Source organism: Myripristis murdjan, chromosome 3, assembly GCF_902150065.1.
Source record: "Myripristis murdjan chromosome 3, fMyrMur1.1, whole genome shotgun sequence".
Classification (NCBI taxonomy): Eukaryota; Metazoa; Chordata; class Actinopteri; order Holocentriformes; family Holocentridae; genus Myripristis; species Myripristis murdjan.
This window is the reverse complement of record NC_043982.1, coordinates 43,825,695-43,897,783: the sequence shown is the minus strand read 5'-3', so window position 1 is coordinate 43,897,783 and position 72,089 is coordinate 43,825,695. Positions and strand designations below refer to the sequence as shown.

Here is a 72,089-nt window from a genome sequence, read left to right as displayed (position 1 = left end):
ACAGAATACAACATACTCGGTTAAGGTGAGGTTAAGGCTACGGTTAGGTTAGGGTTGAAACTGGGGCCCCAAGCAAATTTTATTATAAGGCTCCCAGGTGTGCGCTCCCACCTGCCTGCCAAGTGTACAGCAGGTACAAAATCGGTGCATAACAACATGCCATTTAATGTGACAATCTGTAGTAATAAGAACACACAACATCAGAAATAAAAAAATCAGGTCATCAATTAATAACAACAAAAAATATTTCAACAGCAGATGTTTTCATTAAAAAACTTCAACCTGAAATAAAGAAAAAACTAGCAGCCAGACCTTCGTGACTTTCAACAAAAGGAACTTTAACCTGAAGTGAATAAATAAATCTAAAACAGATGAATCTGTGTCACACAACAGGCTGTCAGTTAACAAACTGTTTCAACAAAAGATGGTTTTCCTTATCAAAAGCAGCTCCAGCCTGAAATGAATAAATAACCTGCTTCACATTCAAGCGGTCTTCTCGTGGCGTCTCTTCAGTTGCACTGCTGCCTCACTCTGCGCTGTGATTGGTCAGATGGTGACTGTCAATCATCTCAGCGATGTGATGTGATTGATGTGATTTCTTCCTGTGTAAAGGTGATGTCGTCTGCCGAGGAGGTTCCTAATCAGGTATCCTGATTAGAAAGTCATGAATTTATGAGAAAAAAACTTGGTCCATTTTTTTCAAATAAATAACATACTAACTAACAAAATGAATCTCTGTTTTATCAGTGTGAAATTATAGGCCAAGTTCAATCAAAGCCTGGGGAAAAAAAAAGAACAGATCAGAATATAGTTTAACATGTTGCATCAGAATATATGATGCAAGGTATTGAACCTTTATTAAAAACAAACTGTATAAGGAAAGCATTCGACTTATTCCTCACTTCATGACGTCTTTAAACTGTAATAAAATAGCTCACATTTTTTTTACAATTACAATTATGCTTTATAAAAAATCTCATATGTATGTCACTTTGGATAAAAGTGTGTGCCAAACGTGAATTGTAATTGTAATTTTTTACTTTTTTTTTTTTTGCGGGGGTGATTTCAAAAATTTCAGTGTGTTTTTATGTTATTGGGTCAATTCCGTTTTAGAAAATTCAATTAATTTGTGCAATTGTGAAGGTTTCTGGTGAAGTGCATAAAACTACAAAAGTGATTTATTTTTTTTATTTTTTTTTTTTACATGTATAAAACAGTTCATACAGAAGATATTAACAGATGTTTTACATTTAGTCTTCACACCATCCTAAACCAGCAAACTATTATATATTTACTCTGACGTTGCATGATGAAAACTGAACCATGAAATTCATCTACAAGTTGGTTGCATAAAATTAAAAATGGTAATTAACATTTTGCAAGTGCAGAGGTTAGTCTGTATAAAACAGCTGAGCATGTGTCTGTGTCTGTAAAGATCTAAATAATCACTGTGTCATATTAACATATGACATGCAGAGTTAAACTGGACTCACACCGGATATTTATGTCTCTTAGTCGATAGTCAGTTCATATTCTTAAGGTTTATGATGGTGACCTCATGATCAAGAGGAAAACTGGACGACTCAAACTGGCATCAGTCAAACTGAAGCCGAGAGGCCCCTGGCCAAACTGGGGCCCTAAGCTGATTTTGTTATGGGGCCTCCCCTGTGTACGCTCCTGCCTGCCTGCCGAGTGTAAAACAGGTACAAAATCAGTGCAAACAACAACAAAACGCCAGTTAGCGCAACAATTTTTATTTATGAGAACAAACAATATCTGAAAAAATAAATTGGGTCATCATTTCATAATAAGAAAAAAAACAAAACATTTCAACAGCAGAAGCTTTCCTTAAAAACTTCAACCTGAAATGGAGAAAAACACTAGCAGCCAGACCCCTGTGTCTTTGGGGCCCCAGTGTGGCCAGGGGCCGCTCCGTTGACAGGACATGTAGTGAGAGGTAACGAGCCCGGCCTTCTCTCTGAGCTGAGCTGCAGCCGACGAGGAGATTACGGCCAAAGTTTGACATTTTTACTTCAACAACACCCCACCTTCACCGCTGCTGCCTGGTTCTGTGCTGTGATTGGTCAGCTGTGTGGTGATGAGTGGTGTGTGCGGTGGATGGCGGACCTCAGTTGACCCTATGTGGTGTGTGTGGGCCTCGTCGCTGATGGTCTGGGGCGTCACTGGCTGCTGGCGCTGGGAACACTGTGGCCTGCGGATATGTGACACATTTGCACATGAAGCCGTGGGGTTCACTGGAAGTACAAGAGTGTAAGAAAGGTCAGTATAAGAAGCATTATTATAAGAGTAGTAGTATTATAAGAAGTACTTGTTCTCATACTTTGGTGAGTTTTTTCCTTTAAATTTATGACTTGACTTTGTTCCCAGAATATTAACCCCGGCTTCATAATTATTTCCCCCCTACAGCGGCCCTACAGTCTGGTGTAGGAGCAACTTGTTTTTTTTTTTTTTGTTGATTTTTTTTTTTTTTTTTTTCATCATAACAAAACTTGATTGACAGCCTTTACTGGAAGAGGCTCGATATGTGATACTTCCTGGAACAGCGAGAGAAAAGAATGTACCTGTGTGAAAAGAACATGACAAGAAAGAATGACAAACTGCCCTCCTAATCTAGATCACTGAAGATGAATCTGAAAGTTCAGTTTGAGTTTATGCCAGGATGGAAAACACACATGTCGCATGACATATGGCCTCAGCTTCTAATTATTATTATTGTTATTACCTGCTACCGGAACAGATATGAAATTATTAATTTGTTTTATATATGATGAGGTTGTACCACTTGCAGTGGTTCTTGCAAACCTGTAAGACGTAGGCGCTGACGGGCATAATTATCTGCTGGTTTAGTAAATCCAACCTTAATTCTATGCAGATTGTGACTGCAAGTTGCCTTAAAGGTGCAGAGCGAAGTGCATTGCAGCTTCACTCATAACTCTGCAGTGCTGTAGAGAGTAAACCGATGATGGAACTGCACCTAACAGCGGTTTCCAGGGTTTTGCCCTCAAAAGAGATGGTGCATGAGGTGCAGGAGGCGGCTCCATGCAACAATCCTTCTGGAAGACAATCACTTCATTTACATGCACACAAGAAACCAGATTCCTGTGAGTAACCAGATAGAGGCATGACATCTGAATACTTACAAAGTCCAAGGGGTCAGCCAGCTGGAGAAAAAGTTCAGCACATTGCACCACGAGTTTTTCATTTCCTTATATTTTCATGAGTGATGACGTTTAAAGAAACTTATTAAGTATATCAAAAAGATGGTGAATTTTGTACTCTCTGCAGTGATGCACATTGTAGGTTTATTGAAGGTCTTTTGTATGAATTGCTTTATCTCTCGCTCTCTCTCTTTTTCAGCACTTGCACACACACGAGAGGCCATTCAGAAATCTGAATGAGGCCTTACGTGACCCAGGACTCGGATTTCTCCACTGGAAATCTACCAGTCTTTACCAGGTTTCTCTTAATGCCTTAACCTGATCATGGAAACCTGTTTTCACGTTTACAGTCAGACAGCTAGTGAATGTGGGAATGAACACATGAACTGATGACTGTAGTTCCTGGAAGGGCTGCGGTTCTCAAACTATTTTCAATTGCGTTCTCACCTTTGAAATCCATCTGATACTGAGCAGATTCTTTTGTTTGTGTTTCTGCTTCTTTTTCTCTTCTTCCTCCTTGTTTCCAGCTGTATCGCTGCTACGCTTCAACCACTGATCCACTTTCTGTTTTTGTCTTTGTCTTGTCTTCTCGGTCAGCGTGAACAAACATCCTCGCTCAATGACCACGGCAGCAGATTCAAACCACAAACACACACATCTAACACCTTCAGGAAACCCAGAGGGAAAACTGAAGATAACATGATTTATCAAACTTACATTTACCCCTAGGGGATTGGCGTACCCTCATTTGAGAACCGCTGGTGTAGAGCAGAGGTGTAGATTTGGGTATGGTCGGTAGAAACATGTTCCTACCAATGTCAAGGTACTAATGAATTGTCCCTGCCAATATTGTTGAAGGACGTCAACCGATCTTGTCATTTTAATTCCACTCAGGGTTATATGTGGCTACTATAAATAGTTGCAGACTTGCAGAGCTGCCTGGTGTGTGTGATTTTTGCAAAATGTGAGCTGTTTTTGAAAGAGAGATGGAGAGGGAAAGCACAAGATACAGGGGATACCAAGGTTTACGTGATGCACAAATACAGTTTAATGTAAGACTTTACACACTGAAGTTACACACTGTCCTTGCAGTTGTAACAGGTAGGAGAGGTCAGTGAACGAGTTAATGGAGAGACGGATTCAACACTCCTGAGTCAGGAACAAGAATCTTATGTTTCAAACAATTCACTTAAGATTTGGGACAAATCTGGTCTATCCCGGCAACGGCATTTTTGATTGTACACAGGCGAGATACTGAAGACTGGGCAAGGCCAAAGTAAAGGGAATTGCAGTAGTCCAGCTGTGATGTAATGGACGCAGGAACTTTTTCCATATCATGGAAGGAGAGAATTGACCTGAGTTTGGAGATCATTCTTTACTGATAGGAAATGTTTTTAACAACAAAACTGATTTGTTTGTCAAATCAGAACTTGGAGTCAAAGGTAACATCCAAGTTTTTGGCACGTGACTTCAAATGTGGGTTGAGGTCACCTAGTTTGCTGGCCACGTGGCTAGAAGTCCAGAAGATAATTACTTTGGTTTTGTTACTGTTCATCTGAAGGAAATTATTTGCCATCCAGCCTTTCATGTCCTCAAGACAGTCTAGGAGAGGCTGGAGGGAATCCCTAGACTTTAGTGGAAGGTACAGCAATGAATCATCAGCGTAAAAGTGAGAGGATATGTTATACTTTCTGATGATTCCACCAAGAGGCCGCTTATACAGACAGAAACGCAACGGCCCCAGGATGGATCCCTGAGGGACCCCGTAGGTGACCGAAACAGAGGAGGAGGAAAACTGCCCTAAAGCCATGGAGAAAGTCCTGTCTTCAAGAGGTTAAATAAAGGTTTTTAAACCAGTTTAGTGCTGTACCCTTAATACTGACCCGCTTTTTGAGACGAGCCAACAGGATGTCAAGAGCAACAGTATTGACGGCGGCACTAAGATCCAGTAATACTAGGGTGGTGTTTTGGCACCTTTAGCAGAGCTGCTTCAGTGGAGGGCTTTGACCCCGGATTGAAAAGGATCATGGATCTTGTTGGCATTCAGGAAGAGTTGTACAGTAATTGTGACAGAATGATTTCCTCCATTATTTTCTAAACAAATGGTAGATAATTAAACATCAAGGTTATGTTTTTGAGCAGACGCTGGACAACTGCAAGTTTAAAACATACGGGGACAGTTCCAGAGGCTGAAGTTTGTTTTAACATATGAGGGCACAACATCACGGGGGGCGGTGGTGCAAACGTGTGACGCAGACAAAGGAACTGGTTCAAACTGAGTAAAGGTAGCAGAGCCCGCAGAGTGGGGCAGTATGTCAGAGAGAGGGGAGGGAACAATGATGTAATATTTTCAATTTTCTCCAATGAAATCCTGCAAAAACGTCTCATAGATGTCTGCAGATGCTTCAACGCTATGAGAGATGCGAGGATCATGTGAGGTGGTGTGTTGCTCCCTCTGGCACGATAATCTTAATAATATCTTAAAGCAGTGGTGCCCAACCCAGTCCTCAAGGGCCCCCTGTCCTGCAGGTTTATGTTTCAGCTCTGCTCTTTCACACCTGATCCAGTTAAGGGTTTCATGCTGATTGGTTGAAACAGATCTACCTGAACAGGCTGTGCATGAAGGTGCGTGGGCCTTAATTGGGTCAGCTGTGCAGGAGCAGAGATGAAACCAAAACCTGCAGGACAGGAGGCCCTTGAGGACTGGGTTGGGCACCACTATCTTAAAGTGTGTGATCCACAATCTTGTAGTGTGTGCGTGTTTGAGATTAGAGGGCACATCAGTGAAGATCTTCAGATTTCAAAATCAGTTAGGATTTTAAGACTCTTGTAGTCGGAGGCGTGAGAGGTGCTCACGCTGCTGCAGCTTCTGCTCTGCCAGGTGAAGAGGGAATGAAACAGCAAACATCAGAATTTAATGATTCATACATCACAGCATTAAAAAAGATGTAAGACGTTAGCTAGCTTGTGTCTGTTGCTCAAACATCTTGGTTTTAAGGGAGCAGTGAGGTCGATGGCTGATATACAGCACAGTGCAGATATCATATATATATATATTTTTTGCATCTGATAAAATACAACAATTTAATAATAATTATAATAATGACAAATGAGACACAATATTGCCTAACTCAAGTGAACTGCTTGCTTAACTGCCTCTGCACTTATTTTAAATTAAAAATATATCAGTGGAAATCATGTACATGTGAACCTTTATACCTGTTTTAGAGCTCTCTCATTCGCTTAAATCTCAAAATTCTTACATTTTTACACATTAACCCTGTACAATAAATGAATGGATGAAAATAGTATTTTAAAAATGCTAATTAGATGTTAATTTAAAGCAACTGGTTAACTGATGAATAATAAATTTTATTTATATAGCACCTTTCATAACATAAATGCAGCTCAAAGTAAGCAAATCTTTACAAAATATCTACCGTTCTGATGCATTTCATGACACAACAGATGCAGAACGGAGAATGTGCAGTAAAATTGATGCCATAAGGTGCAACTGCTGAATACGCATGATCTATTTGGTGTGTTTTGGTTATTTTCTTTTTTGACTTACACTGTCTTACTTTTTCTGTCTGTCTCTCTTGCAGCATGGCAAATATGCTTCTGATATCATTTTCATGAGTTTCCCAACTTACTATTGTGCCAAATAAAACTGCATTGTGAAACGCCATGACTAATGAAAGGGCCTTTGTCATTTCTCAGCATCAGGGGCCAAAACCTCAGTTTTCCTGCTGTGGATCGATAACCGAAGGGACCTGAAAAACTGGTCATGTGTCATGTCCTGTTGGCAGGGTATTTTGTGCAATCAATGATCATCTGTCTTCTCCTTGTCTTGTATGAGGGCTGCTGTGACTGAGCTATGGCGGAACTATATGTGATGGCATTTCCTTGTAGTGTGGTATATAAGGGCCCTTGTTGCTGGGGGGAAGATAATGAGAGGCAGCACTCAGTGGACCATGGCCTCTCTCACACTGCTGCTGGTTCTGTTTCTGGTTCTGGTCTCTGGTGCGGCAGCCATCAGTCAGTATTACAGGTTCTACGGAGGATCAGTGACCTTCACCCCAAAAGGCCGGAGCTCAGATGGGACGTATGTGGTGAGTTAAAATGTAGAGAATGGCAGGTGATGACGTTACCTGAACAGAGGGGAGGATGCTGGCATTCAGTGTTTTGTGGTACCTCATCCAGATGAATTTACATGAAAGGATTATACTCATTTATGCTGATTTATGTATTTATATGTTTATGCCATTTAGGCTTTTGCTTGATGAGAAAATTCCTGCTTTTGTTTTGTTTTTTTAACCCAGTTTCTAGTGTGTTCATCTAGTTTACACTTCCCATAATCTTTTTAAAATGCATCCTGCATGCTATTTGATCTCTCAACATTTACCTGATTGTCATAGTTTTTAAAATCCAAGTCTTACGAGCTTGTAATGAACTCCTGTCCCAACTAATGAGGACATTCAAAGTAATACGACTTGCCCATGATAACAATAAAGTCATATGAAATATGTTTTGACCACAGCAGAAAATTCCAACAGATCAAATGAGAACTTGTTCTTGACTGTCTTCGCTGTGGGAATTGTTTTCTGTTCGTTCCAAGAATGACTGACAGCAAATGGCTTCCCTGTCCTCAGATAAGGCCGTGTTAGCCGTCGCTGTCGGGGCTCAAACCCTTTGGAACAGCTCATCTGAGTAACTTAGTAAATTCTCTACCTTCTTTTAAGTTCCCTCTGAAAACCCACTTCTTCCATGTGGCTTTTTCCTGTTATCTGTTCCTTATAGCTCACTACAGGTATGGATATGTTATGTTACTACAGGTGAGCTATGTCAGGTGAGGGCCCTGAGGCAAAGGAACGTTTTTTGCAGATTATAAATGTCATGTTATAGGTCCTCAGTGTCCAAACAACCAAATCAATCAGCCTGAGGTCAGACTGACCCCCAAATGAAAGTGATGCTACAAAATTTGTCCAGGACACTGATCATAATCATGTTAATTTCATATTTACCCAGTCGTCCCCATTAAATTAAGAAAAACCATGAAATATGCAGCAAAAATACTCCAAAGATAATAGGAGGGTTAATTGTTGTTATGGCTTACTTTTATCTATTATGTTATCAACCTGGAACTGAAGCTGTCCAGCTCGATTTGACCTACTTCTTCTTTCAGAGGCTCAGGAGAGAGCATCATTGGGAATTTGCTCGTTCTTACTATTTTACAGTTTTTTTTGATTGCTTGAACTCATTTTGCAAATGCTTTGCTCGCTGTGCCAAAACTCTAAACACAACGCAAATAAGACACAACACCTGGAAATAAACTATTCACATTTATGGCAAACTGAAACTCAGTCATCAAAACTTAAAAATCCTTTGTCAAAATGTAACTCTGATGACAAAAGGATACACTTTCCATCATATGAACACACTTTCACATCAGCAGCAACACAATAACATACTTAACACAAAACACTGCTTTTTTTTTTTTTTTTTTTACTGCTTTTCATTTATTTCTTCAAAAAGAATTCAGCAAAATCAAGCACCTTTTTCACAGTAACAACTGTTTCCAAAATAAACAAAAAATAAAAATAGAGTATAGAGTATACTGTACTTTACAGTACAGTACAGTTTTTTCAATCACTTTTTCCAGTATAATGGAACTGGGATCCACTTTGTCATCATCTTCACCTCCAAACCACAGCAGAAATTTTCTTTTGCAAATGTGTTCATACCTTTTCATTGGATTCACACATTTTTCACACTCTTTTGCACCTGCATCACTGTGAAATCACTAGTGCACCTGTATCACTACTCTTTCCATAAATCACCATTCACCAATCAATCAGTATGCACCTACAAAAAAGGGGCCTATAAATTGTATTCTGCATTTTTTTCCAACTCCTTTGAGTTTTTCTGTGTAATACTGTATGTGAATTACAGTATTTCAATTTTTGCTGTCAATACAGTAAAATTTCACTTCAAAGTCTTTCTGAGTTTGGATGCAATTCTTTACTGTAAGTTCACATTTGAATGTGCAGCACACAGGAGAACCCTGTTCAAACTGATAGCTGTATTTTGTATTCTGTTGTCAGCTGTGTTACAGTACAATAGAGCTGATTGAAGGAATCTACTCATTTGGGCAGAAGTTGAGTTGTTTGAGGGAAATATTGGCTTTCGCTACTTGCTTTACAAAATGTAACTATGTAAATTGTCAAAAAAAAATATGACTGCAATACACACAGGAGAAAGTAAGGTTGAACCTGCTCAAGACTGAAAAGGGTGTGTTGCATTTTGGTGTTGAGTATGAGGTGAGTGAGTGGCTGGATTAACTCGCTTGACTGCAAGTTGTATTGGGCAGAGACAAAATGTGCTTTTGCTGCATGTTTGAAATGTTTTGTCATGGTGAGAGCCTTTTGCAAACAAAATGTGTTATTTTGGGCAGAGACCCTCTCATTAGGCCGATGGATTTACTGTTTTGAAACCAGGGTTTCTGAGTTGACAAACATAAATAAACATACATACACTACTCACAAAAAGTTAGGGATATTCGGCTTTCGGGTGAAATTTCAGGATGAACCTAAAATGCATTATAACCTTTACAGGTGAACTTAATGTGACCTTCTGTAAACTTATGAATGCACATGTCCAACTGTTCAATGTTTCAGTACTTTTTGCACAAGTTGCTGTTCTCTAACAAGGAGTTTAACGGCAAAATTCAAAACAGGTGTTTGATGCTCCAGCTCATCGAGGTCGTATCATTAGGGAACGGCTGCTGGAGACTGGGGTACCTCAAATGGAGTGGCCTGCACTTTCTCCAGACCTGAATCCCATAGAAAACCTATGGGATCAGCTGAGTGGCCGTGTAGAGGCTCGGAGCTCTGTACCCCAGAACCTCAATGTCCTGAGGGCCGCCCTTCAAGAAGAGTGGGATGCCATGCCTCAGCAGACAATAAGTCGACTTGTGAACAGCATGAGACGTCGTTGCCAAGCTGTAATTGATGCTCAAGGGCACATGACAAGTTATTGACACTGACATTTTTTGTTGTGGTATATCCACCACTGTTGTTGGCTTTTGTTTTAAGAAATTGTTTGAGATGAGGAAATCACCAGTGCATGCTTCTACTTAAATGCCCTACTTTCATGATATAATATCACTGTAGCGTGAACATTTTCCATTTTCCATAAATTTCACCCAAAAGCCAAATATCCCTAACTTTTTGTGAGTAGTGTACATAGTATGTAAAGCAAAAATAAAACAATTTAACAAAATCAAACTACACACGGCTACAAAATCTCATCCACATCGCATACAATGTCTTCCTTTGCCTCTTTCTCTCACCACCTCCACGCAAATTACTCAACATGGCTGACCTGGGGCCTGTTTGTAGAGCTTAGGCCCCGACTGATTGGTGTTCAGTTTTCTAAGTAAGTGCTTTCATGTGTGTGTCTCAGGTTTTCTAATTACCCGATGTGTTTTATATTTTGAACATAAGTGTTTTCCCAATGTTACCACATGATTTCATTTTTGAGCGAGGTGTCTTCTGTGTGAAATAGTGTCTAGTGTTAAGGAGGAAGTGTGTTGCAGAATAACAAACACAAAGCAGCACATGTGTCTAAGGTATGGCCACGCTGTGTTTAAGGTTTAGTTCCGATGAGTTCAAGTTCTGTCACATTGAGCGTATGTTCTTAGTGTGTAAGCAGTTGAAAAAAAATGTTATCTGTTTTTGGCACTTTTGCAAATTCACTTTAATGTTGTATGTTCTGTGCTGGATGACCTGTCTGCTTGTAACATAAATAAATGCATAAATAAAGGTTAAAAAACTATAACAGCTAAAACAAAGGCAGTGATTAGTTAGGACAAAATGAGAAGCAAATATGACTAAAAGTGACAAAACAGCTGTGTGTGTGTGTGTGTGTGTGTGTGTGTGTGTGTGTGTGTCTGTGTGTGTGTCTGTGTGTCTGTGTCTGTGTGTGTGTGTCTGTGTGTGTGCGTGTGTGACATACTTCCAGGTGGAATTGCGCAACAAGCAAGCCCACTATAACTGCTATGAGAGCGGCTTCACGTGTCTCAGTGGTGATTGTGGAAGCCTGAACCGAACCCAAAGCGGAACTATCGGCAGCTATTCCTACGGTTATTACTGGTGCCAGAATGAGGTGATGATGACCCGACATCTCTCCAGCAACCTACCCTTTGAGCTTCGGTAAGAAATCATTGGAAAGATGAGACAAAAAAAAAAAAAAAAAATGTTATTTACTTATAAACTGGTTGATTAATTCAGTTTGTGACACTGCCAATGTTACTTGCTTGGCACTTTTGGTTATAAACATATATACAGCAAACAAAATAATTATCCCAATTAATCCCATTAATCCCAATACATTTATATTCAAGTTTTAATCATTAAATAGGGTAATTATATTAAAACCCATCCCAAAGGGGCCCACTATGCCTCTTCTCCCACACTGTTGCTAAAGTCCAGAGGGCTGCACCTCAAATTTATTTCTCTTCATTAAACATTACACTCAAAAACTCACACACTATCCTGTAACAAAGGATATATGTAAATCACTGTAGTTTTTGTCAATATCAGGTGAAATAAATTTAATCGATATAATATTAGTCCTATGTGTGACAGACTTTAAATTTTAACTGGTGCAGTACCTGCAGCATCAAATGAACTTGGACCAAGCATAAAAACATCACTCAGAGTGGGATGGAGCTGTTGTGCCTTACTATTCTGGTATTTTATTGGATGATACTCAGTGTCAAATTTAAAGGGTTAATACACATATTACCTGAAACAAAGAGAAAACAAAGCTGATTTTAAGCCAAAATTCTGAGCGTAACCTGGTCCAGAGCAGGTTATGTTCACAGCATCTGTTACCATGGTGATGAAGCTGAGTCAAAAGAGTGCCGCCTTCGTGACACGGTGAACTCTGGCTTCAGACTCAACACAGTACTGTCTTCTGCCAACTGCCATGATGAAAAGATATCACTTTGGATCAAGGAGAAAACTGATATTAAATTTACAGCAAACGTATGTGTAGACATGCAATGAAAACAAAATGTACCCGTTATGAATATATTCACTTTACAGCATGTGTAAACAATGTGCTGATTTGGTTATGTGGATTAACTGCACATTGTCGTTGTGATCATTTGGCTGGCGGTGCAGCTTTACTGGACTATTATCTCACCTCTGATTGGTTGTCAGTCATAACCCCGCCCACAGGTTTGGGTTAGTAGGTCCCTGCTGCTCCTTCTAGTGGCAACAACTGTAACGTTCACTGATTGACCCATTGACTGACCCATTCAATTTCTGCGGTAACATGATCATACAAATGTTTTTTTTGTTTGTTTGTTTGTTTGTTTGTTTGTTTGTTTTTTTCCAAAAAAGGTATCCCGTCCCCAATTATTATTACTATGGCCAGGGATACTGGATACCAAACATCGCAAACTCCCGAGCTGTTTGGATGATGATGACACACGTGAACCTGGGAAACCGGTCTGATACTGGGGAACCCAACAGATCTCCCATTGCCACCATGCTGCCTTTTCTCAGGTGATGACCAGTACAATCAGTTCTTGTTTTGGGCTGTTGCAGCTCAGTGTCACCTCACATTTAAAGTTCAATATATAACAAGTAAAAACTCCCAAGTATTCATTTCACTGACTTGAGTTAAGCCCCGCATGAGCACAATTAGGGTGCACTTCCCAGTAACATCTTATTTGTTTGTTCATGTATCATGATGCATTATAATTTTTCATTGATATATTTGTTTAATAATGGACAGAATCCACATGAAAAATCAGGTATCCTTCTTAAAAATGGAAACATTTCATCTTGTAAGGATTTTAACTGTGTTACAGTTTTTCTCAATTGCTAAAACACTAAACCCTATTGTCTGAATCAAATGCTCCATTGCCTGAACCCACTGATTGAATCAGTCACTCTTTTGGCAAAACCATAAGCACGTTTCACCTGTTTAGACACAACTTACCAACACATTTTCATTGTAATGCACCTGTGTTGCATAATGGTGAGCACTGGTGGTAAAAGTCAAACACAAGTAAAGCACAGGTGTCACTGGTTGAACACAACAACTCAAAATTGATCACACTTTTGGCTAATGATGTGAGGGAACATATATACAGTTTTTTTCAATCGCTTTACCTCCTCTGTCAACTCAGAAACCCTGGTATCAAAACAGTAATCCATAGGCCTAATGAGAGGCGCGCTGCCCAAAATAACACATTTTGTTTGCAAAAGGCTCTTACCATGACAAAACATTTCAGACATGCAGCAAAAGCACATTTTGTCACCACCCAATACAACTTGCAGTTGTATTGGGTGCGACATAATCCAGCCACTCACTCACTTCATACTCAACACCAAAATGCAACATACCCTTTTTAGTCTGAGCAGGTTCAACCTTACTTTCTCCTGTGTGTATTGCAGTCATATTTTTGACAATTTACATTGTTACATATTGTAAAGCAAGTAGCAAAATCCAATATTTCCCTCAAACAACTCAACTTCTGCCCAAATGAGTAGATTCCTTCAATCAGCTCTACTGTACTGTAACACAGCTGACAGCAGAATACAAAATACAGCTGTCAGTTTGAACAAGGTTCTCCTGTGAGCTGCACATTCAAATGTGAACTTACAGTAAAGAATTGCATCCAAACTCAGAAAGACTTTGAAGTGAAATTGTACTGTATTGATGGCAAAAACTGAAATACGGTAAGTCACATACAGTATTACACAGAAAAACTCAAAGGAGTTGAGAAAAAAAAATACAGAATACAATTTATAGGCCCCTTTTCTGTAGGTGCATACTGATTGATTGGTGAATGGTGATTTGTGGAAAGGGTAGTGATGCAGGTGCACTAGTGATTTCACAGTGATGCAGGTCAATTCTATCAGCTGTGAGCAGATGTTTTGCTTTTGACTACCACAGTGAAGTCAATGGAGTCAGGGCCATGGAAATGACACATGTGAGAAGTGTTGTGCAAAAGAGTGTGAAAAATGTGTGAATCCAATGAAAAGGTATGAACACATTTGCAAAAGAAAACTTCTGCTGTGTTTGGAGGTGAAGATGACGACAAAGTGGACCCCAGTTCCTTTATACTGGAAAAAGCGATTGAAAAAAACTGTAAGCCAGTTCAGAGAGCACTGCTTTGGGAGGCCCTACAATGGATAGAAATCTGAGAGGAGGAGTTTGTGTGAGAGGAGGTCGAGGTGGTAGAGGTGGTTGAGGAGGTCGACCCAGTACGGAGAAATGATGCTGTGGCTGAGTAATGCCCTTCTCATTTGTATATTTATGTACTTTATTTTTACGTAGGCTTACTGTATACAAGTGCTAAATGCACAAGATTTCTGTTTGTTTTTGTACTGTGCAAGTGCTACTTGTAAATACACAAGATTTCTGTTTTTTGTACTTTTTTTTTTTTTTTTACTATGTACAAGTGCTACATGCACAGGTTTTTTGTTTTGCTACATGCATTTAGCCTACAGTGAACACTAAACATTTATTTGTACAGCTTCATGTCCTGAGCATTGTGTTTTCTATTTTTCTATGTATTGTTTAGTGACTGCTCAGTAGTGTTTTTAATTTTGATTGACTCGGGGCACAATTTGACAACACAGTTCAGTTTTGAGCACAGATTGAACTGTTTTGAGGTGAAAGTTTGGTTTTGCAAGAGGAGTCTGAGGTTTTGTGAATGTAGCTTGAAAATTGGGTTTTGTGTTCACATGTTAGAGAAAAGGAGAGCAACTTTCGAGAAATGTGTCTTAGCAATCGAGAAAAACTGTAATAACATCTTGTTGCTTGAGCCATTTGTTGCCAGTGTGTGCAGCCTTGCTGTTCACAGGATTTTATTTTAAGAAATATTTAAATATAAACAGATTAGTTGCTGATCCAACTGGTTCCCACTTCACAGAATACCTCGAAACTGTCCAAGGACATATCGTCTGACAGTTTTTGATCCTGACGGTGACCGGGTCAGATGCCGGTATGGATTATACGATGAATACGAATGCAGCATGTGCTCCCTACCTCAGGGTTTCTCTCTTGATCCGGTAAGATTACATTTCCAAAATCCTTAGCCTTTATTTGCAAATGTTAAGTAAATACAATTTTTATCATGCCCATTGTCATTTAGGACTTCACTTGGGAAGTAGTAGTGGCAAGCTCTTGTGTAATATCATATTAAATATGGTACAGCTCCTGTTTAGGGACGCACAGAGAAAAGCTTCAGGAAACTCATGTCCAGTAGATTCCATACATTCTTACACATTCTCTGATGAAAATGTGACTTCCTCAGCATTAAATCCTGCCAGCTGCCATGCTGTTATGAAAATGTATCACCTTGGATCAAGGAGTAAACTGAATTTACAGCAAACATATGTAATAAATGTAATAATAATATGTAATAAATGCAGTGAAAAAAAAACAACACACCTTATAAATATATTCATGTTACAGCATATGTATTTCTAAACTGTTTTAAATGTAATGAGGTATATACTGTATAATGTGTATGTGCAGTTGTGGCTATGTGCTAATTTAACAGCTTACAAAAATATTGTTCCTTATTCTTTTTAACAGAATTCCTGCACGCTGACATACTCTCCTGTTGGACAACAAGGATTACGTGGATTTGAGATTGTAGTGGAGGATTTCCCCAGTCAGCCCATTACTCTGTCCTACTCTGATGGATCCTACACCACAAAAAATCCCTTTTCTGAAGGAAGACGGAAACGTGAGATCATAAGCAATTCAACAACACCATTGTCACTGAGCACCACTACAGTTGCAACAACAACAACGACTACAGCCACACCAACAACAACAACGACCACAGCTGCACCAACAACAACAACAACGACTACAGTTGCACCAACAACAACAACGACCACAGCTGCACCAACAACAACAATGACTACAGTTGCACCAACAACAACAACGACCACAGCTGCACCAACAACAGCAACTACTACAGTTGCACCAACAACCACAACAACTTCTACAGCTGCACCAACAACAACCACAACAACTTCTACAGCTGCACCAACAACAACGACTACAGTTGCACCAACTACTACAACTGCACCAACAACAACAACTACTACAGTTGCACCAACAACAACTACTACAGCTGGACCAACAACAACAACAACAACAACAACAGCTGGACCAACAACAACAACAACTACAGCTGGACCAACAACAACAACAACGACTACAGCTGGACCAACAACGACTACAGCTGCACCACCACCAGCAACAACAACTACAGCTGCACCAACAACTACAGCCGCAACAACTACAGCTGCACCACCAGCAACAACCACAGGTGCACCAATAACAACTACAGCTGGACAAATAATCACAACAACCACTGCTGCAACAACCGCAGCTGCAACAACAACCACCACAATGGCTCCAACAACCACTACAACATCCACCACTATGACCACCACTCCGCTCTACCGTCCATCAATCGCTCCTCTAAGCAAGATTCCTCTGCAGTTCTCGATTCATGGTTCGACAACAGTTTACACTGTAGCAATCTCTCTTTTGTGTTGTTCTTTCTCACATTCTATCACTCTCACTCCCTTTGTTTCTCTTGTTTCTTGACTTGCAGTTGACTCACACTACATCTCTACATGCACTGATGGCGATTATTTCCCTATATATGTGTCTCCAACTCCACGTAATGGAGTAAATATTCCCGCCTATGTCAACATCCCGCTTGAAATCAGAGTCAGAGCCCGAGCGAGATATTCCAGGTCAGGAAATTTTACATTAAAATCTTTTGTAATTGTTTCTTCTTCTCGTTTGTTCGTTATGTATGAGCTATTGGGTGACACAGCAGCTCAGGGGTTAGGAAATAAGGTTCTGGGTTCGATCTTAGTCCTTTTTGTGTGGAGTTTGAATTTACACCCTGTCTTTGTGTGGCTTAATGCCAGATGCCAGTTTCCTTCTACAGTCCAAAACATGCAGGTCAACTAAACTGGACACTCTTAATTGGCCATAGGTGTGAATGTGTGGTTGAGTGTTTTTGTCTATGTGTATGTTAACCCTGGTGACCTGTCCAGGGTTTTTCCCATTTCTTCCTCCCAATGCATGCTGGAATAGGCTGCAGCCGCCTTGTAACCTAGGTTAGGAATAAGTGAGTATAGAAAATAGATGGAGGAATGAGTTATTACATGTAGAATTATCATGTTCCTCTGCATTACTCATTATGTAAGGTATAAATTTATATTAGTTTTAATATAAGTATATGTATACATATTAGTAGTCTTAAAATCATACTCTAAATGAACTTTATATTGCTGTTCTGGTTGACCAAGGCAAGTTTATGAAACATTATTTCTCTTTTAGTATCTATGACCTCATTGTCACTGGGCCGAGGGGCGTTGCAAAGCGGAGGATATCCACGGAAGAATTTGCCATAAAGTGGACGCCAACTGAAAATGAAGTGAATGACCATTTCCCCTTTTGCTTTTTTGTGGAGTCAAGAGATCGGTAAGCCTCACATAAACTGACCAGATTATTCCAACACACATTAACCACATGACCAGTTCATAGCAATGTACGAATATGTTCTGTTCAGGATGGGGTATTTTTTTGCATCGTTTGGTATTTCAGTGATAAAGATGCTACATGTAGGGTTTTTGATATCAAGATATCGTCATCAAGTTTTTTGTGATACCTTAGCAACTAAGGTATGAACTGAGGCATATTTTTGTTATCCAGGTAACCCAGATTGTTCCTTAACCTGGGGCAACCCATGGGGTTTAGGGAATGCCTTTTGTCATTGTACGAAGAACCAGCCAAGATCGAATCTTTTTGTGGTCTTGCTTTATTTTATCCAGTTGTTGGTTGAGCATGCAATGCCAAGCTCTCCTAAACTCTGAGAAATTTTTAAATACAGTTTTTCGTTTGGAACAACAGAGTGAAGGTCTGAATAATGACTGTAAAACAAACTCAAAAATCAAGTCACAAGGCACACAAGGCATTCAAGGTAGATCCTTGATTCTTCCCAGATATTGATGTAGACATGCCCCTGTGTGTTCGCTCAGCTTGTACTTTGCATTGTTCTGCTCTTTGTTTTTGCATTTTATTTTTGACAGTGGCTGCTTTGTATATTGGGAAGGCAATGCTTTACCAGTCAAGATCTACAGCCCTGTTTGCTCCTCCTAAAAGATCCTAAAACTTGAACTTCAGTGTCACCTCCTGGGGGGCAAAGTCAGACACTCTGGAACCATGCTGTCACCACGGCAAATAACTCCTGAACCGGTGAAACAGTCCACACTGCCAGTAGATGTTATACCTATTGGACAGGACTGTTGCACAATTGTTAGTTTTTAGCCAAGCCAACTCTAGCTATTGAGTGTGAATATACGCCTAAAAATGAATGGACACAGACACTTGATTGCAAATGCTTAAAGTACGTTAGCATCAAGATATCAGATTAATGTGTGGTGAAGTCTGACAATGTTTTGCTGTTGGCAGAGGTACAGTATGTGCTGAGTGCTCTCTAGTTTTCTGTTTTCATTCTATTGAGAGACCACACATCTTCATAAAATTGACAATACAGACTTCACTGAGGTGAACTTAACTGAATGCTTTACCAGTTTTAATGCTCTCCTCCAGGTACTACAGAATCTATCAGTCAGAGGTTCGATGTGTGACTGCTGATGTTGGACACTACAGTGAGTTGTTTACACTTTTAATTCCTCCAGTTACATTTTATTAACAATATATTTTTCATTGTACAGGAACCAAATGCCAGGGGTACATGTTGCTTTGGGTTTATATTGTGTTAAAGGACGCCGTTTTCTGAACTTACCAGACGGTTCTGCTTGGTCATAATATCCAAACTGTGATGATCATTTATCAAAAATCTCTTATTATCCTAAAAATAAAAGTAAATATGAGTAAATATCATATGAAAGCGCAAGTACTCATTCCAACAATGTCATTGCAATATTGAGATATTTGGTCAAAAATATTATGATATTTGATATTTGATGTACATATCGCTCAGTCCTGGGTTGGACTGAGATGGGTGGGCCTATATTGTCAGTAGAACTGAACAGGTGTCCTCTTATCCTTCCCCTAAATCACACCTACAGTACGCACCTTTGACGGCAGTAAAAACAGTTTCACTCCCCCGTGTGCGCTAGGTTCTGTGATTACAGAGATGTTTAGTCGCTGTGCTACCACCAGTTAAAGTGATGAAAACACCCACAACCAGCCTGAGCCTGGTCAACCTGGTCTGAGCAGGTGTGGTTTTTATCAGGCGCACAACCAGACACTCCAGGTGCCTGTCCCTCCAACCGTACACACAGCGTGTCACAAAAATACCAGATGTGCCAAGGCGAAGAGAAACATCACTGTGCCTCCCAGGAACAGGAACATATATGTGATAATGTAATTCTATGTTTATTATTGAGGTTGTAGTTTGCTGAGGTCTTGTACTAGACTACATTATATTGAGAGGTGTTTCCAATTTTTTGTCCTCCGTGTTTATATACAATGAAGGGGGACAGAATAGTAGAAACATCTGTCAGTACAGTGCAGTCCAGTCCAACAGCAGCACTAACTATGGGCTCAATGCCAAACATAGAAGTGAATGAACACCTCTTTTACCGTGACAACAAGACAAGCTGAGCATTATAGGCAGCAGGAGAGGAAACTTTATGGCACAACAGCTGGACTGGATTAGATTAGATTGCACAGGTTAGATTAGATTGCACAGAGCTGATGAAGTGGACACTGAGTGTATACAAATACTTGTATAAATTAGGTACAATATTAATTGAAGGTAGATTTGAACTTGTAGGTCATGGTTGAGCAGTCTTAAAATGAAATCAGTTTTGTGGATTTGCGGATATGAAAAATAGATAATACGATTATCCAGTCAGTATTGTCGCTATGATATAGGAACGAGACTGCTCACTATAAGGTACAAATGAGTTCCCAGTGTTTCTGAGAGTGAAGTTTTTCTTTGTTTATTGCACATCTCTCATTATTAAGAAACCGTGGTTCGCTGCACTGAATCCACAATGACCGTGGAAGTGGAGAGAACCTACCTCATCAATCGTAACCAGGGTAGCCTACACCTGAAAAACTACAGAGACACCGGCTGCAGGCTGTCAACACGCTCCAACAGCACCCACCTTGTTGCCACCATGGCACTGAACGGCTGCGGGACCACAGTGGAGGTACGGCACGCTAAACTCACAGTGTTGGAGCCATAATGACCTGTGAGCCATGATTACAGATAGAACTGGGAAAAAAGGGAGTTTGAGATATGAAAGTAAAATATTATACAAGTTTTGTTTATGTAATTAAGGGATTATAGACACCTGGGTGAATGACACCTGGTGAGACGGGGGATAGAGCAGTTTTACCATTGAATTATTGAGTAAATATTTTGTTATTTTGAAAGCAATCTGGAGAATATTTTCATGAAGAACTTTTGTTAATAAATTACCTTTGTTGATTTTACATTTATAGTTGCTTATCATTTGGATTGTGTGTCGTCAGCCCCGCTCAAACAATGGTTTTAGTACATGGATTATTTTGGAAGCCGCTATAAAAAGTGTTTTGTCGTTTCACTGGAAAGCTGTGAGCCACACATCGATTGTCAAGTCAAGGTTAACTGTGTCTCAATCAAAATTCTGGTGGAAACACGATGACATTTACTCTTTTGTCAAGACAATCTTTGTTCTTTCTAGATTAAGTTTATAGTATGGGGTGGATCATTGCTTTGAAAAAAAAAAAAAAAATCCTGAAAACATTCCCACACCTTCTGAGCACAAAAATCAATCACTCGAACAGACATTTAGACAAGAGGTACCTGTAAAAGGTTTACTCTTTTAACAGCTGGACAGGTTTATTCCTGCTGTTTGTCTGAATGAGCAACACAAGGCCAGAACATGATTAACCAGCACTTGTGCATCTGCTGTCTGCATAAATTTGTCTCATACCTGCCTACAAATCACCTTGTACCTTGTATCTCATAAGGGAACTTCAATAAGTCACTGTTTAATTTTTTTAAACAAGTTTGCTTTCATTCTCTTCCAACTTTAGGAGGATGGAGATTACATTGTCTTCAGGAACGAGATCACATCTGCAGACCCGAGTCAAGTTATTACCAGGCAAAATGAAGTGGAAATTGCATTTTCATGCGTCTTTCCCAAACGCAATAATATCACCCTGGGATACAAACACAAGAACCCGTACGCCTTCTTAGAGAAAGGCTTCGGTGCGTTCACCTTCCAGTTTGAGTTCTATGAGAGCGAGAGGTTCAGGAGGCAGAGGGATCCCAACTCTTACCCAGTGGAGGTCTACCTCAAACAGATGATCTACATGCAGATTAAATCAACTGCCTCCATCCCCAACACGGAGCTGTTTGTGGAGTCCTGCAAGGCCACGCCCTATGACAACCCAAACTCTCGCATCAGCTACACCATCATTTCCAACGGGTAGGCATTCTGGCTTGTTTTTTCCGGTGCAATTTGAACAAGAATGTGTGATTTTTTTTTTTTTTTTTTTTGGAATGTTTTTTGTTGGAGCTTATTCAGGTGTTCATATGGCTGGGTTCGTTTGTGCTGGCAGCTGTGTTGTCTGAACTTGCACTCGCCATGCTGCATGTTTGTTGCTGTAAATCCTCGGCCTCAGGTGCTGTAGGAGAGTTAATGACGTAAACGTTCAGTTTATTGTACATTAAAACAATGAGCATGTTCAATGAAAGCCATACATTTAATACGTTGATGCACAATAGTAAATGTTACTGTATCTATTATTGAACTGTTGTTGCATTACTGCAGGTGTGCAAGGGACAGCACTGTGAGAATTTACCCCAGCGCCAACACTCTGTTCAGATTTGGAATGGAGGCTTTTGAATTCATTGGCTCTCATGAGCAGGTAAAGTAAAACAACCTTTTGTTCACAGAGTGATGTGTGCGTTTTAGTTTGATTTGGTAAAAGTGATGAGTCATCACAGTCCTCAGCTGCACCCACAGGGGGGAGTGACTCTGGTCCGCTCTGTTGGCAGGTCTACATCACCTGCACAGTCATCCTGTGTGAGACTGGGGTTCCTGGAACGAGGTGCTCTCAAGGCTGCATCCAGTCCAACGGGCGCAAGAGGAGAGAAGCTGCTTCCCAGACCTCCAGGCACTCCATTTCCCAGGGACCCCTGCACCTGATCAAACCGTCCGACAGCCACGGTGAGTGTGAATATACACAGGTAGACGGTCCTATCTTACATCTGGCACAAAGCGGTGCCAAGATGCAATTGCCTTTACTAGTTTCCAACCGCTGCAGCTGTCATTAACATTGTGATTGTGGACATTATCTTGTCAACATTTACCAGCACAGTGGTGTGTCGACCCGCCACCCTTTGGCTGCCAGGCTGCTTGGCTTGTCTTAGTGTTTCTGTTGCAGGTACCCAGTGGGTGGTGACAGGTTATGGGATGTGGGGAACACCTGGGCTGACATAACTGTAGCTCCAGTCTTCCCTTTCGGGGAGAGAGTGGAGTCATCTGCTCCACGAATGGGAGGACTGGAGCTTCATTATTCCAGACGTTTCCACATTCTGAGTTACATGAGAGAAGAGAGACATATGGGACAGTAATTACATGTTGTGTGTTCGCTTCACTGCATTATACTTGTGCTTCTGAAGTTTTTTTTTTTCTTTAATCAATTTGTAGATGATGCAGATATATTTAACACACTACTCCTTTTATTTGCACTTCCTTTCTAGTTTCTGGCCCAAGCCTGAATCTGGGCATGAACCTGGTCTTCATCGCCGGCTGCCTGCTGGTGTGTGGGGTGGTCGTCTACCGGTCCAGGAGGTCCAAAGCTAAATACCAGCTCCTGGTAAACTCTGAGTCTGACTGAGGACAGGGAAGCCATTCATCCAGTCAAACCTTTGAAGTGATGGGAAATCTGACAAATCAATTTAAATTGTGCTATTATTTCCACTTGCCGTGTGTCTTCACTTATTGTATCTTATTTCATCAGTGATCAGAATGATGGAATAAAAACCTTATTCGTATTGTTTTTTAGGTATACTGTTGTGTGTAATACGTCTACTTTTTCCTGCTCTAGACAATGTGTTAGTAAACATATATTATAAGTGCTGTCTGCTTAGTGTCTGGCCTCCTGTTCTCAAGCTTAGATAGTTTATCAGGGTGTCCCTTTTCACATATCTCCATTATGGTTTATATGAGTGTACATCAATAAACTGAACTGATTTGAACTGAACTGCAATTCAGATTCTGTAAAGAGGATGTTATGTGATATATAGTGAGAGAGCTGGCAGCAGTGGGGACAACCGGGACAGGTCCACCAAAAACTGAAAAAAAAAAAAAACCCCAAAAAAACCCTGAGGTCTCAGTCTGAGGCAGTTAAAACACACAACACACAAAGAGGCATCCAAAGGAAAAACACATTCCGTTCTGCAGGAGTTAGTTGGTATCAGGTGTGCAGACTTTAACCACTTGTTTCCTATTGGATTTACACCAACAGACCATGTGATGGTGTGTGCATGTTGTGTAACAGGGCAGGGCACCGAAGAGAAATTCTGAATCAAAGCCTACATCATTATTCATCTGGGGCTCATATTACTATGACACGTACTGAGCTAATAACACGTTTTTCTTGTTGATTTTTGGATTATGATGGGCACTAGCGGGCATGCTTGAGAACATTGGTTTTCTCTTTGAACTGGTAACTTAAGTAGAAAACAGGTAATACTACGATTTATAACAAAAACTGTGAATTGAAGAAGAATAAATCTCTACTTGCAATACTACTGTTTTGTCTGAGTCATTTAGAGCTGAGCATTGTCAAACTTCAAAAAATACACGTATCCCTATACACAGTGTCCACCTTAAAAGGCAGCCTTAAGACCTTCATTTTGGGAGCCGTTAAGTTAAGGGTGTTTGTGTGTAAGAGAGTGTGTGTGTGTTTTGAATATATGTCTACATGATGCACTCTACTTTTCTTTTTAATGCAAAGCACATTACGTTTACATTTATATAAAATATACTCTATAAATAAATGTTGATTTCATTTCATTGATCTGATACAGCCCAAAACAGTAATGTTGAAAGCAGCATAAAGGAAACAGAGGGACACACCACAGACTGTCACAGGGCTGGAGGCCACCGGACCCAAATGCAAACACATGAGGCAAGGCTGAGATTCTGTGCTTGAAGAATAAATCGGCAGGTGTACGGGAAATCGAGCAGGAATCAAAACAACAATGAACTGGCAAAGAGAGAATAAAACTGAACTAAAGTACAAACTGAACTCACCAGGGAACCAGGAGCAGGTGGGTGGACAGGGGAGCAGGCTAGGGAGCTGATTGGCTAGAGACGGGTAAAGAGCAAGTAACACAAACACAGGCTAAAGGAAACATGCAGGGCAGCTGAGTGCCGGGGAAACGAGGCTGGGCAGCACAACAGGAAAACAGGGACACCTGCTTTCCACTGTGGCACCAAATCCAGGCGTGCCAGTGCTGCCACGGCCACTTGCATTTCCATTGTCACTTCTGGTCTCTGACAGCGCCTCTGTGGGGCTGTTGGGGCCAGTTTCCAGGTGCTGATGGCCCAGAGAATCCCTGTGGGCCAGACAGGGCTGACCGAGGTGGAGTTGAGGGTCATAAGTGGGGAGACGGTGCAGCTGATGAGTAAAGATGTCACACAGCAGCTCACTTTTTCAGCAAGCGGCAGTCCCAGGTCAAAACGAGGACATTTAGGGCTGTGTTCACTACTTGGGCAGAGGACAATGTGCAATGTCAAATCGACTGTGGTTGTCAAAATGAGGACGTTACGCGATATATAGTGACAGCGCTGGGAGTGGTGGGGATCCAACACACAACGGGACAGGTCCACCTAAAGCCATTTACAAAAAAGGCCAGAGCAGACTGTACTTTTTGAGAAGACTACGCTCTTTTAACGTCTGTAAACCGCTGCTGTGCTCCTTTTTTAACTCTGTTGTGGCCGGTGCAGTGTTTTTTGGTGTGGTGTGTTGGGGGGAGAGTGCACGTACAGCTGATAGAAACAGACTAAATAAGCTGATTAGGAAAGCAGGGAACATCATTGGGATCACTCTGGAAGGAATTGAGCAGGTAGCTGGAGTGAGGATGCTCAGAAAGATAAATTCCATAATGAGCAACGATAGTCACCCACTCCATGCACTTGAGGTTTTTAGGAAAAGTACGCACAGTGACAGGCTGATCCCGCCGAGATGCAAGACAGAGAGGTACAGAAGGTCTGTTCTGCCCGTGGCCATAAGGCTTTTTAATGACCAATAAGTTGTTCTACCTCAGCTAGAGGGTCTTTAATTATTTAAATCCGTTTTATTTAATGAATTGTACATTTTATAAGTTGCTGTTTTTTTTATGTGTGTATGTATTTGTGTGAACGCTGCTGCTGTGACACATCAATTTCCTTTATGGATTAATAAAGTATCTTGATCTTGAACTGAGGTGTCAGTACACAAAGCACACAATGTACAAAGTGGCATCGAAAGGAAAAAAAAATCCCATGGTATGTGGTTCTGCAGTAGTTAGCTGGTGCCGGATATGCAAACTCGCTTCCTACTTCCCACTGGCTGCATGGGCGGGAACAGACTGCAGGGCTGTAGGAACAACAGTGGAAGGAGCAAGGACAGCCCTCGCTCGCTGTGGCATGACAGTGGAAAGACAGCTAATGTGGGAGAGACTGAACCGGCTTGCTGGGCCTGCAGTATGCCAGCGGGAAGACCTGCCCTTACTCCGCCTCTGATTGGCTAACCCAAACCTCAGCCAACAGTTACGAGCCAATCAGAAGCAGAGTAAGCCTGGTGAGTCAGTTTAGTCTCTGACACAAAACATACAGACATTATGAACACAGGACAGACAAGATGACATCCTAAACCATGGCAGAAATATGGAGACTGTGACACCGACTACACCACTATAAAGTCTTATCATTATCATTGTTATTATTATTAGTGGTAGTAACAGTAGCAGTAGTACTATTGTTTGTTGTTATCATTATTATCATTGTTGTTGAAAGGATCCACAGAATGAATAGAAAATAAGGATTCTGATTTATAATTTTGAATTAACTTTGGGCCTCTTGTATTGCATAACTGTGCAATATGAAACTAAAAGTGTTCTGATGAAATGGAATGATTATAATCTGCCTCGCCCTGCTTTTCTCCAGTACATCAGATAAGGTTTTGTTATCTGATTGCAGGAAACAATAAAAGGTATTAAATCAGTGGCGCTGGTGTTCTTTAAGGTTTCAGAGCGGGATCACACACATCAGGGTTTCTGCTGGGTCAAATAAACTTTGACCCAGCAGTAATCAGAGCAAAGGGTGGCTATTTTGAAGAAACTAGAATATAAAACATGTTATTTCTCCTTTTTTTGTTAAGTACGTAACTCCACATGTGTTCATTCATAGTTTTGATTCCTTCAGTTAGAATCTACAATGTAAATAGTCATGAAAATAAAGAAAACGCATTGAATGAGAAGGCATGTCCAAACTTTTGGCCTGTACTGTATGTATATATATATATATATATATATATATATGTATATATATATATATATATATATATATATATATATATATATATATATATATTGTTGTAGGACTAAATAAAGGGTTCAATTTCAAAAAATTCTGCTAATTCTTTCATAGGTCAAACTGGAGTGTGACAGTTGAGGTTATGTCACTTTAGATTTCGATTTCTGGGAATTTACAGACATTTTAACGGGCACTGCACTGCAAAGTTTTAAATGGTTTCTCCACCATTTCTCCACCACTGTTATTATTATTATGATCATCACTGACTTTTCCTCTTTGCTTGTTTGTTTCCTTATTTTGCTTTTGTTTTCCTCTGCGGGTGCTGTAAATCACCTTGGATCAATTGTGTTGTATGAAAAGTGCAACATAAATAAAGGTGACGTGATTTTGATTTGACTCATGATAAATTACGTGCTCGTGTCAAATCATGCATGAATCAGCACCAAAGCAGCAAATTTTGAAAAATGTACTTCTATAATGGTCAGTTTTCATGCTTGTTTTGTCTTTTAATGTGAAAGTTTTCATGCTTGTTTTGTCTTTTAATGTGAAGGTTCACACACCAATAAAACTTGTGCACATTCTGCTCAACAGACATATGAGAACTATAAATATGCTGCAACGGAACCCGTCTCCTCTCCTCTTTAGGTCTGTCCCTCTCTTCCCTCTTTTTTCTCTCTCTCCTCTCGTCCTGTCTCATCTCTCTTTCTCTCCTCTCATCTCCTCATCTCATCTCCTTTCTCCCTCTCCTCTCTTGTTGTCCTCTCCTCTCTTGTCCTCTTCTCTTGTCGCTTCATCTCTTCTTCCTCTCCTCTCGTCCGTCTCATCTGTCTTTCTCTCCTCTCCTCTCCTCTCGTCTCCTCTCCTCTCTTGTCTCCTTTCTCCCTCTCCTCTCTTGTCCCTCCTCTCCACTCCTCTCTTCCTCTCCTCCTCTCCTCTTCTCTTCCTCTCCTCATCAGCAGATGCAGCTGTGTGCTGGGAACGGCTGTAACACATAAGTGAGTGACAGGCCGCTCCCAAAGAAGAACTAAAGTAAAACAAAAGCACAAGAGAGAATGTAGGAAATCCTGTTTGAATATTTATCAGGTTATATCGTTATTACAATTTTTTTAAATTGCTAAAACACAAAACCCAATTCTCTAAACCAAATGACCAGTTCTCTAAACACATTTAATAAAACTAGCCCCATTTGCCAAAACCATAAACACATTTCACATGAAGACAGAATTCACAAAACGTAATCCTCCTTTTCTCATAAATCTAAACACGTTGTGTCTTGCTAAAACACAAGTTGCAAAAAACTCTGCTCAAATTCTCAAATTAAAGCTCATGTGATGCAAAATGCTTGCCACAGTCAGCAAAATTTGAACACAACGAACACACCTGGCTTCAGTCATTAAACATAACTCAAAATTGAAGACACTTGTTGCAAATGATGTGACCACACCTATAAAAGCCAGTTCAGAGTGCACAGTTTGCTGAAGGTTCCAAACGTACACCACAATGGACAGAGACAGAGGCAGAGGAAGAGGAGCAGGCCAAGGAGGGAGAGCAAGACAAACTCACACCGTCATTACAGACGAGATGCAAGCAACAGTCATTGTCCACGGCATGACAAAGGCTGAAGCAGGACTAAAAGTCCATCCAAACTTGAGTAGGTTTTCAGTGGCCACCATTATCCGGACATTCAGAGAACACAACAGGTACTGTATTGCTGTGTTGGTCACTACAGGAGATTTTTACAGTATAGTGGAGTACAATTGGTTTCATCTCAGTATCCTTGTTATATTGCAAAACATGTCCATTGATGCTTCTATTGAATGCATGTTTTTTTTTGTTTTTTTTTTTTACAGCAGAGTACATACAAGTCAGTACTGTAATGCATGTTTGTTTCTCTAGAGTTGAAAGAATGCCACATGGAGGTGGAAGGTGTATGATCACCAACCTTACACAAGAGAGAACCTTCTCAGGGCTGTGGACCTGGCCTGTGACGACGTGCCTGTGGAGGCCTTCCAAGGCTGGATCCGCCATGCCAGGGCGTTCTTCCCACGTTGCCTGGCAAGGGACAATATTGCCTGCGATGTAGATGAGGTCCTGTGGCCCGACCCAGCTCGACAACGTGATGCCACACAATGATTGTGGTGTGTGTGTTATAGTTCCATAATAATAATTAAAAAAAAACACACACACCCTGAACATTGTGTTTTCAATGAGTATTGTTGTGTGTAATGGATCCTCTGTAGTGTTTGCACTGAGTTGTGATACAGTACAGTAGTGTACATACTGTATTTTCTGTAGATTTACATACTGTTCATATGAAACACACAAATCTATGAATGCCCAATACTCTACAGTAATATATTTTGAGAACAGACACTGTAAGGTTTCTAAAAATGTGCTTTGGCAGTTGTGAAAAAACGTAAAAAGAACATTCTCACACACTGAACATTGTGCTTTCCGTTGTTTTGTTGTAGTGTGTAATGATGCGTACAGTGTTTAAATTTTTGCAGGCTTTGAGCAGCTGTTTTGGTGTGAAAGTTTGAGTTTTGAAAAGAGAATATGTGGTTTTGTGTATGTAGCTTTAGAAAAGTGTGTTGTGTTTAGAGTTTTGGGAAAATGGAGGAAAGTTTTGTGAAATGTGTTTTAACAATTTAAAAAGCTGTAATAGAGTGGGGAGCAACCTTAGGAATAAGATGTCAAAAAAGATTTATTTAATGAAATTTCTCATTTAAAGGGCAGGTGGCTTCCTGGGTTCAAGCTCCGAATGTTCTCTCAAAAGCCCTGAATCTTTCCGGTTGAGTCTTTAAGCCACAGTGAAGATCCTAAACATCATGAAACTAGACGGCCTGAGGGATCCACCAGTGCCAGATATGTCTTGGTAGGTTGTCGGCAACGTGACAGTCGATCTAAAGTTAGGCTGTTTTGATGAGGGAAAATCTGGCATGGCCAATTCTTCAAGCTCTCTTTCTTTTCACAAGAAATTAATATTTTTAAAAATTCATGAACATGGACTGGCCACCCTTCTTTTACATTAATGAACAATGTGGCCATGTACTTAATTGGATTTTCTTTCTTTCTTTCTTTCTTTTCTTTTCTTTTCTTTTTTTTACATCCAAGCATACTGCCACAACATTTGAACATGCAAGTATTCTCCTTCCTGTAAGGATGCAGGGGAAATTGAGACGTAACAATCTGGTGCCTCAAACTTTGTTTATCACCTCCATCAGCATGAACACGTCAGAGAGTGTTAGTAGAAACTAGAATACTTTATTGTTATTTTTGGCTCTGCGGTTACCTCCATGTAGAATCATTTAATGGGTCATTGAGCTCTTACAAATACTACAAATAACAAATGACACTGAAACATTTCATTTGTTGTCCTTTGTTCTCATTTGGAAATTGTAATTGTCCTGTAGTTGTCAATTACTAATCGTTCTTTCAGTCTGCTGTTATGTTTCTCTTATTTGAATGAACCAAGAGTGGATTTGGAAGAGATCCTGTAATCACTCCGATCCCTCTTCCAAGATCGCCTCTCCCCTCTGACAGCAGCTAAATCAGATGATAAGCCATTATGACTTATGGCATTTAGTTGTTTTCATTTCTCCTCCATTTCATCTGACAAGTTAATTACACACAGATTCCTTGTAGCGGTTCACAGCCTGGCAGGAGTCATGCAGATGAAAATGGAGTGATTTTTATCTACCTCACCCTGCTTTTCTCCAGGTAATCAGATAATGTTTCCATATCTGATTGCAAGAAACAATTAAAGGTAATAAATCAGTGGTGCTGGTGTTCTTTAAAGGTTTTTGAGCGGGATCACACACATCAGAGTTTCTGCTGGGCCGAATAAACTTCAGTTTGCCTGCGCACTTTTGAATTTATTAGAAGATGTTATGGGCCACTGAGGCCTTCATCAGATCAGGTCACTGGGATTTTTTTAAACTAGAGCGTGACAGTTGTGGTTATGTCACTTTAAATTTCAATTTTTGGGAATTTACATGCATTTTAACGGGCACAGCACTAGAATAATTAATTTAAACATCCTTTTGTGTGGTTACAAAGTTTTAAATGGTTTCTCCCCCTCCTACATTTCAGGTTTCCTTTCCCCCTAACACACAAAACTAAAATTGTCTGACCAGAGACTTCTGTCTGTTTTAAGATCCAAAGATTTTTGAGCTGATCCACGCACATCAGGGTGGGTGCTGGGTTGAATAAACTTCAGTTAGAGACAAAGTGAGCCACATGCTTTTGTATATATGAGAAGAGAAAGTTTTGGGCAGCTGAGGCCTTCGTCAGGTCAGCTCACTGGTCTCCTTATGAACTGGAATGTGACAGTTGCGGTTAAGTCACGTTAGACTTTGATTTCTGGGAACCTAAACTTCACGGTACAGGTACATTAAATAGCATGAACTCATGCGTGATTTCACACATGAAGAGTCATCATAATTCATGCACCGTGAGTCATTACAAAAACACATTTCGCAGCCATGTCATGTGTGTGGGTAACTCATTATTCCAGATCAGAATCATTTGTTCACAAGGTGATGATGTTTATCTAAGACTTCATGATAGTCTAGATCTAAACAGCAGAGCGAACAAATGTTGAGCCATCACAGCAGGGAGCAAAAGATTTCAGGTTTATGGCCCTTAAAGGCCCTTATGGACCCCGTTGATGCTGCTGCATTAATGCTGAAACAATGCAGGAAGGCCAATAAGTAAGCTTTGGTTCACACTACCATACCCTTAAACATACACATCATCATTTTATTTTATTTACTATCACACTCTCATGGTGCAGTTCAGGTTGCATGATTTTGTCCGAACTCAACCCAAGACTGGAGCGTAGTAATCAAGCCCGACCCGAACCTGACAGGTGTTCTTTTTTTGTGTTTGCACCCGACCTGAGAAACAGATTTTTTGTGTCCTTCATTACTCGGTTACATTTACCGCCTAAAATAGCATCGTAACCTCCAGCACCGTACGGGAAGTTGCCGAGAACAGACAGTAGGTCCCTCATTTTTCAAAAAAATAACCTGAACGCGACCCTGTCAGGTTCCAACGGGTCCCGATGGGCTCAGGGCGGGTATCCACACTCTGTCTCATACACAGATTATTATGCTCTTCCACACATACTGCTATACCCTCTTACATGCATGCCTTTTTTTTGCTGTCATATCTGTAGGCCACATTATGTGCCTGCATGACAGTCTGTGTGACAGAGGATAATTGTGTATGTATGGAAGTATGGTAGTACATGTAAACAAAGTTAACAGTGTGTGTGAAACAACGGTCTAATATATGTATGTATGAGAGAATATTATACTGAAAACAGAATAATATGTAAGACAAATAAATCATGTGGAAGGAACAAAATGATAGTGAATGTAAGACAGAGTTCTAAGTCACACACACACACACACACACACACACACACACACACACACACATTGTCTCTCACTTACACTCTCATTCTCTCTCATATACAGTACTACACTAACATTTCTGCCATGCAAACAATACACTTTCTCATTTATACCACTCATCTATTGTGGATTTGATGTTATGTAAGTATGAATTATCACTCAAGGGACCTCTCACTGTTGACGATGTAATTAAACAAACCTTTTCTCACCCTTCCATGCACTGCACATTTTACATACAGGAAACTGAGCTAATCTTACTGTACGTTATTCATTTTCATGATGGCCCATGATCAGTTTCATGCATGTGAGAAATCATGCATGAATCAATAGTATTTTATTTACCCTTCCCATATGCAAATCTGATATATGGCCATATATGAACATATACACTACTCACAAAAAGTTAGGGATATTCGGCTTTCAGGTGAAATTTCAGGATGAACCTAAAATGCATTATAACCTTTACAGGTGAACTTAATGTGACCTTCTGTAAACTTTTGAATGCACATGTCCAACTGTTCAATGTTTCAGTACTTTTTGCACAAGTTGCTGAGTTTAACGGCAAAATTCACAACAGGTGTTTGATCCATGAATCGACCAATAAATTTCCTGGTTCAATTAGAATTGGTATTTAAACAGTCCTCCTCATCACGCTGTTCACATTTTGACATCATGAGACCAAGACGACACCTAACAGTTGATCAGCAGCACTTCGCCATTGCGAGGCTTCAAACAGGATGTCCTCAGACGGAAGTGGCCACTGAGCTTAGAGTGTCACAGAGTGTCATCAGCAGGTTGCAACAGAGATACAGAGAGACTGGAAGAGTCACAGAAAGGCATAGAAGTGGACGTCCTTTGGCCACATCCCACACTGATGACCGCTTCATTGTGAACAGTGCCCTGCGGAACCGGATGATGAATGCCACTCAACTCCAGGCACGTTTAAGGGAGGTGAGAGGCACCCAAGTGTCACGTCAGACCATTCGAAACCGTTTACATCAGCATGGTCTGCGTGCTAGACGACCTGCAAGGGTACCTGACCACACCACCAGGCACAGGTGTCATCGTCTTGCATGGGCCAGGGAGCATTTACGCTGGACGAGGGACCAGTGGGCCTCAGTGCTGTTCTCTGATGAAAGCCGATTCATGTTGAGCAGAAATGATGGCCGCCAACGATGTTGGAGACGTCAAGGAGAGCACTATGGATCAGCCACTGTTGTCACCAGACGAGCCTTTGGTGGTGGTGGTGTTACTGTGTGGGCAGGTGTGTCTAGTCAGTACAGAACTGCCCTACACTTTGTGAATGGTACAGTGACAAGCCCATACTACCTGAATAACATCATTAATCCAGTCATTGTGCCCCTGCATGAACAACACAGGCCTAATTTCATCCTCATGGACGACAATGCTCCAGCTCATCGAGGTCGTATCATTAGGGAACGGTTGCTGGAGACTGGGTTACCTCAGATGGAGTGGCCTGCACTTTCTCCAGACCTGAATCCCATAGAAAACCTATGGGATCAGCTGAGTCGCCGTGTAGAGGCTCGGAGCTCTGTACCCCAGAACCCCAATGTCCTGAGGGCCACCATTCAAGAAGAGTGGGATGCCATGCCTCAGCAGACAATAAATCGACTTGTGAACAGCATGAGACGTCGTTGTCAAGCTGTAATTGATGCTCAAGGGCACATGACAAGTTATTGAGACATTGACATTTTTTGTTGTGGTATATCCACCACTGTTGTTGGCTTTTGTTTCAAGAAATTGTTTGAGATGAGGAAATCACCAATGTATGCTTCTACTTAAATGCCCTACTTTCATGATATAATATCACTGTAGCATGAACTTTTTACATTTTCCGTAAATTTCACCCGAAAGCCAAATATCCCTAACTTTTTGTGAGTAGTGTATATTAAATAGTGGGGCATATGAGTTCATATATTTGGACATATATTTCAGGATATGTGTGCAAATATGTGGCGTAAATATTTGGTCTCTGACATAAAGTAACATATATGTGCATATACTACTTACTTACTTACATTATTTATTTTCCACATATATTAAGAACTTTAAGTGTGAATATGTGGCAGATGTATTTGTTTTGCACATACAGTACAGGCCAAAAGTTTGGACACACCTTCTCATTCAATGCGTTTTCTTTATTTTCATGACTATTTACATTGTAGATTCTAACTAAAGGAATCCAAACTATGAATGAACACATGTGGAGTTATGTACTTAACAAAAAAAGGTGAAATAACTGAAAACATGTTTTATTCTAGTTTCTTCAAAATAGCCACCCTTTGCTCTGATTACTGCTTTGCACACTCTTGGCATTCTCTCCATGAGCTTCAAGAGGTAGTCACCTGAAATGGTTTTCACTTCACAGGTGTGCCTTATCAGGGTTAATTAGTGGAATTTCTTGCTTTATCAATGGGGTTGGGACCATCAGTTGTGTTGTGCAGAAGTCAGGTTACTACACAGCCGACAGCCCTATTGGACAACTGTTAAAATTCATATTATGGCAAGAACCAATCAGCTAACTAAAGCAAAACGAGTGGCCATCATTACTTTAAGAAATGAAGGTCAGTCAGTCCGGAAAACTGCAAAAACTTTAAATGTGTCCCCAAGTGGAGTCGCAAAAACCATCAAGCGCTACAACCAAACTGGCACACATGAGGACCGACCCAGGAAAGGAAGACCAAGAGTCACCTCTGCTTCTGAGGACAAGTTCATCTGAGTCACCAGCCTCAGAAATTGCAAGTTAACAGCAGCTCAGATCAGAGACCAGATAAATGCCACACAGAGTTCTAGCAGCAGACCCATCTCTAGAACAACTGTTAAGAGGAGACTGTGCGAATCAGGCCTTCATGGTCAAATAGCTGCTAGGAAACCACTGCTAAGGAGAGGCAACAAGCAGAAGAGATTTGTTTGGGCAAAGAAACACAAGGAATGGACATTAGACCAGTGGAAATCTGTGCTTTGGTCTGATGAGTCCAAATTTGAGATCTTTGGTTCTAACCGCCGTGTCTTTGTGAGACGCAGAAAAGGTGAACGGATGGATTCCACATGTCTGGTTCCCACTGTGAAGCATGGAGGAGGAGGTGTGATGGTGTGGGGGTGTTTCGCTGGTGACACTGTTGGGGATTTATTCAAAATTGAAGGCACACTGAACCAGCATGGCTACCACAGCATCCTGCAGCGACATGCCATCCCATCAGGTTTGCGTTTAGTTGGACCATCATTTATTTTTCAACAGGACAATGAGCCCAAACACACCTCCAGGCTGTGTAAGGGCTATTTGACCAAGAAGGAGAGTGATGGAGTGCTGCGGCAGATGACCTGGCCTCCACAGTCATCGGACCTGAACCCAATCCAGATGGTTTGGGGTGAGCTGGACCGCAGAGTGAAGGCAAAGGGGCCAACAAGTGCTAAACACCTCTGGGAACTCCTTCAAGACTGTTGGAAAACCATTTCAGGTGACTACCTCTTGAAGCTCATGGAGAGAATGCCAAGAGTGTGCAAAGCAGTAATCAGAGCAAAGGGTGGCTATTTTGAAGAAACTAGAATATAAAACATGTTTTCAGTTATTTCACCTTTTTTTGTTAAGTACATAACTCCACATGTGTTCATTCATAGTTTTGATTCCTTCAGTTAGAATCTACAATGTAAATAGTCATGAAAATAAAGAAAACGCATTGAATGAGAAGGTGTGTCCAAACTTTTGGCCTGTACTGTATATGATGCAATTATGTATACATACATGCATTGTATATTTGGATCAAACTTGCCAGCTCTCCCAATTCACGTGGGAGACTCCCGATTTTTAACCCTATCTCCCGCAATGCTCCCAGTCAGTAATTACTCCTGATAATCTCCCGATTTTACAGTGAAGGAAACAAGTCAGATTGTGGGGGGTATCTGTCGCAGTATCTGGCAACCCTGGCCTGCCTGAGGCCGCAGACGTCACTCAGTCACTCACTCAGTAGCGTTGATACTGCCAGCGGGGTTTCTGTCTTCCGCTCAGTTCAGCGTTCAGACAGACGAGATGGATAGAGAAAGAGAGATAATTTTCACTCCACATGCATAAATTCAGGATAAAGTAGTAGGGAAACTAGTTTTGCTTTGAAAAATGTAAATACAAAGGCAAAGTAGCTTCAACTTTTTAAACGCTGACACGTAACGAGGCAGGAGTGCCAGCTCTCTCCCCCATAGACTCCCATTATATCTGGGACCCAGAATCTGGGATGAGAAGGAGAAACATACACTTTTTCAACTCGCCGAATCTCAGGGATTTTGGGGAGTTTGAAAATAATTTGACACAGTTTGAAAGCCCAAAGCCTTACCTTTCTCATGATATCTTATATTTTCCGCTTGGACTTAACTGTCATTGAGGTAAAAGCATTTGTTTGACTACTACTTTTAGGCGAGTCTTTCCTAAGCACCACTGTCACTCATGCTGTGTGCTTTATAGAGCCTCATTTCTGCCTCTGGCCACACAAGCCCCAGTGGCACAGTGGATAGTCCCTCTCTGTCTCAATTCAAAGGCTGTACGCTACCTAGGTCGTATTTGTAGGCTGCTTACGTCACGGTGGCGCGACAAGTGCTGTCCCAATTCAGTTTTACCGCGCTGGGTCCTGCAAATGCAGCCGACAGATCCAGCCTATTTTTGACTAATTTGCAGGATACACCTCCATGATGCTTCGCGGCCGACATCACAGCCTACTTCCCAGGGTACCTTTCAGTCCGGTTGAATTTCTGGATCAGCCACCATTGCTGGAATTATGATGCATGTTTTAGACCGTCTTAATGTTTATATCATGACGTTTTGATAAGTTTTCATGTCTATAATTACGACCATAGAATCGGTTTAGATGTTAACTGTATCTGAACAACGCCTGTGAATGCAAGTTTAGTTAGATGAGTTAGACAGGCATTTTGCATGATGTTTCCATAGCAACCATCAGCACATCAGGTATGTTACAATGTAGCCATGTGTACAATTACTTTAATTGGGATAGTCTGTTGATAGTCTGTTGCAATTTGTGAGGTGTAACAATTATCTTAATTTTCTGCATCTTCACGAAGACAAAATAAAATAAAATACATAAAACTACAGAATCAATGTTGTCCATCTTGAGCGCGTTGAAGCTGCTTATCGTTTTGTTTCATGCACAGGTGTTCACTGACACACCTCTGAAACCTACTTCGGCATTTTACTGCATCACTTGAATGCGCTTCAGGAAGACTTGATAATTATGACGTAGGAATCCTCTGCAGGCTACACCGTCCCAATTCACTAAACTTTTAGTTCCGGTAAACTTGATATCAGACGCCTCCTACGTGGGCACTGTAGGCTGCGACCTAGTAGTCATCTAGCCTTTCAATTGAGACAGACCCAGTGTCTCTGCCTGCCATGCAGGAGACCAGGGTTCAACTCCCCACCTGGGCAAGAGCAACAATACTACACAACCCACAAACAGCATAGGGCTGGTGATTTACTGCATGTCCATGCGGTCACAAGGGTGGCAAGCACATTCAAGGAAAAAAAAAAAATCTCTCTATTTTTCACAACCCAATGTTGGCAAGTATGATTTGGATCCTTAATATGATTAACAGTATATGACTAAATCATATGTTAACATTTATGCAATAGAAATATATTTGCCATATACAGTACAGGCCAAAAGTTTGGACACACCTTCTCATTCAATGTGTTTTCTTTATTTTCATGACTATTTACATTGCAGATTCTCACTGAAGGAATCAAAACTATGAATGAACACATGTGGAGTTATGTACTTAACAAAAAAAGGTGAAATAACTGAAAACATGTTTTATATTCTAGTTTCTTCAAAATAGCCACCCTTTGCTCTGATTACTGCTTTGCACACTCTTGGCATTCTCTCGATGAGCTTCAAGAGGCAGTCACCTGAAATGGTTTTCACTTCACAGGTGTGCCTTATCAGGGTTAATTAGTGGAATTTCTTGCTTTATCTCCTCCTCTCCTTCTTGGTCAAACAGCCCTTACACAGCCTGGAGGTGTGTTTGGGGTCATTGTCCTGTTGAAAAATAAATGATGGTCCAACTAAACGCAAACCGGATGGGATGGCATGTCGCTGCAGGATGCTGTGGTAGCCATGCTGGTTCAGTGTGCCTTCAATTTTGAATAAATCCCCAACAGTGTCACCAGCAAAACACCCCCACACCATCACACCCTCCTCCTCCATGCTTCACAGTGGGAACCAGGCATGTGGAATCCATCCGTTCACCTTTTCTGCGTCTCACAAAGACACGGCGGTTGGAACCAAAGATCTCAAATTTGGACTCATCAGACCAAAGCACAGATTTCCACTGGTCTAATGTCCATTCCTTGTGTTTCTTGGCCCAAACAAATCTCTTCTACTTGTTGCTTCTCCTTAGCAGCGGTTTCCTAGCAGCTATTTGACCATGAAGGCCTGATTGGTGCAGTCTCCTCTTAACAGTTGTTCTAGAGATGGGTCTGCTGCTAGAACTCTGTGTGGCATTTATCTGGTCTCTGATCTGAGCTGCTGTTAACTTGCGATTTCTGAGGCTGGTGACTCGGATGAACTTGTCCTCAGAAGCAGAGGTGACTCTTGGTCTTCCTTTCCTGGGTCGGTCCTCATGTGTGCCAGTTTCGTTGTAGCGCTTGATGGTTTTTGCGACTCCACTTGGGGACACATTTAAAGTTTTTGCAATTTTCTGGACTGACTGACCTTCATTTCTTAAAGTAATGATGGCCACTCATTTTTCTTTAGTTAGCTGACTGGTTCTTGCCATAATATGAATTTTAACAGTTGTCCAATAGGGCTGTCGGCTGTGTAGTAACCTGACTTCTGCACAAAACAACTGATGGTCCCAACCCCATTGATAAAGCAAGAAATTCCACTAATTAACCCTGATAAGGCACACCTGTGAAGTGAAAACCATTTCAGGTGAGAATGCCAAGAGTGTGCAAAGCAGTAATCAGAGCAAAGGGTGGCTACTTTGAAGAAACTAGAATATAAAACATGTTTTCAGTTAGGAAAGTATGCTGCAGTCATGGAGGGAGATCCCGAGGCACTCTTGAGTGTGAAATTGTAAAAAAAGGATTTTACAATTTCACACTCAAGAGTGCCTCGCGATCTCCCTCCATGACTGCAGCATACTTTCCAGCACGACAGTCAGTTCTCCTTCATACCTTGTTTGCCTTTTTTCCCTTGAAGAGCACCTGAGTTCATTTGTTCCCTATATTTCACAGACTGAGCCCCTGCAGCATTGACCCCCACCCCCTCTTTTCTGCATGTTTTCATTTATTTCACCTTTTTTTGTTAAGTACATAACTCCACGTGTTCATTCATAGTTTTGATTCCTTCAGTGAGAATCTACAATGTAAATAGTCATGAAAATAAAGAAAATGCATTGAATGAGAAGGTGTGTCCAAACTTTTGGCCTGTACTTTATGTATGAGACATACATGGACATATATACTTAATATGTAGTTTACATGTATGACCATATATCAGATTCGTGTATGGGTTACCGAGTGTTACAGATTTAGTTATCTAACCACTTGACCGATTCAGGAAGAGAAATCTTTTTTTGCTCTGTGATTCTCTGAGCTGCCTTATGTGACAGCAAAGTTGCTTCTTTGTAGTTGTTGTAACTGTGCACGGTGACATAGCCAAATGTTCACACAGTGCATCCAACCTATTCTCACTTCAAAGGCATCAAATCTCCATTTTGTTACTTAAACCTAACTTTTCCCTAACCTTACCCAAGTGGTTTTTACGCCAAAGCCCAACCACACGATACTGACACGCCTCACCCTGAGGCCAAACGCTGCTTTTTTGCGTTGCTATCAGACATGAAAGCGGTGTGACTGAGCTGCCGCATTCCAAGACCTGGGAGTGAGAATGTGTTGGTGTATCATCAAAACTAAAATGTGGTAATCCACTTCGAATGGCTCTAATCAGTTTCACCCATTTTGCACTTGCAGGGAGACTATTCATGAAAATAAATCACGAATAGAGCAGCAAATTGGCATTGCATCTGATTGGCTGTTGATGGCCAATTACTGCGAAAACTTCCCCTGTGGCCAGCTGATCTCGACTTACAATCTTGTCAACTGTCTCCACATCAGTCGCTCATGAGTCCTTTCTGTTGTTACATCCGTCTTTTAAGAAATACACAGTTCTGTTCTGGTCTGTTCTAATACTCTTCATGTTAACTCTCTTCTCTTTGCTTTTTCCATGTAGACATTTTTTAGTTAGGAACACTATCCAGCATTTTCTTAACCATACTCAAGGATCTGACCTCACGTACAGTCAGAATTCAGACTTTGATTCAGTCAGAGACACTTAGGGCTCTACTTTCATGATCTAAGGTCTCCATCTGCAGAGCATGGTGCAGGTGCATTCAGGACGTGTCCAAATTCAATTTTGTTACGTTAATGGTGGAAAAAAGGGTCATTGCACCAGGTGCATGATTCAAAAGGGCTGTACTGAGTCTCTTCATTAACTGTGGGTGTGTATTGGGTGTAACATGCAATAAGCCCACAATACTATCTTGATAATGGGCTTCGAATACCAGAGAAAACTGGAGCACTGACTTCAGAGCTCAGCTCATTTTAAGAGCAAAACGCCCATGGAGCTCAGATGGGCACAAGAGACTCTGATTTTTACACAACGTTGGTGTTGGAAGGGAAAATTAACCTGAGCTGGTTGGAAATTAGCTTGCATTGTGCTTGGTGTAAGACAGGGCCCTTAACGTCAAGGAACTGACTATTCTTTGCAAATGATTATTATACAGTTATATTTGGCTCCTCTAGGAATCCTCACAACAGAATAAATTCCACTTGGAGCGAGCCTTCTAAGAACTGTGTGTGTGTGTGTGTGTGTGTGTCACTCCATCTTTAGTTTTATGTCTTAAGTGATGAAATACAATATTGTTAGCATTCTGGATCTTGTCTGTCCAGTGTACTTCATACATTTCAGACTCATTATAATATCATGGGTGTAACAGGAACTGTTGTCTGCCAGGCACAGCTGGGGGAGCTTTTATTGTTTTCACTTCTATGTGTGGGTGTGTGTGTGTATGTGTCTGTGTGTGCATGCGTGTGTGTGTGTGTGTGTGAGTAAAGCAACCATTGCTGTTTCATGTTTTAGGGAATGTTTGCCAAATCTTTGCGTGTCTTTAGTGTGTGTATGTGTGTGAGAGAGATTGACAGACAGACTTTGGCAGTAATTTTGAATTTTCACAAAGCCACAAATGGCTGACCTGCCACTGCACTGTATTATATTTGAATCACACTGTAATTCACCTGAGTTGTTGTTAGCGCTCAGGGAAGCCCAGGGCTGGGTAGTCCGGTGAAGGGGAGATACGCCTGGCAGAGATCTGCACTCTCCTGAGCGCACTCCTCCACGTTTAGTTTGTCAGTTTCTGTGTCATCACCCCCTCCTTCCTATATGCCACTGAGTTGGTTGCCTAAAGGGTGAAACTTGTCAATTCCAGTGACTATGACCTTTCCTCCAGCCACATGAGCCAGCCAAAATGTTAACATTGCTCACAGACATCTCAAAGTTGTGTTTTTTTTTTTTTTTTTTTTTTTTTGTATCACCATAAAGTTTGGTAACATTCCTGTTACCTGGAGCAACATCTTGCCACCAGCTGCTGGCCATTTTTAATCTTTCACAGTAATGTGTCAAAAAATCTATTTTTTTTTTCTTGGCATGAAATTTGGTGATAACATTCAAGCTGATATTTGTTGATCTTTGTTCGACTTTGGTGATTCCATGACCTTCCCTCTGCAGGTGAGATCCTGTGGAACCGGTGTGTTTTAAACTTTAAACAAGGACATAATAATTGGCGATAACAATACACCAAATTCCAATCTATCAGGAAGTTCTGGAAGTTTAGAATATTTTTATCCAATTATTTCCTTGTAGTAGGCTATTTAAGCGGTGCTATTTCTGCATGAGGACAGATGCCAGGCAGCACCCAAAGCACCATGGCTCCTCTCATGCTGCTGCTGCAGCTGCTGCTCCTGGTTTCTAATGCATCTGCATATTATTATTATTATTATTATTACAGGTATTACGGGGGATCAGTGACCTTCTCTCCAAAACGCCAGCATTCAAATGGGACATACGAGGTAAGTGAGAATTTAGACAGTAACAGATGAAACTGTGGTATACTACATCTACACAAATATGTCTACATGTATATCTATATCTGTATCTATATTATGGCATGCCACTTAGGAAAATATTATATATATTGAATGAAAGTCTGAATATATTGAATTAAATATATAGACAGAAATATATAATATAATATAATTTGGATATTCTCTGGATACTGAGATAAATGTGGTAAATTTACAGAAAAAGATTTGGGTATTCCCTGGGATTATGAGAAAAATCTGAGAAAGAAATTCTGAGATTACAAGAAAAAAATCAAGTTTTTGTCATACCGTCAGATTCAGTAAGAGGGAACTCCTGGTGATGTGAGCCCAGAATCATAATCTCATCATCAGCATCTGGAGTTCAAAGACAACCTCGCAAAGTCAAGACATGTGGATCCTCAACCAAAAAATAGCTTAAAAAAAAATAAAGTTTTTTTTCCTCATAAATTTGTGTTTTTTTTCTGGTAAATTCCTGACTTTAATCACAGAAATTCAGAGTTTTTTTTAGCTTTTTTTTTTTTTTTTTTTTTTTTTTTTTTTAATGGAGTTTCTCCCCTATGAGAGCTGAAGGCTTTGCACTGTGTTTGTAATCCTGCTGCTCTCCGGTAAGGTGGAGCTGCGCACCAAGCAGGCTCATTACCACTGCTACCACAACACACCGGTCTGCTCCAGCGGCGACTGCGGCACCGTGACCCACACGAGCTCTGCAAGCATCGACTACAACTACTACAGCTACTACTGGTGCCAGAACGAGGTGGTGACCACCAGGAAACTCTCCAGCAACCGGCCCTTTGAGATCAGGTGAGAATTCACTGGTGGAAGAGAAAGAAATGAACTGGTAATTTATCTGATTATTCTGATGTTGCTGCACAAATATCAGATGACACAAACATGTTAGAGAAAATATCCCTGGTCCATCTGCTGGATATTTAGAGAATTCATAACCCTAACCAGAGCCTACTCCTATACACACATATATATATATATATATATATATATATATATATATATATATATATATATATATATACATACACACACACACACACACACATTGAAAATGCTAATAACAGAATAATCATGATAATAATCATGATCCTCATTCATGCAAATTGAATTTCACTTGACTCTGTGCAGCCAATCATGAAATTAAAACCGTTTTCATATCTCACATGACATAGACAGACGGACCAGTTATTTTACAGTCCTGTGTTAATGATTAATAACTGGTATGTATGCAATCTATAAACTTTATTACATAATATAGTATATAAAATGTTATAATGTGTGCAACAATAAACTGTTAATAAAGAATTTACTACATTGGGTAAATATTATTAATTATCATTTCATTGTTAACTGTAAAATAACTTTTACTTAAAGTTTGATTAACTATAAATTCACCATTTCCTAACATTGGTTATAATAAAGTGCGACTGAAATTTCCTTAACAACGTAAGATGAGTGAAGTCTAGACAATCCTGACAAAGTTTTTGGGACAATTTGAACAGAATGTTGAAAAAAAAGATTAAAAGTATGAAAGAATTTTGATGCAAACTGTAAAACATAAACTTGATAATTACAGCTTCACCTGATGCCAACGACTGTCAAAGGAATTTGCAAACCACCTGCCAATTTTCACGTTTTTTGGTCTTGGTCTTTGGTCTTAACGATGAAAACTGTATATGTCTATATGTCTTCACATATTTAAATGTTCACATTTTTACATGTTTTATATAAAATTGATTTCTTGTAATTGTCCACAGTCTACCGCTATGAACGCTGATACCATTAAAGGACTTCCTAGTAACCAAGTCACCTTCATGTTTCCATAACAGTGTGTTCAGGCCAAACATGACGTAAATTTTTAACACAATGATGCAAAGACACAAATAGACCAGAATTCGCACCGGGCATCACAAATGACACAAAGACACAAAATTTAGGTCATTCGTGTGAGGGGAATTTTTTTAGCTCGAGCAAAAATTTTTTGCCGGGAATCATGTCTGCAATTTTCATAACTTCCTATCGGATGTTGTGCTTTCTGCAACATGAAAAGATGCTTTGTGTTCGGTCTGAACACGCAGTAAGGCCCCACTTATTTGGAAAATGGGTGCAATCAAGTGGGCCTATCACCCTAGGGAATCCTGTGAAGGAATTAGACATTAGATGCATTATATTTCACATGCAAGTACATGTGATTATTAAGATAGTGAACTACTTAAGTCTGGTACCTCTGATTACCTCTTTTACAGTCAGCACTGACAAATGGCCCAGGGACACTACAGACAGATTCAGTAGTTCAGTGAGAGCAGGTACAACATTGCGAAAAGCACAGCGCACGGTATTCTTGCTCAGATTTTCTGCATCACCAACTGAATGTCTGTCGGTTCCTGTGGCAAAAAAACACAGCACCATGCACATAGTTTGCACAACTGTAAGCGCATGGCTCATTTGTGGTGTTATCGACATTTGGCCTTGGCGGTTTGCATACATGACGTGTTTCCTCTGTCAATGAATAGCGCTCAAAGAGAACATCGTCAGGAAAAGACATTCGGATCACTGCGATCTTGAAAGACTCTCCCTCTAAAGAGAACCCTGTAAAATTTGAGTACCAACATTCATGTGACTCTCTACAAACAGCATCTCATTTCCAAAGAGATGCTCAGTGAAATGGTGGTGGTTTTTTTGGTTTTGTTTTGTTTTTTTACATAGCAGATTCAAGCCGAAACTTGAAAAACAACCTGCCTGGACCAGGTTAAGTGTGCAGAATAATTTAGCATGGTGATCTTGCCAGGTTTTCACTGACATTGAAAACCCTGGCTTTAGGCCCAGCACACCTTGCTAACCCACTAATCTCGGTTCATAGTATAGCACTCCAGTGTAGTGTTGGTATTATGTATAGCATAACATGAACATGAAAATGAAAAATAAGACAAAAACAACCAATATGACTCACAACAGATTGCGGCAGCTTGTTCACTCTCCGCTGGTTATCTACATGTCTGTTCAAAGGAAAGTTTACAGATATATTTTCCTAATACATTTTTTTCCCCAATAGATATCCTATGTACTTTTATTATTACTATGCTGGATACTGGATATCAAACACCGGAGGCTCATATGCTGCTTGGACGATGACAGCACATGTGGACCTGGGAACCCGATCTGATACCGGTGAATCAAACAGATCTCCCGTCACAGCCATGCCAGGGCTGATCCGGTAATGACCAATGCCATTGTTTGCATTGTTTTTGCCTGTTGCATTGCAGTGCTGTCTAGAAGTACGTGGTTTGACATCTAACCAATGCAGGAACAATTTAAGACATTGTTTGGCAGTTTGGGCGCTTTGCCCTGACACTAATGTCCTCTGGGAATATGTGAACTTGTGACCTCAACCAAATCCAGATTTGTTTAAAACTGTATAACTTTGTAGCACATGGGAAACAGGATCCTGCTGCTCTCAAATAATAATTGTTAATGCCTGGAGCCAAGAAGACGGGCCATGCCATTCTGTTATTCGCATGTATAAAACACATTAAAGTTTCTTTTAGAAGTGGACTGTTCCTGATTAAGTTGCTTCCTACGTCACAGAGTATCACGTCACTGTCCACGAACATTCAATCTGCCAGTTTTTGACCCTGATGCTGACCGGGTCAGATGCAGGTATGCAGTTCCAACTCCATATGAATGCAGCCTGTGCTACCAGCCTGCAGGCTTCTCTTTGGATCAGGTAAGGTTTTATAATTTGACTTGCTCACATATTACTCTCACTGTGAAACCAAATAAATGCAATTATATTTTTGAAGTCTGACATTCTCAGTCATCCAGGTCTTGGTTATTCAAGGAAGGTTGGATCAAGGAAAACTGGACCTTTGGTTGGACTCAGGTGACTGCAGTGACTCTGACTGTTGTTACAACAGTCAAGAGCACTAATGAGCCAAGTGCTATCAATGGCCTACACTGCGACCTCGCAGAGGTTAAATACCTGGTTAAATACCCCAGCAGTCAGTCAGAACTTAAGAAACCTATTAGATAAGAAACGTCCATCTACGACCAAGTCCAGTTACCCTCAACCCTCCTTGGATATTTACAAAGACCTGTGACAAATGGTTTTGCAAAAGAGCATTTCAATAATTTTGTTCCCATTGTCATTCAGGTGTGGTTCAGAGTTCAGCATTTTTAATTTTTGTTTTCAGTTCAGCTCAGTTTCAGTTAGTTGCCAGAGTGGGTTTGCTAACTAAAAATGTTTTAGTTTAGTTTATTTAGTTTTATTTATTTAGTTAGTTATTTTTTTATTTATTATTTATTTATTTTTTTTTACATTTTTATAATTTGGAGTTATCTACTAAGGGCAAGATTTCATAGGTTCAGAATAGGTATTTCAATACAATTACAACACTATACATGACTCGCAGTCGATGTCACAGTCTCAATAAACATCAGCACGAACGCCTCCTCATGTTGTTGTGCTCACGTTTGACCAAACTGACGGATCTAAGAACTGAAGATCTAAACATACCAGTTATCACAGCCCTGACAAGCTGTCTTTTTTCTTTTTATCAGAATTCTTGCTCCCTATCGTACAACTACAGTCATCGATATGGAATCCATGCATTTGAGCTCGTAGTGGAGGACTTCCCCAAGAGCCCCATTACTCTGTTCTACTCTGATGGATCCTACACCACGAAAAGTCCATTTTCAGAAGGAAGGCATAAACGTTACGTATTTCAGTCCACAGTTGCACCAACAACCAACACAGCTGCACCAACAACCACAGCTGCACCAACAACCACCACAGCTGCACCAACAACAACCACCGCTGCACCAACAACAACCACAGCTGCACCAACAACCACCACAGCTGCACCAACAACCACCACAGCTGCACCAACAACAACCACAGCTGCACCAACAACAACCACAGCTGCACCAACAACCACCACAGCTGCACCAACAACCACCACAGCTGCACCAACAACAACCACCGCTGCAACAACAACCACCGCTGCACCAACAACCACAGCTGCACCAACAACCACAGCTGCATCAACAACAACCACCGCTGCACCAACAACAACCACCGCTGCACCAACAACCACAACTGGACCACCAACAACAACAACCACAGCTGCACCAACAACAACCACCGCTACACCAACAACCACAACTGGACCACCAACAACAGCAACCACAGCTGCAATTGCCTCTTTAAGCACAACCACAGCTGCACCAACAACAACCACCGCTGCAACAACAACCACCGCTGCACCAACAACCACCACAGCTGCACCAACAACAACCACAGCTGCACCAACAACAACCACAGCTGCACCAATAACCACAACTGGACCACCAACAACAACAACAACCACAGCTGCACCAACAACAACCACCGCTGCACCAACAACCACAACTGGACCACCAACAACAACAACCACAGCTGCAATTGCCTCTTTAAGCAAGATTCCTCTGCAGTTCGCTATTTTTGGTTCGACAACAGTTTTGTCTTTTTCATATTTACTACACTGATTTACATTGTAACATTAATTTTCAAAAACGCCTTACTCATGCTGTCTCTCATTTCTTATTTGAATTTCAGTCGACTGGCACTACGTTCCTTCATGTGTTGATGGTGATTACTTTCCCGTTTTCCTGTCTCCAACCCCACATAACGGAGTGCATCTCCCTGCCTTTGCCAACAAAACACTTGAAATCACAGTGAGATCGACAGCGCAATATACCACGTAAGGAAATGTTATATTAAATCATCGCACAATACTGCAGTCAAGGTTTTTTTTTTTTTTTTTTTTTAATTTCCATAAGAGATAATGTGCTCTAACCCTACACTTTGCATCAGGGTCTTGAAACATCCTAATTTTGCAATAATGACTACATTTTTTTCATTTATATCTGCTTGCAAAGGCATTGATCATTTTTCAGAAAATATTATAAAAAAATATTTTATTGTAAGCCACAAATATTATATATGCAAGCTTCCACCAAAATAATATTTCTTCTGGACAGTCTACAGTAGCAAAGCAGTAACTTTTACTGATCTTGCTGGTTCGTTTGATATCAGAGTGTGTTCACTGGTAAATCAGGGTTGAGCTCTTAACAGATCAGTGTAAAAACTGTTAATGTTGTCAAGAGTTTTTGGACCAACCACAGCTGGCACAGTTAATGAAAACATTGTGTCTTTTGTAGGATCTATAACCTCATTATGACCGGGCCAAATGGCATCTCTAAACAGAGGATCTCCACAGAAGAATACACCATAAAATGGACTCCAACGGATAACGAAGTGAACGGCCATTTTCCCATTTGCTTTGTCTCTGAGGCGAGAGACGGGTGAGTTTTAAACAAACCATCAGATTTAATCTGAATCTCATAAGACAAACAGAGACCGAGGTGACTGCTGCTGATGAGTGATGAGTGTGGATTTAATCTACAGTTGACATTATAAACTACGTATCTTTTATCTATTCCAGATACGGCAGACTCTATCACTCCGAGCTACGCTGTGTGATTGCTGATGTTTCACACTATGGTTAGTTGTTCACACTGTTAACTTCTCTGTTACATTTGAGCAGTATTTTTTTTGTTTCTTGTCATGGCCATGTCTTGTCCAAGGATGGAGACAGACTGAAGTGGCCACCCAAAATGTAATGTCGCCAACCTTGGAAAAAAAAAATTGCCTGCTGACAGAAACGAGCCAGCGTGGTGTCACTCTTCATCCTCCTCCTCTCCCTCAGTGCTCGCCAGCGGCTGAGAGCCAACCACAGATTCACTCTCATTGCTGAACAAGCTTTGTCACTGCTAGTCGCCCACAAATCATGGTGGAGAGTTATTTTGGGGTCTATTATTTATTTGGGGGTCTATACATTTTTTTTTTTTTCTTTAAAGAAAAATCCTTCTCATTCCGCCTTTAACCCACAGCGTCATGTCAGAGGGCAATGCCTGTGTGAAATAGAATATTCCAAATTTCCATATCAGATTTGGTTCTCCTCCATTTTCCAAATCAAACCTGTATAACCTGTAACCAGTCACTGGGCCCTTTAGTCAGGATGTTTGTATAAATATAATTTATTCATTCTCTTTGTGCTATGACACACAACAGTTTATTAACATGAATTGTGTAACTACTGCCACAGGTGGCACAGAGTGAATACAAAATGTACTGAGATATTTTTCCATCTTGAGAGATTCATAACAACATGGAACAGACAAGCACAATGCATAAAAAGGGATTTTGTGGATTCAGAAATGTGTAGCTGGGCTGGGTCTCTCCTCCAACTAAAGTGATGAATATAATACAGAATGTAGAAAAAACATCAGGGTCTCTCATAAATGACAATGCACAAGAGAATGGCTGCGCTCAAAAAGTCTCTTCACTTGAATACAAACCAGATCTCATGTAGTCTGTCTGTAGTTTGTTAGATCAAGTTTAGCTAGACATCATCACAACAGAAACAAAGGTAATCTTCCATATTTCCTCACGATTCAGAGACCGTCGTTCACTGCAATGAAACCACAATGTCAGTGGAAGTGGAGAAGTCGTACTTGGTCAGACGCAACGAACACATCTTACACCTGAAAGACGTAAATGATCCGGCCTGCAACCTGGCTGCTCAGTCCAACAGCACCCACCTGGTCGCTACCATGTCACTGAACACCTGTGGGACCACAGTGGAGGTACAGCAAACCATAAAACACTGTTCTCTGTTTTCACCTTTGGGGTTCTTCACTTGTACCTCAAGTCAGCAAGTCAGAGGACATAGAAACCACTCGTTATCTCAACCCCCACACGTTTGGGTTAGTAGGTCCCTGCTGCACTTTGTAGTGGTTCAGAAGGTGTAAGCATCTATTCCTACTATCAGTCTGTCATAACCAATCAGATCTTTTGGTTAGCGTTCGTTTTTCAGTAGCTAACATTAGCAAATGTTGTGTTACATCTGCGAACCTTAGCCATTACCTTATCCTAAACTTAACCGTAATGACAAACTTTTTCGTAACCTTAAGAAAGACCCTTTCGTAACCTTAACCAAGTAGCTAAAGCTAATGATTAACTAATTAAGAGTCACTGATGATCGGAATAGATGAAAACAGCCTTTGGACCCACTAACGTCTGATTGGTTAAGACAGATCAATGGGAATAAATGCTAAAAGGTTCTAAGCCATGAGAAGGTGCAGTCGGGACCCATTAACTCAAACCTGTGGGGGGGTTATGACTGATAACGTCCGTTCAGGGTTGAGGGTTAAATGAGAGTTGATGGAGATAGGGGAATCTTCTCTGCAAAACTTAAATATTTCCAGTGCCAGAGGTGATTATTTTTGGGCTATATCTTGGTTACTGTGCCATTCATCCAATCAGACATTCACGCAATCAGTAAGCAGCCAATCAATCAATCCTGTCAGCTGTTAAAGTATAAGGATTGTCAGTCATCAACAATTGCTCCTTCTCAATGTGAGTCTCCTATTCTCAAATGTCTTTGAGCAGAGTTTTCTAACATGATAAATTCCTAGTTTTGAAGGTGTTTTCATAACATCACCGTCTATTTCATTCTCATTCACTTTTAGGAGGATGAGGATAACATCATCTTCAAGAATGAGATCACATCTGCAGACCCGAGTGACATCATCAGCAGGCACCATGATGTGGAGATCGTGTTTTCATGCGTCTATCCCAAACGGGCCAATCTGACCCTGGGATACAGACACAAGAACCCGTACGCCTTCACCGAGAAAGGCTTCGGTGCGTTCACCTTCCAGTTTGAGTTCTTTGAGAGCGAGAGGTTCAGGAGGCAGAGGGATCCCAACTCTTACCCGGTGGAGGTCTACCTCAAACAGATGATCTACATGCAGATTAATGCAACTACCTCCATCCCCAACACGGAGCTGTTTGTGGAGTCCTGCAAGGCCACGCCCTATGACAACCCAAACTCCCGCATCAGCTACACCATCATTGCCAACGGGTAGGTGTGCACAAGGCTCTTCACTTCATACTCTACAATAATCCCACATATTATGATCAGTGTGGTTGTGATGAAAGCCACAACAAATGTATTTCTATTTTCAAACCTTTACTGTTGCATTACCACAGGTGTGTGAGGGACGACACCGTGAGGGTTTACCCCAGCTCCGCCACTCAGTTCAGATTTGGAATGGAAGCTTTTGAATTCATTGGCTATCACGAGGAGGTAAAGTGAAACATAAAACACACCAAATTTTCATTCTCCACGTGATTATGTGCTTTTAAGTCCATACGGGGGTTTTGCAATCTTGCAGTCACTACAACCATCCCAGCAATCCCTGAAATAATTGTGAGATCTGGCAACATTTTACCTTTTTTGGGGGGTGAAATTGTGAAAAAACAAACAAACAAAAAAACATGCAAAATCAGACTACATTTATTTTTTGGGAGTTTGGCTCATTGGTCATAGTTACTCAATCTCCTCAATAAAGTATTTCTGATTCTGATTTTGTTCTAATTCTGATTCTGATTAAACCCAGGGGTTTTCAACCGGTGGTCTGTGGCCACCTGGTGATCCTTTAAGGTACTGCAGGTAGTCCCTGACCATGCAATCCATAATGGAGATGAAGTGCTTTTTTTTTAGTATTATTACAAAACATTTCCATTTATTAGTCTGTGTTTGTAAATAATCAGCTTCTTCCAAATCTATAAAATGTAGAAAGGTCAAGGTGAGTCCCTGGATTATGATTACAAATAGCGCCCGTCCGGTCCATAGGAGGCTCTGCGAATGTTGGAATGTGTCGCTAAAAAAATGAGAAAACGAGGGATTTCACCTATTTTGTATTTGTATTCACTGATTTTATTCCTGGGGCCAAAATGCCAACACAGTGTCACACCTTCATCAGGGCATCATGAGGAGGTTACAGAGTCAGCTGGTTAGGACTCGTAACTGAAGGCGAAGGAGTTGTGACCGAGGTCCTCTCTGTTGGCAGGTCTACATCACCTGCACAATCATCCTGTGTGAGGCTGGTGTTCCTGGAACAAGGTGCTCTCAAGGCTGCATCCAGTCCAACGGGCGCAAGAGGAGAGAAGCTGCTTCCCAGACCTCCAGGCACTCCATTTCCCAGGGTCCCCTGCACCTGGTCAAACCGTCTGACAGCCAAGGTGACTGTACGCACACACATACACATTTGTTTGTGCAAGTTACACCTCGAACCTCTGAAATCAGATTTTAAGTGACGGTGATGGTGATTCAGCCAATCAGAAGTGGGCGTTGCTGCACGTGACCAGCCCCTTGTACACACCCGGGGGGAAAAGAGCAGAAAATCTCTCAGGTGCTTTTCAGGAAACATTTCATTGTCCAGAATCCAGATTAAATAACGGTAATATCTCCATGGCAACGGGTAAATCGACCACCTCGAAGTGTTCGACCACCTTCCTGGGGCCGAGAATTGAATCTAGTATGTTACAAGGTTACTATAGCTTTGCATTTTTCATTAGTTTTATTTTTATTTTATTATGACTTTTTGTTTTCAATTTTAGTTCAGTTTTAATTTGTTTCTAAAGTGGGTTTGCTAGTTTATTTTTAGTTTTGGTGCTAGTTGTAGTCTTTTTTGTAATATGGAATATCTATCAAGGGCTAGATTAAAAGAAGTCAGAAAAAGTAAAGGCTCAACAAAACATCAAATCATTTAAAAAAACATATTCACTGAGGAACAATCAAATGAACTTTTGTTAGATATTGTATTTTTGTAAAGGTGTCTTTGCTTTTATTTCTGTTAACTAAAATGTTTTTTCACACCTAGTTTTAGGGTTTTTTTCCATTCATTTCTTAACGATAATAACTTTGGTATTATATTTATGTATTTAATTTTTTTTTTTTTTTTTGTTCTTTCTTTTCAGTTTCTGGCTCGAGCCTGAATCTGGGCCTGAACCTGGTCTTCATCGCCGGCTGCCTGCTGGTGTGTGGAGCGGTGCTCTACCGGTCCAGGAGGTCCAAAGCTAAATACCAGCTCCTGCCAACCTCTGATGATGAGAAATGAACTCTGAAGACAGAAAAGTCATAAACCAGTCAGATGCTTGAGGTGATGGGAGCTAAAATCGACGACATAACCTTATTTTCATACAGAGAGGATTTTGGGTTTGGGTGGTTTGCATTATAATCAAATAGTATGTGATTATGAAATACTGTTATTTTTGCATGTTTGAACTCATTTATTAATTTGCATATACTCCACAGTGCAACTAGCCCTAATCCAAAGTATATCATACTGGTTTATATGTTTTAATGCAACCTGGAGGCTGCCATTTGTCTCCATTCGTTCCGGTATTGTGTGATAATCAACCTGCAGAGACTTTAAACTTGACGTCATACTGGGTTTGCATTCACATGTTGGTGGAAGTTTGGTGGAAAAAACGATTAGCAAACAAAAAATGTAAAAATATGGATTTCTTTCCCCTGCTTTAGAGGTGTTATGATAAAAAGGCTGACACCTGCTGGTTATGATTAAAGTTTTGTTAATCGAGTTAATCGCCTTTTGTGAGAAAAAAACAGAAAAACAGGGTTTCTCATTAATATTGCTAGAGTTTCACACTGCTGAGAAATACTGCAGTGTTTTCCCAAAATTAGGCTCATCTGGGAAGGAATATTTTCACAGTGGCCACAAAATACAGAGTTGATCAATATATCAATGTATAGAATTGATCTAAATCAGTCTTTATCTTATGCCATGTTCTCTGCAACAACAGATTAATACATTCAGCTATGAAACCAAAAACGAAAATACAACTGGACATTTTTTCTTCAAAGTGGCAGTTGACTAAAGAAAGTCTTACACCAAGAGGGAATTTTGTTTTCCCTATTTACTGAAAGCACTTGAATGCACTGTGTGTTAAACTTGGAAACCCGACACAAGCGCAGCACGAACGTTTCCACCAGAAAATAGTCCCTGAGGCAAAGAGTGTCGCACAAACCTCAAACAGCCGTGACTTTGCAACCCAGGAATGAACACTAGCAGGAGCAGCGAGATTTTTAAGTTTTGTCACCTGAACATTTGAAAAGGGGAAAAGGGAAACTGGGCACATATTCAACAATCTAATGTGGTATGCTGTGAAAAATGATTGGTGCATATATATATGTGTATATATATATATATGTATATATATACACACACACACACACACACACACACACATATATATATATATATATATACATACATATACACACACACACACACACACACACACACACACACATATGTGTATATATATATATATGGATGAAGCTCTACTGAGCTCCATCCACATGGGTACAGGGTTCTTACATTATTCAGGCATGTCCATCAGTTCATTAGTGACTGTCTCTTCATTTATCAACATAAAATGTACATTATGCTGAAATATATAATCAATTTTGCTAACTGAAATGGGAAAAGACAATAAGATATGACAAAGACTACAGGGAATTTGTCAACATGTGTGAAAAAATAAAGCTGTTTTTTTTTTTTTAAGTTTCACATAATTCTGTTGTGCCTTTTCTGTTTTCTGCAAACCAGCAGTGATGCATGTCGCATGGCTTTTCCCTCTGAGCAGCAGGATATTTAAAATAATAAAAAAAAAAAAGACATAAAAATACAGAAAACATAAGGAGACATGCCACAAAACCTTCTGAGGGGATTAAACACAGGCTTTTATAATAGTAATATCGTAATATACAATAAATCACCTGACCTCAAACATCCGTCACCTTGTAACCCGGGAATGATGGTTGGCTGGAGGAGCGAGGGTTTTATTTTCCGTCAGGTTCTTCATTCCTGTGTGTCTCATCAGAAAACAAATCTCCAACACACCGTCCTGAGCAAAATATGAACGCGTTACAAACCTGTCTCCAAGAGAATCCCATCAGGAAGGACCTGCTGTATTTTGACACCGACTGTTGAATTTTCAAAACATGTACATATATATACATGCACTCATACACACACGATAACAGTCAGCACATCCAGATTGACTGGATTTACGTTCCTGGTGTTCCAGATGATCAGCAGATCTACCAGTTCTTATGTTTTATCACATCTGATCTGTTTTCCTTCAATGTTCACATTCATCTTCGCATGTGAGCCGTGTCTGACATCAGTGTGAACATCAGTGTGACAGGTTCGCAGGTTGAATTACACGCTCACACAAGAAATGGCAATGACACGACAGCCCATCATCACTACTAGCTTTTTTTTTTTTTTTTTTTGGATATCTGAGGCTCTGTCTTTGAAATTATCAGCTGTTTTTGCAAAACTCTACACACCAACCACAAACCCTCACTGCAAAAACGCAAAATCTTACCAAGAATATTTGTCTTATTTCAAGTCAAAAATGTCTTATTTCTAGTCAAAATATCTCATTACACTTAAAATAAGACATGATCACCTCAGAAGTAAATTGTTTTTAGACAATTTTCACTTGTTTGTGAAAATTTGCTTGTTTCATTGGCGAAATTTGCCAGTGGAAAAAGTGAAAATTCACTTGAAACAAGTGAATATTAGCTAGAAACAAGAAACAAATTTTGCCAATGAAACAAGCAAATTTTCACTTGTTTCAAGCAAATCTAAAAACAAGTTACTTCTGAGGTGATCATGTCACGCTTAAAATAAGACATGATCACCTCAGAAGTAACTTGTTTTTAGACAATTGTCTCTTGTTTCAAGTGAAAATTCACTTGAAACAAATGAAAATTTGCTTGTTTCATTGGCAAAATTTGTTTCTTGTTTCTAGCTAATTTTCACTTGTTTCAAGTGAATTTTCACTTTTTCCAACTGGCAAATTTTGCTAATGAAACAAGCAAATTTTCTCTTGTTTCAAGTGAATTTTCACTTGAAACAAGTGAAAATTGTCTAAAAACAATTTTTTTCTGAGGTGATCATGTCTCATTTTAAGTGTAATGAGATATTTTGACTAGAAATAAGACATTTTGATTTGAAATAAGACAAATAATCTTGGTAAGATTTTGCGTTTTTGCAGTGCATTATTTATCGAAATGTGGAAATGTGGAAATGTGGAAGGGAAATTGACAAAATAGTGTAGAAATGTAGAGAACAGTGTTTCCAGTTTTGCCAAAAGTGTGTTATTTAATTGCAAACTGGGTGTAAAGCAGAGAGTGTGTGTTCTGTCTGACTCCCTTGGTAAAAGCATCAGCTGCAGTGTTCAGAGACAGAGCCTCCAGAATCACTGTTCATGTTTAAACATTCAGGAAAAACTAATAAAACAGCGGTGCAGGCGTTGCCTCTGCTGCTCTGATCCCCCATGTTGAGTTTTGCCCACTAATAAAGACGCTCTGACGGATGTGAGCGCGCTCAGTGTGAGAAACCTGTGTGAACGCAGCCTGTGGACCTGGGAGCTGAACAACAGGAGATGTGTGTCATTCGCTGAATGTCGTCTCCTCTCTCTCCCCTGCCTTTCCTGTCTCTCTCTATCGTGACTGTCAAATAAAGCAGAAATGCCAAAACATAATGTCTAAAAATGACCTCAAGGTCCAAAATAAACACAAGAAATTTAGACTTTCAAGGTGTTATAAAAAAAAAAAAAAAATGAAAAAAGTTACAGCAACAGATGCATGACTGGCCTTTCTCAATACACAGACCGAGCTGGTCAGTGAGACAGTCGTCAGACAGGTAGGACAGCGTATTAGGACCATCAGGAGAAAAAAAAATTTCCAAGATTGAAGTGGTAAATTTATAAGAAAAAAAATGTTTAAATTTCTGGGATTATAAAGTCACAAATTTATGAAAAAAATAGTTTTTTTTTTTTTTTTTTAACTTTTTGTCCGTGGCGCCACATGTGCTGCCCCCTGCTGGCCGTGTCTCAGGCCTGCAGCTGATCACCTCATCAAACTCTACTTTGACATGGGATTTAGGAACAAGGACATCCTGCTGATTTAATAATGATAATAATAATAATGATACATTTTATTTATAAGCGCCTTTCTCGACACTCAAGGACACTTTACAATGATAAAACAAGTACAATAAAACAACAGATAAAAGCTATACACGGTAAAAAGAAAAGAAATGGAGACATTTTTGGAGATTTTAGCCCAGAATCAGCAGATTGTTTTCTTCTGAATCGGCCAAAGTCACAGCAACGTCTCTTCAGAGTCCAGATGCTGAGGAGGAGATTGTGATCCTGGGATTTTTTTTTCTTATAAATTTGTGAGATTTCTTTAATAAACTGACCTTGAATCTTAGAGAATATCTGAGTTTTTTCTTGTAAACTATGACTTTAATCTAAAAAAAATTTCAGATTTTTTTTTTTATTTATTTTTTATTTTAGAGTATTTTTCCTGGGATATTACCCCTCTCTCCCCGGCTCAGTATTTTTCACGGTCACAGACAGGTGAGTTGCAGGTAAACAAATGTGAAAGCATAGTGTGTCACCCGACCAGTCCGGTGGGTTGACCTGACATCAGACCATATCAGTGGCTCACAGCAGCGTCTCATGTTGTTTTAACTGCTGCCAGCAGCTACGTCTTATTTCCAGGAAGCCTGAACATTTTAACAGCATTTATCTGAGTGACCGACTCCTTTAAATGACACAATATTAGTGAACACATCTGGAAGTTTGGCGACACGTTCACCTGTGCATGCACTTTAGCTCAGTGCTTTTTTTGTTTTGTTTTGTTTCGTTTCTGATGGCCAAGGCTCTGTCTTTGAAACCAGAGGCTATTTTAGCAAAACTCGACACACTAACCACAAAATGTCACACCAGCAAAACTTCCTACATCTCTTCCAAAAGCAAACAAGTCTCGCAAAACTTTTCACTCTTTTAGAAGCTTGGGTTTGTGTTCAATACACCACACACACACACACACAATCATCTGAATAAGCACACGAGCACATACTACACACTGATAGCAGAAATGAAAGTCATTTGTGGCTTTCGCTTTTTCTGTATGCAGGGCATCAGGATGCAATAAGTTTTATCATGCATGTAGAAGGCGGATACATTTTTTACTCTCAAGCCACACGCAACAGATATGCTTTCATTTTAATCGATGCAGCTGTCTGAACAGGCACGGATGTCTTTTTTTTAATTTAGGTATCCATTATGAACATAAGACACTATCAGTGCAAATAAGGGGAAAAGGGTTCTGCTGTAAGACTGCAGGAAAAAAAAGCACAGAAAAAGAAAACAGAAACATTTGTGACAGAAAAAAAGACCACAAAAAAATGAGGCTTTATCTCAGCCTCTTTGTGGGCCTGGCCTTAAGACTTCATCGTACTGCTTCCTCCTCCTCATCCTCCTCTTCCTCTCTGTCCAGTATCGGCCTCCATTCCTGTCCAAACCGGATGTTCACCTGTAGCTCCAGCTCTGATTTGTAAGTGAAATGTGGAAAGGCAACTGGCAAAATAGTGCAATGATATCTTGGCCAGTGTTTCTAGTTTCACTAGAAGTGTGTTATAAAACAACAAACTGGGTGTAAAGCAGAGAGTGTGTTCAGTTTGACTCGCTTGGTGTTCATGGTTTCAGAGACAGAGCTTCAAGAACAAATGTTGGTGTTTAAACACTCAGCAAAAAAAGCAGCCACCCAGTACACCATAGCAACTGCCTAGCAATGCCTTGGCAACCATCAGGAACACCATAGCAACCGCCTAGCAAGACCCTAGCAACCACTCAGAACACCGTAAAAACTGCCTGCCAATGCCTGAGCAAGGGCAACCATTTAGCAGAACAACTACAAGCCAAACTCGACTTGCAAACGTTACAGGGATGCTGGTTTACCACATGGCCAACGGACGCAAGCATAGTGTTGCAAAGGGGTGGAAAGTTTCCGGTAAATTTCCTGGAAAGTTTCCGAAAATGAATTTTCGTTCAGGAATATTGGAAATTTTCAGGAGATGTTTGCTGTCAAATTTTTTCCAATTTTTCCGAAAATTCCCGGGAAAATTCGGCTCGGGAATTTGGGGAATTTTTTTGGGGCAAAAAACAATAATCAATAAAATGAATGTCAGCATCAATATCACTTTTTTTAGTTGCTGAGGGGGGCATCCAGTGCTGTGGAAAAGTATTTGCCCCCTTCCTGATTTCTTATTTTTTTGGATATCTGTCACACTTAAATGTTTCAGATCATCAAACAGATTTTGATATTAGACAAAGATAACCAGAGTAAATATAAAATACAGTTTTTAAACACACCAGCAAGTCCACCTCTGAATGGCTTAAAAAAAAAAACACAAAATGAAGGTTTTGGAGTGGCCTAGTCAAAGTCCAGACTTAAATCCAATTGAGATGCTGTGGCATGACCTTAAACAGGCCTTTCATGCTCTAACACTTGGCTGAATTAAAACTTTTCTGTAAAGAAGAGTGGGCCAAAATTCCTCCACAGCGATGTAAAAGACTCATTGCCAGTTATGAAATTCCTGAAAATTCCCTGGAAATTCATTATAATGTAACATGTTTGCATGCATATCTGCTTAAAACAAACCAAAATGTTTATTATGTATAGATGTATGTGATCGAGTGAATGCAGTGAATATACATTCCCGAAAATTCCCGGAAAATTTCCGTTTATTCCTGTTTATTCCCATTAATTTCCGAAAATTCCCATGGAAATTTTCCAACTTTGAAAATTCCGGGAATTTTGCAACACTACGCAAGCACATTTAAAGTTTCTGCAGAACTTTAGCCAATTATAGTTATTATTATTCTTACACATGCATACACTGTTTTGCTCAGTATGAAAGTGAAAGTTGTCTTACTCATGCAGATGAAATGGAGTTGGGTGAGCAGCCTTGCATCACCGCAGTGTTTGTTTTATCAATCAGGTCAGGTCATTTCTCCATTGTGCTGCATACTAAAACCATGCCCAGCTATTCACGTTGTTATTGCTGGGCGCTGGCGTGGGCGTGAAGCAGCTTCTATGGGAATTTACAGGGCGCATACGTGTCAAGTACAGATTATCTTTGTTTTCACTGATGCAAATGTTTCTCTCTGTGTTCTACTTTGTCGGCGTTCACCAACATTTTCTCATTGGGGGCTCAAGCTCGTAGGACTGAAACCCTCTTGTTTTTGTGCCGGTTTATTATTATCATTTCTTTTCTTCTTCAGAAATGTTTTCACAAATTCCCGTGAGATGGTAAATGGCAGAGACATGAAATTTAGCACATTAGTTGGAAGTTGTGTGCAAATGCTGCCCTAGAAATTTGACCCCACCCACAGCGTGATGGGGCTGCTATAATTACAGAAAAACAGTTTTCACTTTAAAAATTCATAACTCCTATGCCGTAAGTCCAATTTACCCAAAACTTGGTACAGACATTCCTTGGTCCAAACTACAAATCTGCCTCTGAACCCCTAAGGTCCGCCAAATTGGATTTCCTGCCATTTTGAATTTTTTTCAAAAACACATTTTTGACATCTCCTCCTTTGCTGTAGGTTCATTAGATTCATTAGAAATTCATTGTGAATCATCATTGGACCAAGCTGATCAAAAGTTGCATAAGACTTGTTGATATCATGGTCATCATTTTTAAGGTATTGACCAAAGAACTTCAGTAGGGGTGTGGCTTAGCAAATAAATGGACACAGGTCAACCACTGTTTGGCCAATCATCACGACACTCGCAGGATATGGCCACATAAATACCTGAAATATTCCCTAAAAGTTTCATATGAATCAGCCACAAGGGGGCGCTTTAAATGCAAAAAATAGGAGTTGCACAAATTGGACTATAAATCAGAAATTGTTTGTCATATTGTCACAAAATTTGCATGATATGTCCACATAATTGCCCAAAACATACCCTGAAAATTTCATTCAAATTGACCACTATAAATGAAAAAACAGAAACTATAATTCAGAAGTTATTTAGACCCTCCAGAAAAACGTGATTATGCGATTTATGCGATTCCCGCATGAATCACCAAAATATCGCTGATTATGCGGGGGTCAATTATTTTCCAAAAGGGCGCATAATTCCCGCATATTTTGCATATTTTGCGAAATATGCGGGTCTCGCTTGATTTCACAATTTCCGCATAAAATGAGAAAACTATAACTAAAGTAAATAAATGGGGTTGTGATGTTAATTTATATGCGACGCCCGGCCCGACGTCATCAGCTTGCGCATTCACAACACAGGACAACACACCACAACAACGAGCTAATGGAAGAACGGCGCCCACAGGAGAGAGAAAAGATGATATTGCACTGAACAAGGTTCCCACAAATGGTGCAGTAAGGCTCTTAAACTATTTAGACCTATAGGTTTGGCTCAGAGAGCTGATATTTTTAGTTTAGAGTTGATGTTCAACAGTTGAGTTTAAACTGTTTTTGGAAACATTGTAGCAGGGGTCCGTTTCACAAAGCAGGTTTAGTGAAAACTCTGAGTCTGTTAAACCTGAAATGAGGGAAACTTTTAGTTTTCCGTTTCCCAGAGGGAGGTAACTTATGCTCTCGGTCAGTTACCGCAGTAACAGACTCCATGAAACTAACCTGGTTGGGACCAGTGTGGTGCACCCGCATGCACACTGAATCACATTCTGACGGGCTGCCCAAAGGCGTTGGCAGAGGTGCGGTACAGGTGGAGGCACGACAAGGTCCTGGCCGAGATCACAAAATGGGTGGAACATCAGCGAGTCAAGGCCAACAACACACAAGCCCAACCGTCGAAAGGCATAACCTTTGTGAGCGAAGGAGTCAAGACCCACAAGACCGGTACAGCGACCAAGACCCGACCTAGCGCCTTGCAAGTCGCCTCAGACTGGGAGTTGAGCGTGGACCTGAAGAGGAAACTTGTCTTCCCACAAGATGTGGCAGTGACTTCCCTCCGACCAGACATGGTATTGATATCTAGGAGCGCATAAACCATCATTGTCGCTGAACTCACGGTACCCTGGGAAGAGAGGCTGGCCGCATCCCACCAACTGAAAAAAGCCAAATACCAGGACCTGGTCGATGAAGCTGCGTTGAAGGGGTGGCATGCAATCAGCTACCCCATTGAAGTCGGCTACCGCGGTTTCCCAGCAAAATCGGTGAACTACTTCCTTCAGAGGGTTGGGCTGGAACCTAATCAGCTGAAGAAAGCCACCAGGGACATTGCTTCAGCAGCTGAGTCCAGCTCAAGATGGCTGTGGCTGAAAAGAGCCCACAGTTGGAACCCTTCTGCTGGTGAATGCTAGCCAGCCTTTGCTGCCCCACTCAGGAGAGGTGTTCAGGTTAAGGGGCGAAACACCCGTGATCCCGAGATACCTGCTGATGATGCGGAAGGGTTCCAACAAAGTGGAGGGTCAGGGAGTTCTATCTCGGAAGATCTGCATCAGTTAGCATAGGTCCTAGTTGTAGCTTGTAGCAAGCATCTGTGATGTTTACTTCACCTCATGAAACCTCGAGTTTCTCTCTGTGTCCGTCCGCCCTCTTTCAGCCACACACGGTATTTAACTTCCGCATTCATTCAGTCAGCAGGCGAGTTTTGGCGTGGCGTATTAGTTCTGCCGTCTGTTATTAATAATTAAAAAACAGTCAGTCGGCCTTTATTAGAAGTCCATTAGTAGTTAGGTGGCGACATTTTTTCACGAACATGGCATGTCCTTTCGACAACGATCCCGTGGATGAAGGTGCAGTGTTACTGCGCAGAGAATTAAATATTCGTCGGGAGATAAGACCGCGCATAGATGTTTATGCCGAGGTCTTACCTGTTTGAACAATGTTTTTATATTTCATCTTAAGCTGCTGCCAAGTGCGCTTCTTCCCCGCGGCATTGCACCTAAATGAAATAAATTAATAGGCAACCATTCAAGCTGTTTTCCCCTGTAATATTATTGTGATTGCAACGGACTACATTTAAACTTACGCATTGACCCGAGCAGCAATGTTCTCCCACGCCGTCTCCTTCTCCTTTGCCACTGCAGCGGTGTTGCAGTAAAAAACATGGTCAGATTTGCTGTATGAATCCATTAAGATTTCCAATTCGCAGCGCAACGCTTCCCCGTTGCCATGGTGACTCGTCAAATCAGGGCTACATTGACGCTGTCTTTTTATAGCTGTGGTGCATGTGCTTAACTCCAGGTGAAACTACTCCGAGTTGATCAAACTAACTCCAATCAGCTGTTCTGGATCTGAAAAATCACAGTTTCCTATCTCAGAGTAGATCAACTCAGACTCGGAGATTGTTGAACCTGCTTCGTAAAACGGACCCCAGATGGTTTGTTCTACCGCAATTTATACCTCAGCAGGAAGCATGTTTTATTTTTGACAAATTTGTGATTGAGGAATGTTTAAGCCATGCTTAAGTTGATAAAATAAAATAAATTAAACATTACCAGCACTTTCTGTGATGTAGTTTGCTTCTAGTATGCCTGTTTATCATAGGATGTCTTTAAAATTGGTCTTTTTCATTCAGTAGTAGCCTAGTAACAGGGTGTGGGAGAAGAATCACCTTTTTCCAGTTCCCGCATATTTCGCATCTTTTCGCATATTTCACAACTATTCGCATACTTCGCAACTTCCCGCAATTTCACCGCATAAAATGACATAAAAAACCTGCATATTTAATTGCATAATCAAGGATTTTAGCCCACGGAATCAAGGATTTTAGTCCGCATAATCAAGGATTTTTGGCCGCGTTTTTCTGGAGGGTCTAACAATTGGTTTCATCTTTTTTTTTTTTTTTTATTACAGCAGAGTACATACAAGTCAGCACTGTAATGCATGTCTGTTTCTCTAGAGTTGAAAGAATGCAACATGGAGGTTGAAGGTGTATGATCACCAACCTTACACAAGAGAGAACCTGTGGAGGCCTTCCAAGACTGGATCTGCCATGCCAGGGCGGACAATATTGCCTGCAATGTAGATGAGGTCCTGTGGCCCAACCCAGCTCGACGATGTGATGCTGCACAATGATTGTGGTGTGTGAGTGTGGTATAGTTCCATAAATAAATAAAAAACCCATCACACCCTGAACATTGTGTTTTCAATGAGTATTGTTGTGTGTAATGGATCCTCTGTAGTGTTTGCATTGAGTTGTGATACACTACAGTAGTGTACATACTGTATTTTCTGTAGATTTACATACTGTTCATATGAAACACACAAATCTATGAATGCCCAATACTCTACAGTAATATATTTTGAGAACAGATACTGTAAGGTTTCTAAAAATGTGCTTTGGCAGTTGTGAAAAAATGTAAAAAGAACATTCTCACACACTGAACATTGTGTTTTCAGTTGTTTTGTTGTAGTGTGTAATGATGCGTACAGTGTTTACATTTTTGCAGGCTTTGAGCAGCTGTTTTGGTGTGAAAGTTTGAGTTTTGAAAAGAGAATATGTGGTTTTGTGTATGTACCTTTAGAAAAGTGTGTTGTGTTTAGAGTTTTGGGAAAATGGAGGAAAGTTTTGTGAAATGTGTTTTAACAATTTAAAAAGCTGTAATAGAGTGGGGAGCAACCTTAGGAATAAGATGTCAAAAAAGATTTATTTAATGAAATTTCTCATTTAAAGGGCAGGTGGCTTCCTGGGTTCAAGCTCCGAATGTTCTCTCAAAAGCCCTGAATCTTTCCGGTTGAGTCCGACGAACGATACGTACAGACGTCCTGTCTTTCAGAGGCTGTGGGCTCAGTATTTAAGCCACAGTGAAGATCCTAAACATCATGAAACTAGACGGCCTGAGGGATCCACCAGTGCCAGATATGTCTTGGTAGGTTGTCGGCAACGTGACAGTTGTGTTACAATTGGCCGTATAGTTCAATGTTTCTTGCATTATCCAATGTATTACATAGTTTAGGACAGCTTGGCTGCTAAGCAGAGGATAGACACAGCAGGAGCCAGATGTACTTTCTCTATCTTGTTAGTTAGGTCTGTTGCATTAGATACACGCCCAGTCAACATTCACACACATAGCATAGCACATTCCAGAAACAAGGCATGGACAGTGGTTGGCCTGTCCATGTCCGGGTAACTGGCCAATTATTTTCGGTTGCATTTAAGTCCAACCTCTGTACGGGGCAGGCCCAGCCCAAGAACATAAATGTGTATCATTTCCTGATATCGAGGCTCTTTCTGACTGAGATCCTGCGGGAGCTCTGTCACACTGAGACCAGCGCTGCCTTGCTTTATATGTGACCATAATAAATATTGCATCAGAAAACTGAAGACTGACTCCGGTCTGTCCTTGGGCTTTCAACAAAAGAATCGGGAGCTAACAGTTGATCCAAAGTTAGGCATGTGTCTCAAATCGCGCACTTCCGTTCGTGCACTGTCTGTAAGTACACTTAGCTGACAGTACACTTACCGGCACAGTGCGCAAATTTCGACAGTGAAGGGTGTCTCAATAGAGTGGTGAAGTCCCGCCCACCCACTTCCGGTACATGGGTCCTCAAAAGCAAAAAATTATGAATGCGATCCAATGGGTAGATAAAAATAATTTTCTAGTCCCGTTTGAATTGTGCCATGGATTTCACATATGTTGTTTGTGATATTTAAATATAATTTTTCACGCAAAGAAGACTACAATTTAGCGCGAAGAATATTAATAATGTTAGGTTTTGTGTGAGCCCGCTTTGTGAACTACAACTCGTCGCTGCTCTCGGTGCGAATGATATACATTACCACCCGCACTGGAAGCCTACAACAGACATGGCCATTTCTCTGCTCCGCGCTGAGTTTTTGAGGTTCTGAGTTTTTCCGCCCGACGGCGGGGTCCGCTCACCCTCCCGCTCGGCGCGGCGCTCCGTCGGTCCTCGGAGACGCGGACAATCGGGAACAAAAAACACCGGCATCTTGACTTGAATCTGGATGGAGGGAAAGGGCGATGACGTGACGTCACATACGCGACACAGTATGTAGTCTTACTAATTGTGTTTTCTCAACAGCATTTAACTGAACAATGGCGCAATAAACGGTCGAACTCTTGACATGAAAATTTGTTATTTAAGCCTATAAACAACATTTGTGTAATCCATGGCATAACGACCGGGGGACCAGAAAATAATTATTTTCTGTCCATTGAACACCATTCATTTTTTTTGCTCCGAAAGGTCCCATGGGGGTCCACCGGAAGGGGCGGGACTTCACCACTCGCGAATTTCGACAGTGAAGGATGTCTCAATCACAGACATATAGGTAGACTGGACGCCTTACGCTGGAGTCCCAGTAGACTGTCGTCCGACGCCGGCGCCATCTTGCTGCGGTCAACCCCGCGATTCACTGTGCATTACCAATACAAGCTTTCGGAAATAAATATCTATTCCCCTTGAATATTTTGAAGTTGTAGTGGTATAGTTGTTATCACACAAGACTTATTATTTATAGACCCGGGTTAAATTCTCGCTAGAAGCATGTTTTTTTCCCCTCAGATGCCCATCAGAAAGCATACTTTATCATTAGACATAGCGAATTTTAAGATGTCTGTCAGTCCATTTGTTATCAATTTCGGTTTCTCATGGCCATATATTAAAAGATTAGGCCTATTGAAGAAATATATTTTGTCAGTAGAATAAGGACACATCAATTTTCAAGTTAAATATAGCCTATGCACATTAATGTGATAGGCATATTAGTCTAAATAGTGTAATGTTGATTATCTAAAATGTGGAAATATTGATGATTATCTAAAATGTGAAAGCATGCATAGCCTATATGGTTCTTTGTCAGAGGGCCTCATTCTGATATAATCAAATTCAAGGTAAATATATACACATTAATGTGAAATGTGATCTAAAATGTGAAAAAATATGGTTCTTCATCTGAGGTTCTCATGTAGTTATTGTACCTGTGAACACTCTGCCAGACCACTAAGGATCACACACACATTAGTATTCAAATAGACTTAGCCTGCATTCAAATAGACTTAGCCCTTTTTGTGCAATTGTCATTGCACAAAAAAAAAAAAAAAAAAAAAAAAAAAACAGCAGTGAGTTTTTTGCAACGAAATGTAGTTGCTTGGCTTCCGGATTACAAAAGAGATGGAATTGTGGGGCGGTTTAAATAATTAAAATAAACTAGTCCGTAAAAAAACAAGAGCTAAATAATAATGAGTGCAATGGCTCAGTAGAAAGTCAAGCATTAACATTAGACCCAAAATATACATTAAACCGTCTATGCTGTGGGAATGGCTTGAGGGAATTTGTTTAAAATGCACACTGAGTACAGGGTTTTCCCTAGCTTTTGGGGGGGCTCAGGTGGTCCCTGGTAAGTAATAATGGGTAATTAAACTAAACATGTGTCTTACATGTGGAAGGTGATTCCCTGTTGTCTGGATTGTGCAGTACGTCGGTTTTTACAATCGTAGGCTGCACAATGTTGAGGCATTTTCCATCGACAAGCTTTATTATTGTGACCGAGTCCCACTCTGGGCTCTAGTTTCGCAGACCAGGCGAGGCGGGGGCGTAGCGCAGATGCGCTTCGCCAACTGGGTGTGGCCAGGCGGATTTTCCAAGTTTGGCACGCCGTTCTCGGTGGCGCAAGTACTCCGCCGTCCCTCCTACCGGCGGTAGGGGAGGAGAGAAGGCATGGTTTGGGTTTGACACAGCCGATTCACATGTAACCAATCAAATGAGCCCCTGTCCTTGCCTTTAAAATGCGCTGCGTGAAGGCGTAATGAAAGTTTACACAGCTGACATGGAGGTCTATTGCCGCAGGCGGAGCGGAGCTCAGGAGACAGGCGCGGAGCGGAGACCGGCGAGCAGTGCGGACACGTCACCAAAACCTCACAGGCAGGCTTCCGGAATGTCAGGCACATGAACGATGCAATAAATACCGAAAAAAACACTATTCAATGCTACGATCACAATCAGCACATACATATATCTCCATATCAACTGTCCCGTCACAGCTGATGTCAGATTAAAGGAGATTGGCACCGTTTGTGCTGATCGTGAGGTTTTGGTGATGTGCGCCAGTCAGCCAAACTTCCACTGCGCCGGCTCCGCTCCGCCTTGTGCTGAAAGTAGACGTGGTTTCAGATGGCGAGCTTTTGGCGCACCTCGGCGAAGCCTTTTGGCACGAAACTGTCACTGCGCCAAGCCGAATCTGTCGGCACCTCCCCCCGCTGCACCGCCACTCCCATCTCGGCGAACCTCTGCCTGCGAAACTTGGAGACTGTCCGCCTCGGCCGTTTCGCCGGTCGAAACTAGCTCTGCGCGGGGTTCGCCTCACTGCGCCACCCCGCGCTGCGCCGGGAAACTAGAGCCCTCTGTGTTTGGGCAGTCGACTGCTTCAAGATGGCCACCAAATCTGCCGTGAAAAAAGGGGGAGTGGCCAATCTAGCCTCTTTCTATGTCTATGGTCTCAATTGGTGCACTTCCCGTTGTGCACTTACCGGAAATGACGATCGCCACAGTCAGCATCAGGCGAGCCGACCACAGCACCGGCCGCTCACCTGTCAGATCCGGCAGACCTGACCGGGTGGGCCGGTGCCGGCTGGCACACATCCTATCTTCAAAATAAAAGCATCACCACTGCTTCTAAGGTGTTAGAGTTTTATTTTTGTAAACAACCGGAAGTGACTGTACTTTGCACCATCGCTAGCTTGAGAGTTATCCGAAAACGTCGAAGCAATTTTCAAAACAGACGTTATTTGGACAAACTGACCACATATTTGGAATCTACGTGGTTACTTTCCCACCTGAAAAAAAATTAAAACTCAATAAAGTGACATATTAACAGTCGTAAAACGAAAAGTAAACTCAGCTTTTTTAGGTAGCTACTTCCGGTCAGTGGTGCCGTTAGGGTGAGAAGTGTCCATCACTCCAATTGCACCTGACTGCAGTCCGCAGATCGGGGTTGGGCTAAATGTGAGTGGAGCTAAACGTTTGACTCCGTGCAGTGACTACAGTTAGCAGGTCGGAGTTGGGCGAAATGTAGGTGGAGCTAAACATTTGACTCCGCCCGGGCGCCATCAGGTCAGGGTTAAAGAGGACATGAAGGTTAGGGTTAGGTGAAAGGTTAAGGTTAGGGTTAGAATTAGGGCTAGGGTTAGGGTTAGCAACCTCTTCTGGCCGCTTGCTATTGAGCAAGTGGGCGGAGTTAAACGTTTAGCTCCGCCCACGTTGAGCCACTCCTCCATCTGCGGACTGCAGTCAGGGATTACTCCATCGTTCCACACTCAACTTTTTGACCGTTTTGAGTGTACATCTGGGTATTTGCAATGCACTGCATTTTGTTAGTATTTTCAGTGTGAACACACTTATGCACTCAAAATACCAAGTGTAAGTGCAGAAGCGCATGATGAGGGAAAATCTGGTATGGCCAGTTTCCAGTGGGGTCCTTTGACCTCTGACCTCCAGATGTGTGAATGAAAATGGGTTCTCCGGCAGCCACGGCTCTCCCCTTTGCAGACACATCCACCTTCTGCTAATCCCATGCAGTTTGGGCCACAAACCCTGCAGTTGTTTGCATGCAGTAAAAATGTGTCTCCATTAAAGTGCACTATTCTTCAAGCTCTCTTTCTTTTCACAAGAAATTAATAATTTTAAATTTCATGAACATGGACTGGCCACCCTTATTTTACATTAATGAACAATGTGGCCATGTACGTAATTGGATTTTCTTTCTTTTTTTTTTTTTTTTTTTTTTTTTTTTACATCCAAGCATACTGCCACAACATTTGAACATGCAAGTATTCTCCTTCCTGTAAGGATGCAGGGGAAATTGAGACGTAACAATCTGGTGCCTCAAACTTTGTTCATCACCTCCATCAGCATGAACACCTCAGAGAGTGTTAATAGAAACTAGAACACACAGTTATTGTTATTTTTGGCTCTGCGGTTACCTCCATGTAGAATCATTTAATGGGTCATTGAGCTCTTACAAATGCTACAAATAACAAATGACACTGAAACATTTCATTTGTTGTCCTTTGTTCTCATTTGGACATTGTAATTCTCCTGTAGTTGTCAATTACTAATCGTTCTTTCAGTCTGCTGTTATGTTTCTCTTATTTGAATGAACCAAGAGTGGATTTGGAATAGATCCTGTAATCACTCCGATCCCTCTTCCAAGATCACCTCTCCCCTCTGACAGCAGCTAAATCAGATGATAAGCAAATATCGTTATGACTTATGACATTCGGTTGTTTTCATTTCTCCTCCATTTCATCTGACAAGTTAATTACACACAGATTCCTTGTAGCAGTTCACAGCCTGGCAGGAGTCAATGTTTTTTTTTTTTTTTCCCGTTTCCTATCATGCAGATGAAAATGGAGTGGTGATTTTTATCTACCTCATCCTGCTTTTCTCCAGGTAATCAGATAATGTTTCCATATCCGATTGCAAGAAACAATTAAAGGTATTAAATCAGTGGCGCTGGTGTTCTTTAAAGGTTTTTGAGCGGGATCACACACATCAGGGTTTCTGCTGGGTCGAATAAACTTAAGTTCGCCTACACACTTTTGTATTTATTAGAAGACGTGATGGGCCACTGAGGCCTTCATCAGATCAGCTCACTGGGATTTTTTTAAACTAGAGCATGACAGTTGTGGTTATGTCACTTTAGATTTAAATTTTTGGGAATTTATATGCATTTTAACGGGCACAGCACTAGAAGAATTCATTTAAACATCCTTTGTGTGGTTACAAAGTTTTAAATGGTTTCTCCCCCTCCTACATTTCAGGTTTCCTTTCCCCCTAACACACAAAACTATTATACTATAAATTGTCTGACCAGAGACTTGTCTGTTTTAAGATCCAAAGTTTTTTGAGCTGATCCTCGCACATCAGGGTGGGTACTGGGTTGAATAAACTTCAGTTAGAAATAAATACTTTTGTATTTATGAGAAGACAAAGTTTTGGGCGGCTGAGGCCTTCGTCAGGTCAGCTCACTGGTCTCCTTATGAACTGGAATGTGACAGTTGCGGTTAAGTCACGTTAGACTTCGATTTCTGGGAACCTAAACTTCACGGTACAGGTACATTAAATAGCATGAACGCATGCATGATTTCACACATGAAGAGTCATCATAATTCATGCACCGTGAGTCATTACAAAAACACATTTCGCAGCCTTGTCATGTGTGTGGGTAACTCATTATTCCAGATCATTTGTTCACAAGGCGATGATGTTTATCTAAGACTTCATGATAGTCTAGATCTAAACGGCAGAGCGAACAAATGTTGAGCCATCACAGCAGGGAGCAAAAGATTTCAGGTTTATGGCCCTTAAAGGCCCTTATGGCCCCCTTTGATGCTGCTGCATTAATGCTGAAACAATGCAGGAAGGCCAATAAGTAAGCTTTGGTTCACACTACCATACCCTTAAACATACACATCATCATTTTATTTTATTTACTATCACACTCTCATGGTGCAGTTCAGGTTGCATGATTTTGTCCGAACTCAACCCAAGACTGGAGCGTAGTAATCAAGCCCGACCCGAACCTGACAGGTGTTCTTTTTTTGTGTTTGCACCCGACCTGAGCAACAGATTTTGTGTGTCCTTCATCACTCGGTTACATTTACCGCCTAAAATAGCATCGTAACCTCCAGCACCATACAGGAAGTTGCCCAGAACAGACAGTAGGCTTCTCATTTTTCAAAAAAATAACACTGACGCGACTGAATCTGACCTGAACCTGAACATAATTTCAAATTTTTTTGCCTGAACACAACCCTGTCAGGTTCCAACGGGTCCCGATGGGCTCAGCGCGGGTATCCAAACTCTGTCTCATACACAGATTACTATGCTCTTCCACACATACTGCTATACCCACTTACATGCATGCCTTTT

At 40.9% G+C, this 72,089-nt stretch overlaps 2 protein-coding genes across 2 annotated transcripts; both read left to right on the top strand.

The window, feature by feature from the left end:
* Positions 1-16,427: 16,427 nt before the first annotated feature.
* On the top strand, positions 16,428-43,211 carry LOC115357250 (CUB and zona pellucida-like domain-containing protein 1). The gene is made up of 11 exons (XM_030048669.1): positions 16,428-16,740; positions 16,843-16,987; positions 17,583-17,726; positions 18,858-18,916; positions 20,244-20,431; positions 21,303-21,697; positions 22,043-22,139; positions 22,270-22,441; positions 22,978-23,093; positions 24,786-24,896; positions 43,017-43,211. Exons 1-11 carry the CDS (start codon positions 16,635-16,637, stop codon positions 43,209-43,211), a joined length of 1,728 nt encoding a protein of 575 aa, XP_029904529.1. The 5' UTR covers positions 16,428-16,634.
* A 5,400-nt stretch (positions 43,212-48,611) lies between these two features.
* LOC115377908 (deleted in malignant brain tumors 1 protein-like) lies at positions 48,612-51,386 on the top strand. Its single transcript, XM_030077988.1, has 4 exons — positions 48,612-48,757; positions 48,898-48,956; positions 49,914-50,101; positions 50,987-51,386. The coding sequence occupies exons 1-4, from the start codon at positions 48,630-48,632 to the stop codon at positions 51,383-51,385; spliced, it is 774 nt and encodes a 257-aa protein (XP_029933848.1). The 5' UTR covers positions 48,612-48,629; the 3' UTR covers position 51,386.
* Positions 51,387-72,089: the final 20,703 nt, after the last annotated feature.

What these genes read in the sequence shown, in the direction of transcription:
- LOC115357250 (XM_030048669.1), top strand. Translation starts at nt 16,635, where the DNA reads ATGGCTCCAACAACCACTACAACATCCACCACTATGACCACCACTCCG. An exon ending in TGCTGATGTTGGACACTACA is followed by an intron (nt 18,917 to 20,243) that starts GTGAGTTGTTTA and finishes CTCATTATTAAG; the next exon opens with AAACCGTGGTTCGCTGCACT. An exon ending in TACACCATCATTTCCAACGG is followed by an intron (nt 21,698 to 22,042) that starts GTAGGCATTCTG and finishes GCATTACTGCAG; the next exon opens with GTGTGCAAGGGACAGCACTG.
- LOC115377908 (XM_030077988.1), top strand. Translation starts at nt 48,630, where the DNA reads ATGACCGGGCCAAATGGCATCTCTAAACAGAGGATCTCCACAGAAGAA. An exon ending in GTCTCTGAGGCGAGAGACGG is followed by an intron (nt 48,758 to 48,897) that starts GTGAGTTTTAAA and finishes TATCTATTCCAG; the next exon opens with ATACGGCAGACTCTATCACT. An exon ending in TGCTGATGTTTCACACTATG is followed by an intron (nt 48,957 to 49,913) that starts GTTAGTTGTTCA and finishes CTCACGATTCAG; the next exon opens with AGACCGTCGTTCACTGCAAT.